The sequence below is a fragment of the Elephantulus edwardii genome, unplaced genomic scaffold (assembly GCF_000299155.1).
Source record: "Elephantulus edwardii isolate Elephantulus edwardi_28Jun2011 unplaced genomic scaffold, EleEdw1.0 scaffold00048, whole genome shotgun sequence".
In the NCBI taxonomy this organism is placed as follows: domain Eukaryota; kingdom Metazoa; phylum Chordata; class Mammalia; order Macroscelidea; family Macroscelididae; genus Elephantulus; species Elephantulus edwardii.
The window spans coordinates 14005394-14075650 of NW_006399798.1; the positions used below are offsets into that span (position 1 = coordinate 14005394).

Genomic DNA, 70257 nt, shown 5'->3' on the forward strand with positions numbered 1-70257 from the left:
AAGTCTCTCCAGGCAGCGGATACGTAATCCCAAAACCAAAGTCCTCTGCGGTTGGATCATTTCCAGCACATAGTGACCCCCCCTTGGGCAGTGAGGACCTCCTGTGGCTTCCTTCCCGAGGGTGAAAATCTTTCTATGCGAGCAGACCACCTCATCTTTCTCTCACAGAAAAAATGACCGCGTCAAACAAACGACCTTCTGCTCAGCGACCAGTGCTTCCTCCCCAAGGCGGCCAGAGCTCTGTGCTGACCTGTGCGCATTTACAAACCAGGAGCCAATGTGTCAATGCGAATCGCAGCAGCCTGTGTGTGTGTCAGAGAAGTGTCTCTTCAAGGCATTTCAAACGTCTGATTTCTTGCTGGTAGATCACCAGGCCTTTCTTCCCAGGCACCTCCAACCTTGTGTTTGTTAGCAGTGGAGCGTGTCAACCATCCGAATGACCCAGAAATTCCCCAAGTGTGGACATTGTGCTGGGCCCAGCAAGTCGACTCCAACTCAGAGCGGCCAAGAAAGAGGTCAGAATAAACTCATTGCCATCAGGTTGGTTCTGACTGGTAGCTGAGCCCTCCCCCCACTCCCCTAGGGGTGTCCCAGGAGAAGGAGGCAGCTCCTCATCTTCCTCTGGCAAAGTCTGCTGGAAGATTTGAACCGCTGGAGAGGCACACAGCCTCTGTGGGTACAGCACAACCTGCTGTGGACTCTGGAGCAGAGCGCCCTGATTTCCTCGGCTGAAGTGTTCACGAGGCAGGATTGCCAGGGCCTGTTCTCCCCGAGGGCTGCTGGTGGATTCAAACCACTGGCCTTGAGGTTAGCAGCTGAGCTCTTGTAGTGAGTGATGGTAAGTGTCAAAAACAGGCATAGTGTGATACCGTTTTCTAAGTTAAAGGTGCATTCTGTTAGCTCTGGAGGTCGGAGAAGGTTGAGTGTCCTCTTTAAAAACTTGTGCTTTACCTTATGAACAACAGATTGGAAACTTGCCCTGCTATTTCCTAATTCACTAAGTTTCAGATACACTGGAAAAAATTGAAAATTCTATGGCTTGGGTCACACACACCTTGGTTTTTAACTGATCTTTCTGTTCTCTTACACTTTAAAGAGAAGCTTGGCAGCAGATTTTCCCCAATGCAATGCACCTTTTGATTTCTTAACTACTGCTGTCATGGGTATTGGTTGTGGGTCCAAATAAAATGAAATTGTTTTGGGGGGGGGGAACCTTGTGCTTTGGTTTGGGCTTTTTTTGCATAAAGGCTCTATTATATTTTAATTAATATTGATTACTGAGCGATTAAAGGAAAAAGAAACAGTGTATGTCGAGTCTCTGGACTGACCAGCCCAAAACGCCTGGACAGGTCAGACCCAGCAGCAGGAACAGCATGCCCCGAAGGCACACAGAGTCACAACAAAGCAGCCAATTGTCTGAACTTATCAACCAGGCATCTGACACCCCCAAGCCTCCCTCTTGGAAGCTGTCCTTGGGGTTTCTGGGCCACTGTTCCCTCCTGGATCTGCCAGGGTGGCTGTGGCCTCAATCAGCCAAGCTGGCACCTGCAGGGACCCAGGGGGAAATAGGCACAGTTAGTACCTTGGTGGTATTTCACTGTGTTTCGAAGCCCGGGCCTGCACAGCACAGCGGGGACAACGTGGACTCCAGGCTCAGTGGGCCTGGATTCAAGCTCAGCTCCACCGTTTTCCCCACAACGTCATCAAAGACAAGAAGCTTTACCTCTGTGAGCTCAACCCAGAATGAGGACAATAAAAAATGTGTTCTTTGCTGAGAAGATGATCTAGGACACACAAGCAGCCCCTCCCAAAGCGCTCCTTTAAAGACCCCATCACATAATAACCCAGGGGGACAGACAAAGCCCTGCCACCCAAACAGGCTGTCTTCTCTAGGAAACCAGTGCTCACAGCAAAAGCCTGAGGTGGAGCCTCGTGACTGGACGTGCTGCTCGCCAGGGCTAATTATAGAAACGCTCTGCGACACACAGAAGCCTGTCGACATGAGTCACTGTGAAGCACCAGCTCTCCAGACCTGGGGCTTCCTCAGAACTATTTAGACATTTCCTTCCAGATACGTATACTTTACATGAGCGCGCAAAGTACATATGTTATATAATGTCATATGGAATGAATCACACTGAAAAAAACTCAAACTCATTACCACGGAGTTGGATCCAGCCCCACAGCTGACCCTCCAACTGGGTTTTCAGAGAAGTAAATCACATGGAAGGAGATGGCCCATCTTTCTCCTGCAGAGCAGCTTGTGGATTCGAACCAAGTGCCTTTGGGTTAACAGCACAACTCCTTATCCACTAGGCCACCGAGCTTCTCATAATGAATTATATATATAATATGTAGTTGTTATGTGCCGTTAAATCAGAACCAACTCCTAGCTGAACCGCTAGTTATTTCAGAGACAGTAAATAACACAGGAGACAATTGCCCAGCTTTCTCCCTGGAGCGTCTGTTGGCTTTGAACCACATGCCTTTGGGTCAGCGTTACTCCTTATCACTAAGCCACCAGGGCTCCCTTATTTTGCATACATGTTGTGTGTTGTGTACTGTGGAGTCAAAACCAGCCCATAGCTGACCCTCTGGTGGGTTTTCAGAGGCAGTTAATCACATGGGAGGAGACGGCCGTCCTTCTCCCATGCAGCAGCTGGTGGATTTGAACCAAGGGCCTTCGGGATTGCAGTGCACCTTCTTGCCATTATGCCACCAGAATATAGTAAGTGCTGTATAATAAATATATCTTAAATATTTATTTTCAGATACATTTTAAATATATATATAGATAGATAGATATAGCCTTTTTTAACATACAAAGGATGTGTTTAGACACAAATACATATGTTGTTGTTGTTGTTATGTGCTGTCGAGTCGCTTGCGACTCTTAGCGACCCTATGTACAACAGCCTTAAACTCTGCTCTGTCCTGTGCCAATCAATCTCCCTGTCTCCGACACACCCATCCTGATTACCCCAGTCACTGAATCAATCCACCTCATAGAGGGTCTTCCCCTCCTGTGCTGTCCCTCCACCCTCCCAAGCATGATGTCCCTCTCCAAGGACCAGTCTCTCCTTACAATATGTCCAAAGTATGTCAGACGGAGCCTCAGAATCCTTCCCTCCAAGGATGTATTTTAGATTTATGTTGCTTCACACATATATATAGTAGATGCATATCAAGCTGCTAACTGAAAAGTCGGCAGTTCAAGCCCACCAGCTGCTGTGGGAGAAACGGACCATGAATTCTGTAAAGATTTATAGTGTAGGAAATCTGATCAATTGAAAAAAAAAAATCTGATCACTATGACTTGCAATTGACCTGATGGTCGTGGGTTTTACAGTACATCTCAAACCTTAAGACATTATGAGGGGGACACACACACACACACATGAAGACACATGCGTTAGGGAACTCTGATGGCCTACTGGTATGGAGTTGCACTGCAAACCCAAAGATAGGAGGTTCAAATCCACCAAATGCTCCAAAGGAGAAAGATGGGCAGTCGTCCCCTGTGCTGTTTCTTGCCTCTTCAGCCCACTGGAGGGTCAGCTATGAGTAGGTTCCAACTCGACACAACAACAACATATAACAATATCACATGTTCATAACAACAACAGCTTATAGAAGACAAATATAATTCATTAAGAGGAGCTCTGGTGACGTAATGGGAAAGGAATTGGGCTTCCAATTTATAGCCTCTGAAAACCCTCTGGAGGGTGAGCTATGAGTCAGTTCCAACTTGACAGCTCATAACTACAACAACAATTACACACATACACACACAAACACACATAGTTGTTGATGTTGTTCCATGCCATTGAGTCAAGTACAACACACAGCAATCCTATGAACAACAAATCTGAACTCTGTCCTATCCTACACCATGTTTATCATCCCTGACACATTTAAGGCCATTGTCACATGCACTGTGTCAATTTCTCTCATTGAGGGACCTCTTCTTCTTCATTGACTCTTCAGTTTTTCTGAGAATAACCTCTCCGAACATATTCAGACACTGTGACACTGATGAGTCAAATGCGAGAATGGTTATTCATGGTGGACAGTGTTTGGTGGAGCTCCCTGATTAAAAGGAGCTTGGAAGCAGGAGTGGCATCCACTTCCATAATAGCTTGCCCCTGGAAACCCTATGAACCTGGAGAAATGATGAAAGTTATACAAGTATTCAGGTCTTTCATTCCTAGGGTCGCTATGAGTCATCTACGACTCGATGGGACTTAACATGTTCAAAGTATGTGAGACGAAGCATCTTATACTTGCCTTCAAGGAGCACTCTGGCTGAACTTTCTCCAAGACAGATCTGTTTGTTCTTTTGGCAGTCTGTGGGCTATGCAGTACTCTTCTCCAACACCACAATTCAAATGCATTGGTTCTTGTCATTCTTAATATGGTTTCTGACTCAGTGACACTATAGGACAGAGCAGAATGGCCCCACAGGTCCCCCAAGGCTGTCAATATTTATGAAAGCACATTGCCACATCTTTCTCCCTTGGAAGAGCTGATGGGTACGAACCACTGAAGTGCCAGTGGCTGAGTCTTTCAGCAACCTTGGCTTCTTTCAGAGGTTTCAGACCTTACCCAGGACCCAGGTTCCCTCTCTGTGACTCCTGCTCTGTGTCTGCCTGTCCCTCATCTCATCTTACACACACACACACACACACACACACACACACACACACACACACACCCCTCTATTGATTCAGGGCCAGCTTGACAGCCTGGGTAAGATAGTTAAAACAGCAATTCAAATACATTCCATCCTCTCATAAAACACAAATACGGGTGTGAGGGGTCACCACGTGACTTTCTCTAAAGAGTAAATATTTCTTCCTCCTCGAGCTTTGTGTTTCTTATCTGCAGTCCTCTCGAGCTGGCTTCTGAGTTGTCAAGGTGTTTGCTAACATTTAAAGCCGTTCTGCACACAATTCTCCAGTGGCCATGAGGAGCACAGATGTGGGTTTCAGGAACCCACGACTGCATCTCAACTGTGTCACTCAGTGACTGTGACCTTGGACGGTCACCTCTCTAAGTCCAAGTCTTTATCTCTAAAACTGGGAGAGAGGGCAGTTCTGAGCATTTACACCCTCCCCCTCCCTCGGAGTTGACACTGACTCACAGCGACCCTGAAGGACAGAGCAGAACTGACCCACAGGATTTTTCAGGCTGTAAATCTTTATAGGAACAGACGGTTCCTTCATTCTCCCTCAGAGCAACTGGTGGCTTCGAACCACGGAACTTCTCATCATTAGCCAGTTGTCTCTAGAGCTCCTCCAAAGTATCTGATACAGGCTAAAGACAAAACAAAAGCCCCATTTGTCATGAAACTGATTCTCAGCTCACATGACAGAGCAGAACAGTGTGCTATCCATTTTCCCGCGGCTGATTTTGGGACAGCAGATTGCCAGATCTTGCTTGGAGGTGTCCATGGGAGGAGCTGAATCTCAGTCCTTTCAGTTAACAGCCACGCATATCAATCATCTGCACCACCCAGGACTCAGGAAATGCCACTTTACAAGCGTACCCTAAGTAAGTAGGGTTTGCCATTTTTAGTAATGGGAACCCAGAAAAAAGAATGCAGTGAATGAAAGAAAAAAAGAGAACTTACCTATTTTCCCTAGGGTGACCCAGTGTAGCAAGAACCGGCCGGCCTCCTGCTCTCCAGGGTTCTGGAAAGAATGCTCTGGAAAATCCCCAAGGGCGTTTTGTTTCATTATCACCTGTTGCTGTGTTCTGTGGTCTGAACCCACGGACAGCTGACCCTCCAGCAGGTTTTCAGAGGCAGTTAATTGTGTGGGAGGAGCTTGCCCATCCTTCTCCCAGCTGGTGGATTCGAACCACGTGCCTTTGGGATTCTAACAAGTTTCTTACCACCAGTCTACTAGCACTCCCTCGAGAGCTCTGGTGAGAGCTGTCTTACTTGTTGTGGTATTGTTGTTGTTGTTGTGTGCCATCGAGTCAGAATGACCCATAGCTGACCCCCCCCCCCAATAGGTTCTCAGAGGTTGGTAAAAGCATTTATCACACAGGAGAAAATTGCCCATCTTTCCCTGGTGCAGCTGGTGGATTCGAACCACATGCCTTGGGGATTACAGGGCCGATCTCACCACTAGACCACCAGAGTTCCCTGTAGAGGGCTGGATTTTTTTTAACTCAGTGCTGTGCCCCTCCATCAAGTTTCTGATGCTGGTAGTCTCTACAGGGAAGACTGATCCTTATTTTTTTTTTAAGGAGCAGCTGGGGCATTCAAACCACTGACTTTCTGGTTAGCGGTGCAACTTGGTACAAAGTGCCCTACCAGGGCTCCCTTCAGAGAAAACACTTCCACTCAAAGCCACAGGTCACTCCCAGAGGCAAGAGAAGCCAGCTGGAGACAAGCATGCCTGATGAACGTGAGTTAGGGGAAGTCTTCTCACCTGACCAGAGTAAGTCCATTCATACATGAGGATCCAAATGCCCAACCCTGGGAGATGGGGTTCCCAAAACAATATCGTTGAGGGTGCCAACCTTTGCTCTTTGACCTCTGGTCTCATTACTGCTGACCAGCCCCTCCCTCCCTGACCCGCACACTCTTAAGACATGTGAGGAGAGGAGGTTGGAAGTGTTTTTGTAAATACACTCGTGTTACCACCAATCCTGGCTGAGGGGCCCAGTCTGACTTGACTGAGATGCTTTTAGACGTGCCTGTCCTCACTCACTATGTGTCATGTTGGAGTTGTGTTGCCCTTCCCAGGGGAATCGTCAGATAAAATACAGGACACACAGTTAAGTTAGAATCTGAGAGATGGCACACACACACATCTTCAGTACACACGTCCCACAGGTTTCCTAGGACACGCTTCTGCTAAACATTTTTGAGCGGAGAGTCTGAAATTCTGGTGAATTAGGTATCCTGGCCTTTATTGGCTGGTTGGGGATATTTTTAAGCTTTAACAAGTAGAATTTTATTCTCTCGAAGTTCAGGAGCTGGGAAGTCTCAATTCAGGCTAGAGGCTCTGGGGGAAGGCTCCTGTCTTCCTTCAGCCCCTGTGAGCCCGACATTCCTTGGAGATCTGTATGTGCCTTGATGCCAATCTTCCCTGTGTCTGGGAAGTTTCCAGCACAGGGACCCCAGGACCAAAGGATACACTCTAATCCTGACTCTTCTCATTGGTCTCTGATTGTTTAATCTCTTCTATTTACTTTTTACTGTGTTAAACTGAGGTTTAGAAATTAATTTTTCATTCAGCCATTTCTACACATTGTGTTCTATCACATTAACTTCAATATCCTCCGTGTAATTGCACTTTCCCTACTTCCTCCCTGTTGTTCTGATATCCACTAACCCTTCTTCCCTTTCTTTAGTGATAGTGGGCACCTCATCCCTTCATTGCATCTTGCCTTTCCTCTCACCATCCTGTATTTGCATTTGTTACATCTGGCAGCCCCATCTCCAAGAGAAATCTGATTTCCCTATTTCCAAATTGTCACAGGTGGTGGTGGTGACTTCATTGTCAGGCATGTAATCTGTACGCAGCTTTGGGGTGACAAGGATAGTGCTGTGTATACAAAGACAAAACATCCAAGCAAAGAGTAAACTACAAACTACACCCCCACGTGAGGTATCGTGTTGATGGGTCAGGGGGAATAAAGTCTGGTAAAACAGGAGTCCTGCCCTCAGGGAGTTTACTGTGTGGACTGCCCAGGTCTCTCTCTCTCTCTCTCTCACACACACACACACACACACACACACACTCTGCAAGGTGGGTGCAAGAACCATGAGGAACTCTCAGACAGAGGAGAAACTTTCTCCTACATAGACCAGAAGAGGAAAAAGTTCCTTTATAGGGTATGTTTGAGAGTGGTCTTAAGAAAAATGACAACAGAGGAAATTGACTGAGTCCAGACTTCCTGGGAGAAAGAATGATTTAAGCACAACAAAGAAAGAAAGTCTGAAGCACTTTGGGTGATTTTGAGCTACTATACCAGATCATGACACAACCCTGCTTGCTGAAACTGAGGAGGACCTGAAGCGCCTGCTGCAGAGTGTCAAGGACTGCAGCCTACAATATGGATTGAGGCTCAATGTCAAGAAGACAACTATTCTCACCACTGGACCAATTGGCAGCATCAGGATGGATGGTGAAAAGACTGAGATTGTACACAGCTTTAGTTTGCTTGGCTCCATAGTCAACAGTCTTGGCACCAGCAGCCAGGAAATTAAAAGGCGCATTGCCATGGGAAAGTCTGCTGTTAGGGACCTCTCCAAAGTGCTGAAGAGCAGTGGTGTCTCTCTGGAGACTAAGGTGTGTCTGATACAGGCCATGGTCTTCGCAATCACCTGTTATGCATCAGAGAGTTGGACAATGACCAAGGAGGATAGAAGGAGAATTGATGCCTTTGAGCTGTGGTGCTGGAGAAGAGTATTGAGAATACCATGGACTGCTAGGAAAACAAACAGATTTGTCCTGGAGAGGGTTAAACCGGGTGGCTCCTTGGAGGCAAGGATTCTGAGGCTCTGTCTAACTTACTTTGGACATGTTGTGAGGAGAGACCGGTCCTTAGAGAGGGACATCATGCTTGGGAGGGTAGAGGGACGACGCAAGAGAGGAAGGCCCTCTATGAGGTGGATTGATTCAGTGACTGGGATAATTGGGATGGGAGTGTCAGAGACAGCGCGATTGGCACAGGACAGAGCGGAGTTTAGGGCTGTTGTACATAGGGTCGGTATGAGTCGCAGGTGACTCGACGGCACGTAACAACAACAACAACAATACCAAATCATTAATTTGATTCCAGCTCAAGGCATGTGGTTTGAAACCTTTAACTGGAGAAAGATGGCCAGTCTCCTCCCATGTGATCTACTGCCTCTGCGAACCCACTGGAGGGTCAGCTATGAGTTTGGGTTTTGGAGTGTTGATTTAAAAAAAAATTATTCTGTACTGGTTTACTTACAAAGCTTGTATGCATTGCTTTTCACACTGGATCTTTCCCATTTTCTTTACCCACCCCTCCCTCTACCCAATCAGATTGTGTGACTCTATGATTTACCCCCTTCTCATCCTCACCCCTCTGCTCCTACCCTCCCCACTAGGAGCCTCATACATGTTTTACTAGTTCTCTATTTGTATAATAATGGTCTTATATGGTATTTGTCCTTATAAAACTGAGTTAGTTCACGTAGCATAATGCTCTCCAGTTATGAGTAGGTTTTGATGCGATGGCACATAACAACAACAGATAAATTATATGTGTCAGAGTAGAACTTGCTCCATTTGGTATTTTTAAAAAATTATGTTAATGATTCTTAATTGAGTTACTTGGGATATGTACTTTATTTCTAGTAAATGAATTTCTATTGTTGTTTTTAGGAATATACACAGTAGAATGTGTGTCATTTCAACAATTTCTGCAAGCACCGTTCAACGACATTCTTCCGGTCATGAACCCACACATACATACACCCCTCTTTTGAGCTGCTGACGCAGATTCACTGCTGCTAAATTCCCTGTCTCCTCTCTCAAGCTGATGTGACTATCTGGTCCCAAACAAATACTTCTGACAAGAGCATGAAATACAGGCAGATATTGTTTATTAGTTCAGCTAAACTACTATTTGTTTTTTTAAGAAGACTTCAGGAATATTCAGTTTTGCTTTATTATTTCTTTTTTGAGTGTTTTTCTATTATTCTTTTCATTAATAATTTTAATGAAAGTTTACAGAGACTTTGGATTTCCATCCACTCATTGTTGCACTTTTCTCCCTGCCCACCTCTCCTCCTCCCAGTTCCCTCTTTTTTTAAAAAGTAAAAGAAAAATTCTTTTATTGTTATCCCATCCCTCCCCCACCAAGTCCACTCCACTATATTGAGTTTTTAAAAAATGATTTTTATTTTATATTGGTTCACATACAATATTCATGTACCTTTTGTTTTGTGGATGTACATGGTGCTGCATACATTTCTCAACACACATTGTGTTTCAATATCAGTCCCATACGTTGTGTTTTGCAAAATTAACCACCATTCATTCATCCATGCCCACTATTACCCTACCTTTTCGGGTCCCCAGTGGATCTTTCCTATTCTTCAACCTCCCACTCTGCTCACATAATCATATTGGTTTTTAATTCAATAATTCATCAATATTTTGTTTTTTAACATTAATTATAATTGAATATAGTTAATTGCAATGTATACTCATCTTCTCATCACATATTGCTTTTCCCTTCTGTCGGGTTCAAATCAGAATCTTTTGTTTAAAAATTCCCAGGGCAGTATTTTTTTTTAATTTTTCTACTAGTTTATTTACAAAATTCAAATACAAATTTGAACAAATTCTTTCAATTTCCTGACCCCCCCATCAAATTGTACAACCCAATGATTAATCCCCTCCTCCCCCTGCACATCCACGTCCCTCTGCTGCCAGCCTCTCCCACCCCTCCTGGATCCTTATACTCATTCTACAATGACAGTCTTATACAATATTTATCCTTATGGGCCTGTGTTAGTTCACTCAGCGTAATGCTCTCCAGTCCCTCCCAAGTTAGGTAATAACCAGGGCACTATTTTCAAGGGTTCATCTGGCTTTTAAGACTCCAGATCGGCTTAGTTCTTCTGGTCTCCTGCTGAAGAAGATGTTTGTTTCTGGAGATGTTCCATATGGTCCCAGTGGTTCATTTCAGGAGCAGAAATCCAGGACTTGGTTCTGAGGCACAGCTGGTGTAACAGGTCTCTCATCCTGTTTACTTGTGCCTAAGAATCAGTTACATTGTGGCAGCATTTCTTTGTGAATGCAATTTACTCTAAATAGGATAAAATCAAGTTCTTGGGGAAGAAGATGAAACTCCACCTCCTCTCCCATGAGAATTTTAGGAGACATTCCAATGTCTGAAAATTCACAAAAAGTTTATACCAAAGTATTTGCAAAAACTTTCAGTGACTCTGGGTTCTTTTTTTAGTTTTCTTTTGTTTGTGTGTTTTCTTAATCTAACCTACTTTCCCAGTTTTGTTCTCCACTTTGCAACTTTATGTCTTCTCTGTTCCATCTCCACAGGTTCTGCTGTTAACCGAAAGAATGGCTGTTCAAGTCCACCAGCTTCTGCACTGGAGAAAGAGGAGGCAGTCTCTGTGCAAGGGTGGGGCCTCAGAGGCTTGATGGAAGGGACGTAGGTAACTCATAGCGACCCTATGAACAAAAGTCCTCACACTTGTATGACTTTCACCCTCTCTCCAGGTTCATAGGGTTTCCAGAGGCAAGCCATTTCAGAAGTGGATGCCACTCCTGCTTCCAAGCTTGTTTGAATCGGGGAGCTCCACCAAAGACTGTCCACCATGGGTAACTGTTATCGCATTTGACACATCAGTATCACAGTGTTCAGCTTCACAGCAACCACGAGTTACCTCTGTACGACAAGTGGACACACCAGGGCTATATGACCTAGAAGAATGTTTGACCAAAAACAATTAAAAGCAGGTCCTCAGGCCCAACCAAATTTAAGAACCAAGGCACGGTTCAAACTCCATGAATTCCATTATTCCATGTTCCTCCATAATCAAGCATTCTCATTGGCTCTCACCACCCCAAAATATCCATTGGGGAGCATTCAGCTGCTTCCCCAATCTCCTCCTATTCTGATACCATGTTTCTTCATATAGTCCAATTTCCTGAATGATTTGTTCGGCATATAGACTGGATACACTTGAGGAGAGGATCAAGTGTTAACATCTTCCTTGATTTTAACCCATTATATATTCCCTTGTTCTGTTTGTATAACAGCTTCTTGATTTAGGTGTAGCTTTCATATTGTTGTCTTGTTGTTGTTGATTACCATCGAGTCGTGCACAACTCATAGCGACTCCAACAACAAAAGACCTGAGGCCTTTCTGTAACTACCGTTTCTTCAAGTTCATAGAATTTCCAGAGTCATGTGGTTTAGGAAGTGGATGCCACTCCTTCTTCCCACCTGTCTTAAAACTGGGAGCTCCACCAAACACTGTCCTCCATGGGCAGCCATTATGGCTTCTGAAACCTGAATGGTAAAAATTTGAGCATCACAGCAAACCCAGATTACCTCAGCCCGGCAAATTGACAGAAGAGTGCTGACAACTTAGAAGAATGTTCCTCCAAAATATAGTAGCAAAGGATTAAAAAATAATCCCTCTGACTCGACTTATGAAATAATTAGGGCCCTCCAGAAGGTTTTGTTTACTCTAAACAAGAGGTAATAATAATAATAATAATAATAAATAATAATAATAAAAACATTCCACAATGACCCTCCACCAAAACAAGAGAGCTCATCTTACAGAGACCAGTTGCTTCACCTAGTTTCCAAAACGGAGACAAGGGCTTGGCCTTAAATGCACGTGTCCTCCTGAAGGTCTTTTTGACTCTAAACAAGAGGCTTAAACAATGAAACAATCTATACAGACCCTCAAACAAAACAAGAGTGCCCGTCATACAGAGTGGAGCCAATGGAAGTCCAAAATGGGAGAAAAGGGCTTGGCAATATATATTGTTCCTGTTAAGTGCCAGCCGAGTACTTAACCCCATAAACAAAAAGGAAATTAAACTATTAAAGTAACAAAAAATGCCTAGACGGGTTTACTTAACCCCATAAACAAAAAGGAAATTAAACTATTAAAGTAACAAAAAATGCCTAGACGGGTTTACTTAACCCCATAAACAAAAGACTTTAACCTTGTTCTATAGCTATTGTCCTTTCTCTATGTTTATAGAGTTTCCACAGGCATATTTAGGAAGTAGATGCCACTCCTGCTTCCAAGCCCATCCCCATCTGTTAGCTAACCAGATATTGTCAACCATGTGTAACCATTACGGCACTTGACAGACCAATGACACAATGTTCAGGATCACAGCAATCCGTAGGTACTTCAATACAGAGAAATGACAGAATAGTGCTGTACCACTTAGGAGTGTTCCTTTCAAAAATAATAACAACCAAATAAACTTAAAAATGCCGCAGGTCTGCCCACGCTACAGGTTCCCATTGGTTCCCAGGAAAAGGCCTTTGGCCAGCCAGACAGGACCCAAAGACCCCCGCCAACACAGAAGGAGCCTTCTGAACAGTTGTTGTTGTTGTTGTTATGTGACATTGAGTCGCTTGTGACCCTATGGACAAGAGCCCTAAAACCTGCTCTATCTTGTGCCAACCTCACCGTCTCTGACACACTCATTCCCACCACCCCAGTCACAGAATCGATCCATCTCATCGAGGGTCTTCCTCTCCTGCGCTGTCCCTCTACTCTCCCAAACATGATGTCCCTCTCCAAGGACTAGTCCCTCCTTGCAACATGCCCAAAGTATGTCAGACGAAGCTTCAGAATCCTTGACTCCAAGGAGCATTCCAGTTTCACCCTCTCCAGGACAAACCTGTTTGTTCTCTTCGCAGTCCATGGTACACTCAACAGTACATACTTAAATGAGAAGAGTCTTGGACTGGCTAGGCTAACTTGTTAACTTATTGTATCGCCTTCATTGTTGTTGTTGTTAGGTGCCTTCAAGTTAACTAAGATTCATTAAGATCTTACGAACAATAGATCTGAACTTTCCCCCCTCTCATCGGTGAGACGGACAGACCCAGTGACTGTGGCAATGGAATCCAGTGTGTACTGGACGCTGAGGTTGGCGCAGGACAGGACAAGGTTCACAGAGTCACTGTGAGTGGTAGGCGACTTGCTGACCTGTAACAACACCTTGTGGGTGACCGGTGTTCGATGGGCCAATGCTTCTCGCTTGCCTGAAGCTCACCACCACGCTAACAGCAGAGGCTCACCTGTTTCCAAGGAGCTTCCAGACTAAGACAGGCTGGAAAGAAAGTTCTAGTAATCAGCTTCTGAAGATGAGTCAGTGTGAACCCACACACACTGGTCCACAGCAGATGGGGGCAGGGGGATGGAGTAGGACGGGGGGGTCCTTCCCACCACCCGCTGGTCCACAACAGAAGGGGAGGAGGGGGCAGGACAGAGCATGTGGGGCCCACAAGAGGTGAACGTAGACTTGACAACAGTCACCAACGTTAAGTGAGGCAGTGGGAGGAAGGCTGGCTGCTTTGGTCAAAGTGGAGACTGGACTGAAGCCAGTGAGGCTTCTCCACGCTCTGCGTGAGAGGGGATGAGGGCAGGGCCAAAGACGGGTGTGAGGGTGGGAGATAGTGGGAAACGCTGTCCACGGAAGAAGGTGCCAGCTCGCCATGGACGGCTCTGGGACAGGCCACCTCTCTCCTGGGTCCGCTCCATTTATGAACAGAAGGTGACAGACCAGGACTTCCCCAGGGTCCAGAGCTTTGGTGATTCATGTAAAGTGTGGACAGGGTGGTGCCAGGGAAAAGAAGGAACTAGAAGGGTCTGAGGAGGGCTATGGAGAAAATGATGGGGATTGTGAGTAGAAATGGGAAGTTAGCCGGGAGAGCTGAGCTGGGGGGAGATGATGTGTTTGTGGGGAAGGAAACAGGGAACAGAGGAGGCACATCCCTGAGGCAAACAGGCAATGGAGGCAGGGAAGTGTAGCTGCTGGAAACACAGCCTTCACCACTGACTGTGGGAGCTGAAACCTGCCCTGCCCAAAGAGAGCCATGTCCCACCTTCTGGGACCTCTGCAGACGTGATTAAAGCTTTTGAGATGAGGAGTTACTCTGGATTATACAGAGCCCATGTTCTTACCCATCAACTCATACGTTCTCCTCCAAGAGCCAAGGGCAAAGAGAAGCAAAGGAAACGGGGGAGGTGCTAGCCTGAAGGCTGGAAGTTCAAGTGCACTCAGAAGAGCTACTGCCACAGAAGAGAGAGAGAGACCTGACAATCTACTTCTGGAAAGCCAGTCCCTGGACCCATCAGAGTGCACAAGGGGGTCACCCTGAGTGCGAACGACTCCACAGCAGCTGAGGGCTTAGCCGGAGAGCAGGAAGCAGGAAAGGAAGGCTGTTTGGGAGGCCTTGATGCCAGACCCTGAAGGTCTTGAGTGCCAGGCCAGGGGATTTGAGCTCTCCTGACCTAGACAGCGTCTAGGCTGTGCAGAATACCTCCCCTTGCCGTGTGTCTGTTTTTTCTGTCAAGCTGGATGGCCAGCTCTGATCTGGAATGTCGATTCACGTCGATTTACAGTATCTCTCCAAACCACGCTGTTATTCTGAGCCGGCAAGTGGGTCCCACCTCACAGTGGCTTCACGTGACAGAGGAGAGGGGCCTTTGTGTGGGAGTAGTTTGTCTGTTCTTTCTGCTTTGGAGACGCTGATGGCTCGAAGTGCTGATGTCATGGTTAGCAGAGTGTTAACCACTGTGCCAAAGCACCTTATCTGAGTGAAGGTTTACAAATCACATTGGATTTTCGGGGAACCATTCACAGATCTTTCATTTCACAACATTAATGACCATTCATTCACCTGCAGTCTTCAATATAGATTTAAGCGCAACATGAAGAAAACAGTTTCTCACCACTGGACCAACTGGCAGCATCATGATAGATGGAGAAGAGATTAAGGTTGTTAATAATTTCAGCCTGCTCAGTTCCACAATGAATACTGTTGACACCAGTCAGGAAATAAAAAGATTAATTTCATTGGGAAAATCCGCTGTCGGGGACCTCTCTAGAATGCTAAAGAACAACAATGCCAATCTAGAGACAAAGGTGCCTCTCTGATCAAGGCCTCGGTCTTTGCAATTCCTTGCTGTGCATCAGACATCACCACTGACTGTGGGAGCTGAAACCTGGCCCGCCCAAAGAGATCCATGTCCCAGCCTCTGGGACCTCTGCAGATGTGATTAAAGCTGGGCAATGACTAAGTAGGACAGAAGAATAATTGATGCCTATGAGTTGTGATGCTGGAAAAGAGTAATATTATGGATTGCCAGGAGAACAAACAGGTTTGTCCTGGAAAGGGTGAAACCAAATTTCTCCTTGGAGGCAGGAATTCTGAAGCTCTGTGACACATACTTTGGGCATGTTGTCAAAAGGGACCAGTCCTTGGAGAAGGACATCATGTGTGGAAGGCTAGAGGGACAGAAGAGGAAGACCCTGGGTGAAATGGATAGACACAGTAACCGGGGTGATGAGGGTAGGTGTGTTGGAGGCAGTGAGACTGGCTCAGGATAGGGCAGGGTTCAGAGCTATTGTGCAAAGGGTTGATATGAGTTGCAGGTGACACGACAGCACATAACAACAACAAATCAGCCCGATGTGTGTTTTTCCCCCTTTACTCAGTTGACCTATTAACTAGCTCTCCTCCTCCCTCCCTCCTCATCTGATAACCCTGCATGATGGCTATCTGGGTATAAACTTTTCCTTAGCCTTTTGTATTAGCGCTCTTATAAAGCACCTTTCCCACACGGGGAGATCTGGCTTATGCAAAAATCAGCTTTTATCTGTAACTTCATTCATAAAGCTACATTATGGGTGGGTATTAGGATCTTTGCCCCCAGGATAAAGTTTCCTTAAATATTTTGGTTACTCTGGAGCTCTGGTGGCCTTGTGGGTAAGCAGTTGCACTGCCAACCCAAAGGCAAGCAGTTTGAATCCACCAGCTGCCGAAGGAGGAGGGACAATCTCCTCCTGTGTCATTTATGGCCTCTGAAAATCTGCTGGAGGGTCAGCTAGGAGTTGGCTTCACTGGAGGGCAAGGAGAAATGACTAGTGTGTTAAAATACATTCTCTTCCTGCTCCTACAAAGCTTGCTGGAACTGGGCTTGCCGGAGTAAAGAAAAGAAAATGAAACAACACTCTTTTCTCCCCCGAAGTCCACGCTGGCCTCAAAGTGTCACCTTACCTGTTTGTTCTATTTTTCTATGCTGACCCAGGACTGAAAACCAAGCAGTTTATTAAGTAAGTCTCAAGCTGCAATGGAATTAATCACAACAGGATCATCGACTTTTAAACCACTTGGCTTTGGGAGGAAGAGGAAAATCAACACACTCCTCCACTCCTGTAAATGTTAATTCTGGCCACAGCTGCCAGCATCTTCGCACAGCTGCCCTGAGTGGTTAGCTTGTATCAGAAGTTGTTTGAGCCTTTTGTTTTCTAGCCTGGCTTGCAGAAAATCACTCTTGTGCAATCCAGGGCACAGTACTCGCCCCTCTTTGTGGTCTCAAGCTGGTAACTCAGGTGCCTGACTGACTTGGGGGGGGGGGGCGGAAAAACTGCAGCGTGTATTTTAAAACATTGCTCGGTGTCATCGACTTCTGGAGGCCTTGCCAAATTTCCTCCAAACAAATGTCTCTGGTGGGCAGTAATTCACTGGGAGGCAGCATCCCAGCCCGAGAATGTGTGCCTTGTCACTTAACACTGATTGTACCAGGTGGTCCCTGGACAATACTTTGTGAGTCTGAACTCTTTTGTTTTCACAAGGATGATCTATATTCCCGTGTTTCTACCAATGAAGCACTTAGTTGTCTCTGAATCGATTGACTTAGGGCTGTTGTTATATGCCATCGAGTCACCTATGATTTACGGGGACCCTATATACAACTGCCTTAAACCCTGCTCTGTCCTGTGCCAAACTGTCTCTGACACACCTGGTCCGATTACCCCAATCACAGAGTCAATCCACCTCATAGTCTTCCTCTCCTGTGCTGTTGCTCCATCCTCCCAAGCACGATGTCCCTCTCCAAGGTCTGGTCACTCCTTGCAGTATGTCCAGAGTATGTCAGATGAAGCCCCAGAATCCTTGCCTCCAAGGAACAGCCTGACTTAACCCACTCTAGGATAAACCGGTTTGTTTTCTTAGCAGTCCATGGTATATTCAACACTCTTCTCCAACACCACAGTTAGAGTATGACATTTTTTTTCCTAACAAAAGGGGCTTATTTTGTGGATTCAAAGCATTAAATGAGTTTTGTTTCAACGTGTCAGTTGCCATCAGGTTCATCTCGTCTTGCTGCTACCCCAGCTACGTGGCAGAGAGCTGTTGCGAGGGTTCTCAGTGCCCACGTTTTGGAAGCGGATTGCTAGGCTTGTCTTCATCAGCACCTTTGAGTGGATCTGAACCGCCGCCTACTTTCAGGGAGCTCTGGTGGCCTAGTGGTGAGGAGCTGTGATGCCATCCCAAAGGTACACTGATCAAATCCACCAGCTGCTTCACACAAGAAAGATGGTCAATCTCCTCCTGTGCTAGTCTCTGAAAACCTGCTGGAGGGTCAGCTACGGGTCAGTTCTGGTCCCGACTCGACAGTCGTTTGGGCTCCAACTTAAAAAAGCTTGAAATCTCTCCCTATGAGGCTTTATTTGGTAAACACTACTTCAGTTACAAGACCGATCAGTATTACTTCCACCAGGTTAACGAACCATGAGTCCACATGTGCCACCATGCAGTTCTAATGACTACACAATAAAGAAAGGAGGTTCTCCCTTCCCTAATCGCACATCCAAACGACAGTTCTGGAAGAGGTCCGTATCTCATCTTCAGTCAGGAAAGTTTGTAGGTAAGAAAGTATTGATGGCGAGCTGAAGCATAGATTTGTCCCTCACTGGCTGCCATCGTCAGAACTGACTCACAGGGTTTCTGAGGCTGTTAACAGAATGGGAGAGAACTGCTCGAAGGTCTGTGCTTGAGTGCAAGGTGAGTTAAACAGCTCGAGACCCTCTGAGTTAGCAGCTCTATTCCCTGTGGACCACACCCCCAGGGCACCCCTAAATCACTGGAGAGTTATGCTTCCCAACTTTTAAGTATTCTACTTCATATTTATCAAATGTTTAAATAACATCATAGTATTGAGTTGTTTTATAAATGTTTATTAATCAGTAATTTTTACAAAGGAAATAGTAGTACTGAGACAAGACGATTGCAGTATTTGTACAAAAGTAAACCACTTTAATGAACTAGTAACTTATTTTAAAAAAAAATTCAGCATTGCTTTCTACTTTTAGACTTCCTTTAGAAATAATTTATTGCCAATACTGAACTAAAGCACTGGCAGGGAAGAAATTTACAATCAGATAATGTGCTTAGTTCCTGGAAAGTTATGAAAAGATAGATATTTTTTTAAAAAAATCCTAAGCAACAATACTTTTATACAGAGCTAATACAAAGTATGTTTTGTTAGGTACATACAGGTTGTTACAAAATACATTTTTGATAAGGCTTCTTGTGGTAAACAAGCTTTACCGCCACACAGCAGTATAGAAAAGCTATTGAAAACATTCTGTGATTCTGCTTTCAAGTAACAGGTAAGGAAAAGGCAAATGGCATAGCTGATTGCATTGTGACACATACTTCCCAAGAACGAATCTCTCATCCTCCCACCCCGCTTTCCTTGGTGCCATCAAATAGGCGTGAGGACAAATCCATTACTAACTATGGCAAGAAATGTTCTAAAACAGCCTTTCCAAAGGCAAACCCAGTCACCTTCTCGGCAGCGTGCTGCTGGCGTACCCACGGACGGAGGACGTATGCACAGGGGGGTTCTGGCGCTTCCATCCTTATTAAAAGCAGATTTGAAGCAGTCAAAAATTCTACCATCTGAGGAAACAAGGTCCCAGCACACAACGCTTTAAGAACTGCTCCTAAGTGAGCTCTGGTGGCCTACTGGCAAGAAGCTGCGCTGCAATCCCGAAGGCATGTGGTTCAAATCCACCAGATGTTCTGCTGGAGAAGGGGCGACAATCTCCTCCTGTGCCAGTCGGATCCAATTAGATGATACACAGCAACAACCAAAAACAAAACAAAACAAAAAACCCAACCCCACTTCTAAGCAGACAAATACTAGGGCAGACACTGTACGTGCAGCAGGTTAATAATCACTGATCACCCAAAGACTGGCTGAGACTTGACAGAGTCAGCTTGTTTAAAATGCCCAAGTTTAGACTTCTACTTCAAGCTCTAGTATAAACTGACTGAAAGCCCTAACCTCGTACCATAAAAAAAAAAGGGTAGGCACAATGTCATCTGCTTTATTTGAAGGATGTGGAGACAAAGAAATGGCTATTTCTTCCTTACAGTTTTCTATTGGGAAGTCAACCTTTATCCTACAATGAAAAACAAAACAATCAGAATGTTAGTCAAACAGTACAACACACAGAAGTCTCAGTGTAACTAAAGGGACTTAACATGGTGAAACGGGAGAGAGGCAAGCGACCTGGTTCCCAGTCAGATTTCAAAGCGAAAGGGACAAAATTGCTGTGCAAAATTTGTTTCCCAATTCCTCGGATAAAAGCAAAAGAAAGAAAAAAGTGACAGCGTGGCTTTCTCTAGATTTATTGGGGAGTTTGTTACAACTGTCTTACTGGGCTTTACAGGCATGATTTCATGGTTTCAAACAAGAAATTAAGAGTTAACACTGATACTCAGCCTTCCCATTACATACACAGAAATAACATTGCTACAAATTGCAACAGAAAGAATTTTGCTTCAAATGTTTCATAGAATGAAAGCACCAATTTGAGGGCATATATAAGAGCATTTGAGTTTCTGGACATTACAGAGCAGAGAACTTGGAAACGACTTTATTCTTCATATAAATAAGGCATAACCGGTTATGTGTATTAATGCTGAAATACATTTTATCAAAAGCATAAATACAAACACTTGTGTATACACTGGAAGTTTAAAACCTACCACCTTTTTTTCTTACAAAAAACCTGTAGGACATAGCACTTCAACTGAATCAGAATCAATACTTAATCTTAGTAATTTCTGGTATGAAAGTAACTTCAGTCTACTTTAAATCAACCATGGTCACCCAACAGAACAAAGACGTCAACAGTGACCTAGCAATCTTCTGTTAAATACGTGCTGATGCCAACATCTTCAAACCCAACAAAAAGTAGTGATTTCTTTCTTTCCATTTTGCCTTCTTCGGACCTAGTTACTCTGTAGCTCTTAAATACCCTTTCCAGACAGTAAAATGGAAATGAAGAGTTCAATTAAAACATTTGGCAGCAAACAACAATTCAAGTTGCTAAACATGGTATTTAAGTGACAGTTAAGACTTGAAAAAATACTTGACACACTTTTTGCTTAAAATCCATGTCCCCAAATTGTGGTGGTCTTTGATTTTATAAGGCAACTCTGCATTGCATAAATTTCTTCAAGGTCAATGAAGATACTTATGTGACAGGTTTTAACTCCGAGGCATTCAGGTTTAAAAACAGAATGTAGTATAGAATTAGGCACATTTTTATCCCAAAATAGAACTGTGAAAATGTAAAAAAAAAAAAAAAATAATAATCAAACACATCAACATGTTTCCATTTCAATTAAACTGAAATACTTCTTGGGGGTAGGGAAGCAAAGGCAGAGTGAAAATGACACATACTCTTCCAATTTTGGTCTAAATTTCATTTCCCTCTCCACAGAGTAGTATTTCCACAGGATTTGGCTTTCGTGCCATTTGACCCCTTCAAATGCTTAAAAAATACAGTATATAAAAAAAACCAAGGCCTGAAGTCCTTAGACGGAAACCTACTGTTCTGCTGGGCACATCTACTTGAGCCTGGCATTAAGTATACAGGATATACTGCCCTAAAACATTGTCTGGATTTTATTTTAAAAGAATCTCCACTCTTTCTTTCAGTAGCACAGTAACAGGACATAGTAAAACTGAAGAGAACTGGAAAAGCTCAACTCATTCCTGGTTTTTAACTTTCCTTGGTGGTGTTCCAAGTTGAGAAAGGTGCTTTAATTTTTGCTTTGTCAGGCAGTATTTACGGTTCCTCATCACAGATCTCGAGTACTATTTAAGTGTCTTCTTGACTTGGTCTTCACTGGGGTTAATGTTTGGCAAGTCAGTATAGCTACTGGCTAAATGTACATGTAGACCTGGTGCTGACAAGCTCAATGTTTCTGTGCACATATTCAGAACTACTCACGAGCAGGGCAAACTTGGTAATCCTGTGAATGCTGACAACGTATTCTTTTTTGCAGAAGCCCTTGATGATGTGAACATGCATGAGCAGGACTGGGCGTGCTGGAGTTACGGCAGAAGTTGCTGTGTATATGATATATGATGGTGGAGCCTCAAAGGCGGCCGGCTAAGAGCAATCCCAGGTCAGCTCAGAGACACTCTCTCCTTACACCTAACAAGACAGACACAGCTGAGGGTGTCCCGAAAGGCTGAGAGATGTTGATCAATCTCTCTAACCAATAAAATACCTGAGAAAAGTCAGCTAATAAAGTGACAGATATCACAGTCTTAGTCACAATTTTTAGGAAAAGAAAGCCAGACTTTTCAAGCTGTCACTGACCTTTATCCACCTGTTTCTCAAAATCCAATGCTAATCCTACAACAACCTACAAGATAGTATTTTTACCTGCGAACCAGTCATTTGAAAAGTTAATGAGAACTGTACCTGTGGTCACAGAGTTACATGACCGGTAAGTTGTAGCGTGGTAAGCGGTGTGGGAAGGCCAACGGCAAGCCACTTTAGGTATGAACTACACTACTAATTCCCCTTAAAATATGGAAAAAGTACCTCAAGAAAGCGGCCTTTCATTAACAAAACCTAAACAAACCTGCACATTCTGTAACCAACCTTGAGAAACATACCAGGCATGACTGGTAATCTATGTCTCTTCTTACATCGGACAGGAAAATACTGTCCTTGGCAAGTGCCAAACAGAGACTAAAAATCCCTAAAATTCCATAAATGTCATGGCTGAGTTGATGACAATGGGACAGGGCAGCCAGAGGAGATGTTCGTGACGAGGGCACATGAACCTTCCCCACAGTAAAGACAGAATCAGGAGACAGGATTGAAAAGAGAGGGAGACACGAGATTCGGGAAAGGGTATGCTTCTTCAGAAAGTTCTGCAAGGCTGCTTGCAGGTTTGGGTTGCTGCTATGGTCAGTGCTTCCCACATGGCACAGTGAATTATGGGATAATGACACAGGAAAAAAGGCAAACTCCATTTCCTTCCGGACTTGGATCGGAACCCTCGGCACGACACTGGCTTGCCCTTTGCTGCCTCCTCCGTACCATTTCTGACTCTTCAATCACTTCAGAAATCCTTAACGTAAACTTTTCAACCTTAAGAGCATCACTTTCAGAAACCACAGACATTTCAAAAGTATAATCACGGCTGGGTGCACAAGCAATTAGAAAAACATGAGGTTAAATCTCTGGAAACCTCAGGGTGACATTCCTCAGATCAAACGTCTTTCCAATAGCCTTTTCCAAAGAACAGGTCAGCCGGTGTTCCTGCCAGAGCGAGGCAGACGGGAGCTGGCTCTCTTACTCTTCCTTCTTAACCTCGTCTCCACAAATATTGAATGGCACCTCCTTGGCACTGCAGAGAATGCATTTGAAAGTGGAAGAATGTGAAGCCTGAAATACACAGGGCTTGAGGTCTGCCAGGAAATGACAATTTGACTCAAGGAGAAGCCACAGGGAAACAGATCCAAGCCTGAACTGCAGCAGATGTTGGCAACGTGTTACCCCGCAGCTCTAAGGCACAGACCGGAGCCCACATGTGGACTGAGAGTGCCAAGACACTAAACACAGAATCGAGATCTTTTATTTTTCTGATTTCTGCTGTAAACTGCTATTAATAAAAAAAACAAGACACCAAACAGAAAACAATCAAAACCACAAAAAGGTATTAAAATAGGCAGTCTCTGTCCATCATTGAAGCATCAGCTGCTTGAGGTTGTCGTGAAGAATCGTATCCTTCACGTCACGGAAAACGAGGCGGATGTTCTCCGTGTTGATGGCCGTGGTGAAGTGGTGGTAGAAGGGCTTCTGCTGCTGGTCCCGGCGTTTGTTCCGGAAACAGTCCACCAGGAATTTTTGGACGTCTCTTAAGCAGTGGGGATCCCCTTCAAATTCTAAGAAATAGTCTTTGATACTCACAACTTTCACTTTCTCTTCAAGCAAGTCTGTCTTATTTAAGAAAAGAATTATGGAGATATTGCTGAAAGTCCGGTTATTGACGATTGTGTCAAACATGTTCAGAGATTCAGTAAGGCGGTTGGTGAGTCGGTCTTCCATGAGCACCTGGTCAAACTCACTCGAGGAGACAAGGAACAGTATGGATGTCACACTGTCGAAGCACTCAAACCAACGTTTCCTTTCTGACCTTTGACCCCCTACATCAACCATCTTGAAAGGAACATTTTTAATTTCAAAGTCGTACTCATGAATGCCTTTGGTAGGCCTTCTGGCAAGCAGAATATCTTGCTGTGATGGAATGTAATCCTGGAAAAGAAATGATTAACACTGAATCAGCATAACTATTATTCTCATTATAAAAATACCCGGACATTAAAATGGCAATGAGGCAAGACTGGGTCAAAATGCACGCAAATGGTCAGCATCTGCAACTTTATTCACCCCGAGAACACTAGCCAATTTACATACAAATCCAACCCTCCCTTACCTGCTTTTTTAACCCATCTTCAATTCTGCACCTCACAGACCTAGTCTGAATTCAAGTCTTCTGTGCCGTACTTGCCCCCAGGTCCTCTCTCTATCAAAGAAACCGGCTCTAACCTGACAAGCCCTGAGGATCACCACCCACCTCTCTCAACAGCTCCACTAAACGCTGCTTTCCTGGCACCGCCTCCCGGACTCGGAACTCTTGTGGCGGGTCACCCTGCGCTCCCACGTGTGGGAGACACACTCCCTAAGCCTAACCCAGACTTCGTTTAGGGCACTTCTTAGATTTGTTTCCAGAGCACAGTCTCTAAGCAGCCCTGTTCCAGCTTTCTTCTCACTTAGTGACCTCGTGTCACTTCCTCTGAATGCCACCACCTTTGGCTCTGAAATGAAGATAACGGCACCTGGCGGGCAGACAGCTGTCCAGCCCAGGTGGGCTCTCCTGTGTGTACAGGTCCTGACCACGCGGAAGCTGCTCTTCCCACCAGGGACCAGCTCGCCCCTGACTGCACACCTGCTTGTACAATATGACTGGACATTCTTCTCAGTCTAGTATTTTTCCAGAATTCGGACTTAGCTTTTTGACAACACTGAGCAGGCAAGTTTATATAAAATTATTTATCGAAGTTGTTGCCATTTTTTTTTAATTATTTTTGTGTGCATGTACCGTCAAATCAGATCTGACTGGTACAGGAGGAGATTGTCCCTCCTTCCCCGGCAGAGGTGGATTCAAACCGTGCGCCTGGGATTGTAGTTGCAGCTCCTTACCACTAGGCCACCAGAGCTCCCCCCCCCCACCCCGGGATTCCTGAAAGGTGGTGCCTTCTGCCTCCACGTGAGCGCCAGCTACTTCAGGATCATGTCAACAGCAGGCTTATTCATTCAACCTCATTAGGACACTCTCACGTGCAGTACAGAACCCAGGCCTATGTGCTCAGGGCTGCGTGGTCCGACGGAGGACAGGGTCGTGATGTGAATGTGGATTCCAGAACTAGCTGTCCACACTGTGGCAACCGTGTGTGATCCAAAGAAGTCACTTAACCTGGGTCTTGGCTGCCTCGCTTGTAAAATACAGGTAAGAACACCCAGAGTTTCTGTGAAGATGAAATGAGCTAAATGAATGAAGTGTTTAAGAATGAGCGATGTCTACGAAGACCATGTGACCTGTGCTCCAGGTCTACCTGTGACGACAGCCACCACAGTGGTCTCTGCCCGCTGGCTCTGCCCACTGTTTATGCCCAAGAAGAGAGATCTGAGAGGCAGGATGAGCAGAAAAACTGCCAGGAACCTCTCACTTTTAAACGCTGCCCAGTTGCTCCTATTTACCTACTGACAGTCAAGCACAACAGCAGAAAATTTACCTTCTTCCTGCCAACTCCCCAGCAAGTCCAATCAGCTGCTTTCTCATCCCTGCTTCCTCACCTCCCCTAAGCTTCTCTCCGTCATCACCTCTCGTCCATCATACCCTGTTGGCCTCCTATGAAAACCTTTTCTTACTCTCATCTTTATTTCCACCGCCCTCACTCGATCATCTGCAGGGCACCTTCTCCTCCCCACCTCGTGGACCCTCTTGCAGTGAGTCACCTTCAGCCTCTCCCAGGCTGTGGACTTCATGTCCTCATGCCACACGCTGCTATCAGGATTGCAGGGCCCAAACTTTCTGGAACTGACACTCTGCATTGCACAGGCTCACCACGACCTTGGCCAAGACCTAGATGGGCTCCCTTCCGGATACCATTATGGGCCCACTGATTCCCCCAACAGTGCAGGAACAATGCGTAAAACCCGCACATGTCTACCTTCTAGAAATGTGTGAGTGAGACCGTGGAAATTCACGCCTCCTTCCTCAGACAAAAGCGTTTCCCGACACAGGGCACTGGTGAGCCTGCCTTCCAGGTGGGCAGCACCTGCTTGAAACCCGGCCCATCACCAGCCACTTCATTTCCTCCAACTCATTAGCCTGAAACATCTCTCTCCAGTCTATGAACAAAAGGCATCTTCAAAATCAGAAACACTGAGATGTCCTCTGTTTATTTCAGGGATGTCAGTTTTGTCCCTGACTAGATGGTGATCAAAGAGCAAACCCAGCAAAACACTGGTTACTGTGTGCAGAGCACCGTTCTGAACACCTGGTAGATTTTTTTTTCTTTTAAATTTTTTTTTCACCTGGTAGATTTATCTCACCTAACTGTGCCTACTTGCAGAATGCGTCAGAGAGCTGGCCAATGACTGAGGAGGACAGAAGAACTGATGCCTGTGAATTGTGGTGGTGGAGAAACGTGCAGAACGTACCATGGATCGCCAAGGAAACAAATAGGTCTGTCGTGAAGAGAGCTAAACCAAGTTTCTCAGTGGAGGTTAGGATTTTGAAGCTTCGACTCACATACTTTGGCCATGTGGTCAGGGGGGACCAGTCCTTGGATAAGGACATCATGCACAGAAGGGTGGAGGGACAGCGCAGGAGAGGAAGATCTTGGACGAGATGGACTGACACAGTGACTGGGGTAATGGGGGTTGGTGTGTTGGAGTCAGCAAGACTGGTTCAGGACAGGGCGGGGTTCAGAGCTGCTGTACACAGGGCAACTCGACGGCACCTAACAACAGTAACAACAGTGTCTGTGCCTATTCCCTGCAACGTGGATTCTTACTCTTACTCTGGCAGCACTAGAGACGAAGAAGCAATGGTTCAGACAGTGAGAAGTGACTTGACAGCAAGGAACAAGGTCACAGAGCCTGCCTGAACCAGAGTGGGACCTGACCCCGGGACGTCTGGCTGCAGAGTCGTCCTCCTGACTCCTGTGCTGTCCCTCACAGAGGCTCGTGGGGCAGAGCACAAGCAGCTTCAGTGGCTCTGGTCCTTTGTGCAGAGGCGGAGCAACAGGCGCAGCCCCTCTTGTGGGCCAGGCACAAAGCGGACGGGACATCCAAACTCAGAGCAGTTGCTTTTAAGTTGGCTGTAACTCATGGGTTTCTTAGAGTGTCAGGCTGCACTCTGCTCCACAGGGTTTTCAAGCCCATGACCTTTCAGAAGCAGATTGCCAGGCCTTTCTTCTGAGGTTTACCTCGGCAGCACTGACAGTGTAAACATTTTGCTCAGTGAGGACTACAATCCAGGCTTGTTTCCCGTCCTTCACGACAGCTTCCTGGGTCCCTTATGCTTCTCTTTCACCCCCAGTGTGGGCCCAGAATTGTTCTCAACACGTGACTGAGCAGACACTCTGAACTGTCAGAAGCCCACCAAGAGCCACTCATTCAAGAACTAAGCTTGTTCAAACTGCAAAGTGCATTCGTTTCGGTAACTGTGCCACGAGAGGACGCATTTGAGAGAAAGACAATGAAGGGTGTATGGGATTCACGGATTGATTTTACTTTAAAACCTCTTTTCTTGTTTTAGGTGACAGCGTACATATCTAACTAGGTTCCATTTAAGACTTTTCTCTAACTGCTGTGACACTGGTTAGGCTTTTGGGTCCGTCTGTTTCTCCCGATGTAGCGGCCCCTCCTCCCCCTGCTTTCTCATCTTTGAGGTAAATGCTGACCTTTTGGCTCCTGTGTAAGGGGCGCATCACTCACTGGTGATACTGTTTTATAACCTAATCTATTATTTGGCTGACAGGTGAACCCCAGGAGTGGCATTGCTCAATGTCAAGGTTAGATGGTGGTCACGGTCACTAGGCACCAGGAACTCTTTTCACAATAAAGGGAAGACCTCTTCATGGAAAGGGGTGTGTGTGGAAAAACAAGCAGCAACCCCTCTGCTAAGTGCAGGGGGTCAGAGGCAGGAAGCATAGGCTGCGCTGGGGTCCCTGAAGACCTACGCTTGAAGGTGTGCTCAGGGAAGTTCTATCTGAAGAGCTAAGAAGGTGAAAAGAGGCAGCAAGTCAGCACGGTGTGGACTGAAGTACATGAAGTAACTCTTACAACATTAGACTCTAGGGGAGCTCTGGTGGCCTCGTGGCAAGAAGCTGCACTGCAATCCCAGAGGAACACGGTTCGAATCCACCAGATGTTCTGCCGGAGAAGGAGGCGCAATATCCTCCTGTACCAGTCAGATCTGATTTGACGGCACACACACACAAAATTTAAAAAAAAAAAAAGTAGACTCTACCCACTGAGACATCCCCCCATTTAGCCTGTGTTTACTTTGTAAGGCTAGAATACGACCAGATGGAAAAACGCTAATGAACAGGCCTTGACTCCAAGGCGGATCACACCGAGTAAAAAACTGATAAATGCAACAGATAACTGCGGATCAACGTTGGGGGAAGAGGGGGGCAGGGGCGTGGCTAATAAACACTGGCTCCTTGAAAGGCTACTTAGAAAAGTTCAGAGGAGAGGCAAAAAGTAACCTCAAACAGCAAAAGAAGGTGCTGTGCAACACATCCTAAGTCCACTAGTATTATTTTCTTCTTGGCTAAAGTTTCATTTTGTGCTTTCCTTCAGTTATATACAGTTAAAGTAAAAACCCGTTTTAAAATCTTAACAGAAACTCGCCTGAAGGAGAGGCAACCACTGTAGTGCTGGGTTTAGTTGGCAGCAAATGCCTCCAGGGCAGCAGCATTCAGATCTTTCCTCAGTCCGCCCTCTAATACCCTTCAGAGTCTTCCTTGCTGAATGGGCACTTCTGGCCCTGTGCTGGGAAGCAGCGCCAGTCAGGGCACCAGGGGCCCCCAGCACCAGGGGCTGCTCCGGGAAAGGAAGCCTCCCCCTCCCCCCCAATCCAGAGTCTCTTCAGCTGTCCGGCAAAACCAGCCCTCCCATAGTTAGCACAAGGGCCCTGAACTAGAAAGGCTGTTGCCAACATTCCTCATTCAACCCAGTGTTCTTTCTGTTTCTATGTGTGTGTGTGGGGGAGACGGAAGGGTAACAAAGTATGTACTGTTTCATTTTCAAACACATACACCTTTTGTAAATGATTTTACTTTCATGAAATAATGATGGGTTATTTCTGGAGGAAAACTGCAGCGATCAGATAAATAAAGGGGGTGAAAAGAACAGGTTCTCAACTGAAAAAGGAAAATTATTTCTCTTATTTTGGGGAAAAAAGTCACTTAAGTCTAAAACACTGGAGAAAAATTCAAGATAAAAGAATAAGCAACAATTTCCCTCAACATTCAATGGGCAAGCTGTCTTAGAATAAAAACCTCAATATCCTGACTACCACTTTCAAACGACACAAACATAAACAGTGTATAAAAACTTACTTGTTCTCCAAGTTTATCCAAGTTATCCAGGAAATATTTTACAGATTCACCCTAGAAACAAGAGAAAAAAAAAATCAATCGATTTTAAGGCTTAGAAACAAGATCTTGTTACAACAGTTTATATTATACTGTCTAGTGGAAGCTTCATCTAAACAGAGCTGCTTAGTCACCAATTTCAGACTAAAGACTGAACTAGTCCAACATTCATGAAACCACCCTGTCCTGAAATGCTGCATCTGAAAAGCCCGGTTATAAGCATCATCTCACAGGACACACGCAAGCTCTTTTATAGAACCAAGTGCCCGGAAGCCACTGCTGAGACGAACACAAATCCAGTCAAATCCAAAGGGGATTGGCGCTTGTCTACACGTTTTTATCAAGTTTACAGCTAACAGTGATTATCTTAGAGACTAGAAACAAAGAAGACAGAACACGGTGTAATATATTCCAGGCACAGAACATCCTGGGCAGCTGTGCCTTGCTTAGAAGAGGCCCCATCTCCACTGATCTCCTTTCTTCAGTTGCCCACCCTAATGTGACCCTCACTTCTGAGAGACAGCAGGCAATTCCCAACCTCTCCAGGGTATGGAGACCCTGCTAGTGGCCACGTTCCCCAGAGGACCAGCAGACTGGAGGGGAACCATCTGGGGAAACTGGGGCTCCAAGTCTTCTAGGTTCCCAACTTCCTCTCCAGGGTGAGCTTTTACTACAAACCGCCCTGCCCCTTCCAGAAGCCGCTGCCACCTTTCTTCTTCTTTAGTGTGTGAGAGAATCACCCAGACGTCTTTAAAACCCCAAGTTCTCAGCCAGGCCTGGGGCTGGGCTCAGTTGTTCCAATTCAGGTGACGCTCAGGACCACATTTCAAGTCAGAAGGCCTTAAGGAGTTTCCAGTGCAACAATGAATGAAAACCCAAAATCTCTGTAAATGTTCATTAAAATTAATAAAATTTAATAATTAAAAAAAAAGGAGTTTCCAAAATTATTGCCCCAAAGGCCATGCATCTCTGGTGGTGCGAAACCACTAGCAGCTCCATGAGAGAAAGATGGGCAGTCTGTCCCAAAGCCTTGGAACTGATTTGATGGCATTTTAAAGGAAGCCATTTTTCCAGGTATTTCTCCCAAGGAGTGGCTGGCGGATTCCAATCAGTTAGCAGCCAAAGCGCTTAACCACTGGGCCACCAGGGCGTCGTTTCATTTATGTCAGTTATACTGATCAATTTTACTAATGAAAGTAGCCCCGAGAATGAAATGGTTCCACAGGAGAAAGCGGGGCACTCCCCTCCCATGCAACGTCCAGCCTCCAAAAGCCTGCGGGAGGGTCGGCAAAGAGCCTGTTCCAGCGGGATGGTGCGAAGCTTCTGAGTCTGCGCAGAGGACAGCCAGTTGTCTCTGCTGCGACACTCAAAGTGCCACCCAGATTGTGTTGAAGTGTACAAAGCAAACACGATCCTACTCAGAAATGTCATGAGAAATGGAAGCTTCAAATCCACCAGATGCTTTGCTGGAGAAGGAGGGCCAATCTCCTGTACCAGTCAGATCTGATTTGACAGTACAAAGACACAAAATAAAGATTTTTTTTTTAAAGTGTTCTTGCAAACCTACTCAGATAGTTTAAATACTTTTCTTTAACACATAAAACTTTACAGTAGCTTCTGAAAAGCTAGCTGCACTGGGAGATCTGAAGCCTGATCAATTTTACCTTTTTTATTTTTTCAAACTGCTGTTAAAATAAAACCAAACCCCACTGGCCTTAAACTTGAATGGATGCTTTGCCTGAGTGTGATTTTGTGACATCAGACAGCGGTCATCTGGAATGTACTCGGCCACTGAATTAACCATTCAGTTATTAAGAGACATCTATCTCTACACAAAGAAATGATCATGTTCATGAAGATCTTCACAGACCTTATCACCAACTGTGAGCACTGGGAAACTGTCAAAAACCAAAGTTTTCTGAAGATCTAACTTTTTACCTGAAAGCTCCCATTCTGTGGCTAACAACAAATGCTCAGTCACTTTTGGAGAAATAACAGGCTTATTTCCCCAACTTTCTCAAAACACATCTGTGGGGCACCCCAGCCTGAATGAGGCAGCCCTGTCTGAAGGAGGCAGTGGTTCTTTGAAGTGGTGTTCCATGAGAGGCAAGGCTATCCGCTCACCACACCTCCCACTCTCTCCCAGAACAAGATCCCATTCAGGAGGCTGCAGGGGGGTTTCAGCACACCTCCTATTTCATCATCAGGCTATTAAAAGGAGGCATGCCAAGGGTTGAGATTGAATACTTTTCACTAATTAATCAAGGATACTATTACGTAAAGATGGATTTATTGAAAAATTTTTATTGCAAATGCAAGTTAAGTGAAGACCACAAGCTGTACAGCCCAAGGTCAACGCCCACTGACTATCATACCAAGTCTAACAAGGGAAACCACATCTGAGGATCACTGTGAAGACTTCTGAATGGGAAGGCCCCCTGGAAAGGGCTTTGGGAGCCCAGGGGCCCGCACCCTTCTGAACTGCTGCCTTCAGGTTACCTCGGAGGAATACGAATGTTTACACATTGTGATGGTGACAGATGAGTGTAAAGTCTTCATGACTAAACTGACAGTGAACGACTTTGCCCTTTTTTTGGAGGAGGGGTTAGTGTGGAACACAGGAGGGAGCTCTGGGGACACAGTCTGTAGGGGCTTCACTGCCAAGCCAAAGGCTGAGCCTCTCCGGTGGTCTCAATCCAGCGGCGGCGGAGGGAGAAGGATGAACACGCTCCTCCAGTTTTACAGCTAGAGGAGGATTTATGGGCATGGAAACCCGGTGGAGGGTCAGCTATGAGTCAGTCTGACTCGCCGCGACGCAGCAGTGATACTCGCTACCAGAAGCCCTCTTTCCCTTACTCTCTACATACAAACAGTTCTGTCTTTCACAGTGAATCTATGATGAAGATAAACAGAGTCAAGATCATGTAAGAACAAGCGTTTTGCTGATGCTCTATAAATAAGGTCTAAATCCTGAGCCCCACACCATGGTGACTGATACTCAGTGTTGTAGGAAGCCCAGAGCAAACGTTTTCTATTTAAAGGACAGCAACACTTCCCACATCCAAGCCAACAATTAAAGTTCAATCACGTAAAAATGGACTGCAGGGCGCAGTGCTATCTCAACTGATGAGCAACAATGAAAGACAAAGTGACTTTAAGATGCAGGAACAGTCGCAGCTGACAAAGCATCCCTCCCTCTGTGAGACAGACAAGAACACCCTGGTGAGGGTACTGCCAAAGAGGCATTCTCATCCTCTCGTGACCTGGCCAACTCATAGAAAACTTCTGAAAAGTTCTAAACCTTTAATGCTCTTTCACCCATTCTAAGGAATTTACAGAACAGAAACAAGGATCAAAAAAGACAGCAGGATTGATTGCCTCCTGGACACTGATTGCTATTATCATCTGGTGGCTGTCGAGGAGCTGACATAAATACCACCTAAGGCTTGCCATGATCCCGGCTCGGCATGGTAGTCCTGGACAGGTGATGGACAACAGTGGAGGACCCATTTTCACATGGATCTACGAATACATCAGCTGTTGATCAACTGGGTGTGTAATCTGCATTTCTGGATTGACTTTCGTGTCTTAGGATCAGAGCCATGGATCCTAATGCACTGCAGTGTCAATGGTTGCCGCTGGAAATGCTGTTCTCGCCACTTTACCACGAGGGGCTCTTATGAATGCTGGCGTTAGAAGAACTGTCTCGTTTTGATCTGGAAGTCACGCCAAGCAGCCACCACACTGGCCAGGATGAAGGAAGCTGAGGCGCTGGGGGCCAGGGATGGCCACCACCTCACCACAAGCTTGATTAAACCAGCTGCCTTTTTTTTAACCTTTAGGACTTTTAAGGCTCTCAAGCATTTTTTAAGTAAAAATAAACTTTGGCTTTTAAAAGGGGGGCAAAAAAAGACAGCAAGATTTAGTAGTTCGTTTTTACCTGTACTTTTATATGACTGCTATGAGAGAGATGTGCACCATTAAATGTTAAAAGTACAGCAGATTACAAAATGCTATTCCACAATTCCTTATCAACAACGCTAAAATTTCAAAAGCGAAAAACAAAAGTCTTTTTGCAAGCCTTACATCAACACTTAATTTAGTGGTAAAATCGGATAAAAATTGATGTCAAGTTCTTTAGAGTCTTTATTCACTTAGAGGATCTGCTGGTACTCTCAGGAGAGCTCTGGTGGCTCAGGAACTGTGCCAAGGTAATTGGTTCAAATACACCAGCTGTCCCATGGATGAAAAGAGAGGCAATCAACTCCCGTGCGATTTACTGCTTCTAAAAATCCTCTGGAGGGTCAGCTATGGGTCGCTTCTAACTCAATGGTACACAACAACAAAAACTACCACCACAACCACTTCGATCTAAAGGAAGGCGATCTGGTGGTGTGGTGCATTACGTCTGTGCCGCAAACCCAGAGGGTGGCAGCTCAAATCCACCAGGCGCTCTAGGGGAGAAAGGTGAACATTCTTTCTGTAAGATTTACAACCTCTGAATCCCAACGGTGGGTTACCATGAGTTGGCCTGGACCCCATGATAGTGGGTTTGATTAAGGGTTATTTGTAGGTTTAAACAGTTAGTCTATTTCTGTAATAAATGGAAGCTAAACCTACTGACTATCACACAGGTCAGGAGGTTAGTAAGCAGTGGTAAAGTTCAATTGGGATTCTTTTCGTGTGCTTAGGGCTGAAACTTTTCTTGAATAAGATGAATAATCATCTTCAACTACTACTGCAGGGCAATGACTGGCTATGGAAGTCAGTTTGAGCTGTAACTTGAGGATACTTCTTAGTTAACTGAACCCCAAATTCAAAGCTAAAATGGCATTTGTGCTGTGAAATTTACACAATGATAATGATTTCAACTACCACTACACTGGCCAAATCATAAGCAATGTCTTACTTTATACGCTTCTCTGCCATCAAAAGTTCCAAGAAATGAAGTCTCTATCCACACACAGATTTGCAATTTACAGATTTTCTAAATGCAAACAGTAGTTTGAGAAGAATATTTCAGACTCTAATACAAGTATGGAGAAAATTTTCAGACTTCAAAATTCATTTATTTGTGCAACCACGGAGTTTCCACCTACCCACCAGTTGGAAGTCATTAATCTGGAATGTAATGAAATTCTATGAGGAAAAACTAAAAATGTCTACACTATCTTGCAAGATATCCTCAATTAAAATCATATGCTCATTTGGCAAAGGTCAAAGAGGGGTAAATCTCTTTTACAGATCAGTATTAATGGTCAAGCGTTAGCAATGTTAATGACAGAGTATATGTAACTTTAACATCTAATTATGTAAAATGTTATAACCTCAGGAAAGAATTTTATCCTCCTTATTAGTAGAATAACATTACCAAACCCAACCCCAAATCCCTCTCAAAAGAAACCAATCTTACATTTTTAATTTAATCAAGAAAACTTTCTTCAAAGTCAAGCTTTGAAGGTCTACACAGCCTTCACGCCACCTCTCTGAGATCTGTGCAGTTAAAAATTAATGAACCTGGCACACCAGATAAAACTCGGCTAAGCTGCTAACAGATTTAAGAAAACTCACTAGAAGTGTTACTTACATTTTAGTGATAGGATGTCACAGAAATTGAAGCCTCAACTAAATTTACAGGATTAATCTGTTTCTATAACAGGCACCTAAAACTTTGCAAGAAGACTTCTCTAAAGTGTTAAAAAGCAAAGATGTCATTTCCAGGACTAAAGTGCACCTGATCAAAGCCAAGGCGTCACAAGGATGTGAATGCTGGACGATGAATAAGGAACACACTGTGGGCTGCCACAAGAAAATCAGCTCTGTCCTGGAAGCAGCACAGCGCAAAGGCTCCTTAGAAGAAAGAACGTCCAGATTCTGTCTCACATACTTGGGCTACATCATCAGCAAGGATAACATCCCTGAACAGGGACATGACGCTTGTCAGCAAAAGTAAGTAAAGGTCAGGAAGGTCAGTGGAAATAGGAAGAACCTCAATGAGACGGGCTGAATACAGGGGCTGTATATCAACAAGGTCCACATACATAGGGCTGGGCTGGGCACTACCTCCTTCTGTTGTGCTAGGAGCCGCAATGGACTTGACAGCACCACCAACAAACACTGTCTGATGGGTAAATAATTCCATTCTAAATGCTTAAATAAGAAATATCTCAGTATTTTCAGGTGGTAAAAGAAATAACACTGGAGGATGAAAATAGCAAATCAAATATAAACATTTTAATTTTTCAGAGTTGGTTATCTTCTAAACTCTAATCATTACTTCAGACCCAAAAACTATGTAATTTTCCATATTCTACAATCTTAAATTCTGAGGCTTCCTCTGACATACTCTGGACATGTTGTAAGGAGGGACTGGTCCTTGGAGAGGGACATTATGCTTGGGAGGGTGGAGGGACAGCACAGGAGAGGAAGACCCTCATGAGCTGGATTGATTCAGTCACTGGAGTAATGGAGGTAGGTGTGTCAGAGACAGTGAGATTGGCACAGGACAGAGCAGAGTTCAGAGCTCTTGTACACAGGGTCGTTATGAGTCGCAAGCGACTCGACGGCACATAACAACAACAATCTTAAATTTTGATCAAGTTACTACTATTTCCTTCTCAAAAGAAAGGAAAAAAGTGCAGCTTATAACACAAACCCCAAAATCATACCTACTCCTAAACAAACCTTTAACCTTCACAATGAAGACCATCCCAGACCTTTGAGTCACCCAGGGAACAAGAACCCACAGCACCCTAATCACCATCCATTTTATCAAGTTGAGACAGGACAATCAACAAATAACACTGGTTTCAAAGAGCCATTATTAGACGATAATATTCAAACTGAATGCCAGCTTTCCATTAAAAAAAAAAAGACAAGCCTTCATTAGCCATTACAACTGTATTCAATTAAACTATATAGCAAGCTTATACTATTTAAGAGAAAGCCATTTCCATGAAGGATACACACAGTTAAGAAAATAAAGGAATTGAACACTAAAGAAATAAGATTATACCAAAAACATGAACCTGAGAAAATGCAACACTCAAGAAACTTCAGTCTTAAGCATTCAAGATCTAGTATATGATCTCCCATCCCACAGAAAAGAGACACATCAAAATTTAAAAGTCAATATAAAGACTTTTCCAGTATGCCCTCAAGATTCACTATTCTCTGAAGAGAAAAAGTCTATGAAAAGTCAGCTTACTGACATCCTAAATGCTTTTTCCATATCCTGATCTTAACATTTCCTCTTCATGTTCTTTCTCTTGCCTCAGAAACTCAAAATACACCTGTTACCTTCAAATCATTCAAGTTTATGTAAATAGTAAAATCAAATTTCCACACAGAGGTTCTCTAAAAATGGAAGGAGGTCTTCTGCGTCCATTTCCACAGTATCTCTATCAGCACTTCTGAGTCATTTTCTACCTTGTCTTATCTCTCTCTACAACTCACTGCTTCTGGGGACAAAGTTCCTATCTCCTTTGTGGTTTAATAAGTGTTTAATACCTAGGCATGAAAAAAGGAGTATCATAGAACTGGACTCTTTGGAATTAGAAACAGTATTCCTTGCTGTATCCCTACCCTTTACCTATATTAAATACACAATGGATATCTTTTTAAAATATAAAAATCATACAACTAGATTCTTTTGCAACTAGAAAGACAAGTGACATATTATATTTTCCTTTATAACAAAGGTCCTATTTGAGAGACTTAAAGAAATACAGGGAAAGAAAACCTCAAACCTATTACGTTTGGAAGACAAATTAATGGTGATTCTTGAAGTTGTCTATCACCTGCTCCCAAGAATTTTCCTAAACTGCGGTGGTTGTCTCCTAAAATAGCATTTAAGACAGTAAATCCAGGTCAAATACCAGCAGGGTCACCCAGGGGGAACCTGTTTCAGCAGAGCTGCTGAAAGACAAGGAAGAAAAACCTGGTGGTCTACTTTTGATTACTGTTGTTGTTATGTGCATGCAACTGAGTCACCTGTGACTCATAGTAACCCTGTATACAACAGCTCTGAACCCTGCTCTGTCCTGAGCCAGTCTCACTGTCTCCGACACAGCTGACCCCATTGCCCCAGTTACTGTGCCAATCCATCTCATCCAGGGTCTTCCTCTCCTGTGCTCTCTCCAGATCCTCCCAAACATGATGTCCTTCTCAAAAAAAAAAAAAACAAACAAACCACGAAAAAGAAAGAACCCCCTCTTGCTGTCACGTCAATTCTGACTCGGGGACCCCTGGGCAGCTTTCTGAGCGGACTGTACTCTCTAGGGTTTACAATGGCTGTGATCTTGCGGGAGTTGAATCCCAAGGCCGCCTTCAGAACTGCTTCTAGGATTCAGGCTGTCAACTTTCAGCTGACACCACCACCCAGGGCCTCCTCGAGGTCTCTGGTTTCTACTTAACCTCCATTCTTCCATTCGCTTCCCCATCCATACCTTCCTTTTCCAACCTCTACTCTTTTTTCTCCCTTTCAATCCCAGCACCCTTTCAAAGAGTTATTAACTACTCAGGGTTACTGCTAAAGTCCAGCCTCCTCACCTTGGCGGTGTCTTCCAAGGAGTGAAACAAAACCAGTTTGGTTTTTCTGGACAACCTGGGAATGGGGAGGAGTGACACTGCTGGACAGTACGCTGAACTCAATGTCATCACCAAACTGCACCTGTGAAGGACACTGACGTGGCAGCCTTTTCTTACACATATATTTACCGGAAATGGTGGGGGGGAATTTTTTTGGCTACTGAAATGCAGCCCCTTTGGTTAATCTTGAAAAATGTCTAAAGAAAGCCAGAGAGGTGAGTGTTACTGCTACTGGTATTATCCGGAAGTTGGCACGGCTGAAACACTAGGGATGCGGAGGGGAAATCTGGTTAAAACTGAAAGGTCAGGTAAACAATTCAGTTGTGCTGAAAAGTTAAAAAGTAGTTCTCAAGAACAGGCCCAATGATAAAGACAGATCACAGTAGCATTTCATCCTCAAACTCCCTAGCCAGCCACTACTGAGAGCACATAGATTTCTTGCTTTTCTCGAAAAAAGCTGCTCCCATCAAAAGGCATCTCCTCACACTGCTTTAAAATGCTGACTATTCCTACCACACCCCTTACCCTCTATTTTCCTCTTACACCATCTCATCTAACTTTTCTTTTCAGATGAGGTTCAAACCCCCAATTTTACTGTTACAGAGAGAAAACCATTTTGGGTGTCAGAGAGCTTTAAGAACAACTAACCTTATTCTCCATTTTACAGATAAGAAGCTTGACAAGGAAGTGAGGCAGCTATTTCAGTAGCAGAACAAAGAACTGAATGCAAAATATTTTTACTCTTCTAGTTTCCCCCTCATTTCCACTGCGACTTCTCAGTAATCTTATTCTTCACTGAGTATCTTCTGAAGTTACATTTCTATCTCAGGTGGAATGTCTTGATTCTTAGATGCAGTTCTACATGTGAAAATTTAGACTGCCAATACTCATCTTAGACCTATCTGGATATCAGGACAGGAATATAACCCTGCAAGCAGCATTAGCTATATAAGCATCTGAGATTTTGGATATTAGAACCTCCCCTTCATGACATCCTGTTTTCATCCTAATACTTCTGTAAATGTCAGTCGTTACAAGCCCAATATACTGAATTTTTTGTTAAGTTAACTTTCTACCACTTAAATCAAAACTACTATCAAGTCCATTCTAAGGATAGAGCAGAGCTGCCCCATCAGGCACCCAGATGCTGTAATCTTTACAGAAGCAGACTGTCATGTCTTTCTCCCGTAGAGCAGCTGGTGGATTTGAACAGTTGACCTCTGAGTAGCAACTGAGTGCTTTAACTGTTGTACTACAAAAGCTCCTTCCATCTATCACTAAAGTCCATTTATTTTAAACATACAAGTATCGCTAGATGAGCAAAGGTAGAATATTAAACAGATCAACTCAGTGAATCCAGTTTAGTTCTTGAGGCATGAATTTTTGCTGAAGGCTTTTTCTTTGAAATGCGCTGGGCAGTGCCATGCGGAGGGTGTTGAGATAAAATGGGGAGATCTCACTCCCTACAAGTCATCATCAAAAGTCAGTTATCAATTTAAAAAGTCACAAAACATGGTATCAAGTATTCCTGCAGTTCCAAGAGAAAGGGTCTTTGTTTCAGTCACATGGAACAACTTTCCTTACTGCCAGTGGGAATCTTAAGTAGTCCGTATCACAGCCATAGTTAATTACACCTCAGAGGGTTATTTTATAGACAAGCATACAATAACAAGCAGAAGAATGCCACCCTGGAGTGGGTCAGGCAAATCTGTCTGTCCGTGGCTTCTGTGTGGGTGACAGGATAACCTGGGAATGGGGAGAAGTGACTGATGGACAATACGCCAACTCAATGTCATCACCAAGCTGCACCTGTGAAGATCACCGTCACGTCAACATTCTGTTACACATACAGTTACCATAATAGAAAAAAAACAAGCTTCTACTAAAATGCACCACCAATGCTTAATCTTGAAAAGTAAGAGAACTGAGCTGCAGGCCAATTTAAGTGCGCCTGTAAACAGACGAAAATTCACTCAAGGGGGGTAAAAATGTCAATTATAACCGGTTAAATACAGAACTGAATTAAAAAAATAGCCCATTTTGATGTGGAGACCCTTTTGATTCTCAGATTACTATTAGCTTTTATTTGAAAGTAAATACAAAAAAAAGTTCAAGTAATATTAAAATACTAAGAAAGTCTACGATAGCAAGATAAATAAGTGGTCAGCTTTTCTTTTGGATTCTAAGTATATATGCAATTCTGGAAATGACAGCATAGCTCTTTAAGCTAATATCCACATTCTCCCGTAGGGGACCTGTAACTGGCTATAAACAGCAAGCTGTCAGTATACTACAGAGTAGGATTTGTGTCCTAAAATGGCAAAGGCCAATGGCTAAAGTGGTTTACACACTTTCTGAGCATATTTCTGCCCTTCCTTTTCCAACTTTGGCCTATTTCAGAGGAAGAAGAATGTAGTGAAATGAGAGAGGGCTCCATTTACCTCTCTTAAATTTATCCTAACCACAACACACTTTTTTTTTACAACACACTTCTAATTAATATAAAGTTTTTGTATAAAGTAAGTACATTTAATCACAGGTTTTGGATTTTTTAAAAAAATTTCTTGGTTTGGACTTTATCCTCACCATCAGTTTCATAAGCCCGAAAACAAATCTAGGTAAAAGCTTTCCTGAATATTAACTTGGCAGGCTTCGGTAAGTATATATGCTTGGGAGAAACCTATTCAAAAGGGAACTTAGAACTTGTTAATAACCTGACCAAGATACAGGTTTTCATCACATTTGTATATACTAATAATTTTAGCTCTACAAATGCTCTGAAGAAGTCACATCTTTAAAAAAAGGTACTCTGTTGATGTCAAATACAAATGTGATACAAAATAAAAATGTTTGGAGTCAAAACTGGTTCATGAATCAAGACTCATTATCCTCTACGTATATGATTTGGTCATGAAGGTAAACATGGTATTTTCCAGTCAAGACCCAATTTTCCATCCTTTCTGTCCCTTTTCATTGTTTCAACATACAAAAGTACATAATGTGCCATGATACTGCTCTGCCCACACTACAAATCTGAAATCTATGTTTCTAAAATAGATAATTCTTTAAAGATAGTAAGCATAAACTGGGCCTGATAAAACTTTTTAAGAGTTCGTTCACAGTTTAAAAATAGCTCTAACGTGAAAAGACCTATTTCAGACATTTGAAATTATATCATCTCTAAATAAAATTATACAGATATTCGGGTTCTCAGGTTTTTTACCTCCATCTTAATGTTTATTTTAAACATGAAATACACTAACTTCTCAACTCTGGAGCTCTGGTGGCTCTGTGGGAAGGAGTTGCACTGCCAATCCAAAGGCACGCTGTTAGAACCCACCAGCTGCTTGAGGGGAGAATCTCCTCCCTGTGGTATTTACTGCCTCTGAAAACCCCCTGGAGGGCCAGCTCTGAGTCAGCTTCACCTCAACAGTACACAACAATTCCTCAATTAGTGACTAACTCACTATCCAACATTTCACGTTTATGACAAGCATAAAGTACCTACTATCTAACTATTCTACGCATTGAGGAGGCGGCATCCACAGCTACTACAACTGCTGGGCAGCGTTCCCTCCCATGAAGGTCTCCAGGAGGCCTCTGGGAAGCTGGGTCACTCTGGTCCTCCTGTCCTACGCCCTCGTGCCACCGGTCTGGGGTGGAGAGGGGTTGCTGTGTCCAGCTGTATCATCATGGCTGGCCTTCTCTGTTGGGTCACCAGCAGGACCAAGCCAAGGGGCACCTGTCCTGGATTCCCAGTTCCTATAGCAGCCCAAGAAAGAAAGCAGCACTGCAGTGGGTGTTTAGAAGAAATGTGTGTGAGTTTAATGACATCCCAAAGAGGGTCAGATGGGGCTTGAAGCTTCTGAATGAATGGGTCGAGGAGTGAGGCCAGGCTCCTAACACCCTCACTGGAAGCCCCAAGCCCCAAGTCTCAGGACGTCCTCAGGCATGGAGGGCAGGGCAGGCTCTGGAGGCAGGGCTTTCACAGGCCAGAGTGGAGGTGGTCAGCCAGGCTCTGGCCTTTGGGCCCCAGCCCAGGAAGACTGAGAGGTGCTCGTGCTGTGGGCTCTCAAGTCACACAGCCTCCTCCCTTTACTCCGCCTTTCTCTTCTAAGCCTCCATCTCCACGAAGAAATAATCCGTAACTGCACCTGCCAAAGCGATGAGCACAGCAGGAAACCTTCGCTGTTGTTATTTCTAAATAATATTTAAAAAATAGCTGATGGATGGTATGAAAACAGGTTGTGTTTTTTTTTGTTTAAAAAAAAAAAAAGGCAAGGTTCATTTTTGCCTAAAAGTGATCTCCTCCTAACAACCTGGTCTTTGGAACCTGACCTTGGGAAGGTCCTTCTGGCTAGAGGCCAGCTTTACACAGAGCTCACCTCCAACACTTTCACTCCTTTCAATCACTGCCCTTCCACCATTCTTACTGTGTCTGCTCTTCACAAAAGACCTATTTTATTGCTTCTTATCTTTGTGGCTTCCCTCCCCTCCCGAAATGACTTTCTCTATTCATTTTTCTCCGGAAAAACTAAGTATTTGCCATGACCCATAGCACATGTTTTTAACAAGGGTAATACTGGCACTATTATCATTAGCACATATATTACCACGTACTCTGTAAACTGCCCTTTTACTGCCATCATTAACAATGATATGACAGTTTTTTACACTGAATTCTCCCATTAGACTTATTACCAAAAAAGGTGGAGGGTCAGAAAAAGAGGCAGACCCTCCCCGAGAGGGACTGCCACGATGACTGTGACGAGGGGCTCAAGCATGTTGGAGCTTGTGAGGATGTCACAGGACAGGGGAAGGTCCAGATCTCCTGGGCAGGTGCTGTCAACCTGATGTCATGTGACAGCAGCACAGAGCAACATGATGTATGGCTAAGGCTCTTCGTTTCTCTAAGGCTCTTCCTGTAGTCTCACCAAATTCCTACTTACATGTAACAAGAAGACATACACTGTATCCTACAGGTATCACCAAATAAACTCCCTGATTTTATTAAAACGTTTCATTCTGGAAAAACAACAGTAAGGCTTAGTCACATGTCTAAACACATCTAAACTGCACCTCTATGCACGTATGTTTTGGATAAGCTGTGTGATTTAGTTACATCGGAAAGGGCCAATTATTCATAATGAACTCGTTAAGAACGATAATTCCTTAACACAAGTTGCAAAGAGATCAGAGTTTAAAACCACTTCATTTCAAAAAGGAAGAGCCCTGGCCAACCAACTGGTCAGTAGGTTAGACCCACCAGTTAGCTTCTGAAAAGATTTACAGATGCTGCTGCCAGTGCAGTAAGTAAAATGGTAAATTTATCCACTATTTATTCCATATGGTATCATTCGCCACCACCACCTTCTGTTCATAAAATAGTATACAGGGAGGAATTTTCCACTCAATACATTCACGGCCATTTCTAGAAGAGTATCTTGCTGGTGCTCTGAGAAAAATCACCTCCTCCAGGAAATGCTAATGTTGCAACATTAAACGAACAGGATATAAAATTGTACAGAAAGTACAGAAAAGTTTATCTCAACATTCAATACTGTATTCAAACACCGGAAGGAAATATACCAAAATGTCCCCAAAGATGCTTGGGGTGGTGAAAGAAGGGCTCAATGGATGGGTTTCTACCATGAACACAAATGTTTTGAATTTAAAACCAGTGTATTCTGGACTCTTCAAGGTATTCTCTCCAAAAAGAAAACAGTTTCACATCATGGAAACACCAGAAAAGGCTTGGGATTTTGAACCTTGAAAAAATTCCTTAAAGTTAAAATATCTTTTTCGAAAGGGTCAAGTGCATACAATCTCAGCCGTATTTAAAGGAATATTTAATTCTGTCAGAACCAGAACCTTTAGTAGTAAAATAAACTGGATTTCCAAAAAAAGAGAAAATCCCCAACTGTTTAAGACAGTCATTTTCCACCACAGGATGTCCTTCCTAAACACAGTTTCAATTCTCCTCCGGTCTCCTTAAAGGAGACCGTCACGTCACGAGAGCCAGCCAGCCTTGTGAAGGGCTGGCTCACATGGTCCCGCTGTGCCGATGGCTGCGACAGATCCTGAAACCCCACAGCCCACAGATTACACAATCATCCAAACTGATGAGTAATTCTACGCCTAGTATCACATGAAGCCCAAGGTTCAAATTCACCAGCTGCTCCTCAAAAGAAATGTGAGGCATCTGCCCCCGAGTGATTTACTGCCTCTGAAAACCTGCTCGAGGAGCAGGTATAGGGAGGTTCTGACTGGACGGTACTCAACAACAACAAAAACAACATCACATGACAGGGGAGCAGAAAACCCAGGTCTCTTTATCGCCAACTCAGCATTCAATCCATCCTTCCAAACTCTATCAGCGGCGAAGTCATCAACAGCCTATATGAAATACCAACCACCCTCCACTCACCCCCAATCAATCACACTGGATAGTGAAGTTACACATCTCGAAGCGTTTCTGAAAGCTGATCAATGCGGGCAAACGACTCTATCATGGCCAAGGCACTCACACCACTGTCCTCCAGTCAGAGCCGACCCACAGCTAGCCCTGCAGAGCGTGGATTTCTGGTGGCCTAGTGGTTAAGAAGCTGCATCCCAAAGGCCCCGCAGGAGAAAGATGGGCATCTCCTCCTGTGCAAATTTACTGCCTTTGAAAACCCACTGGAGGTCAACTATGGGTCGGTTCCAACTCTACGACACACAACTAATCAAAAGGGAAGATCTTGTCCACTTTTCTCGTGAGGAGCAGCTGGTGGTTGACAATGCAACTCCTTAACCACTAGGCCACCAAAGCTCCATGAATCAAGAGTCCACTGAAGGCAGCCAGAAAGACAGCTTGTTTGAATCTGCAGGAACTAGTCACAGCCCAGCACACAGCATGAGCTCAGAGTCAATACATGTTTCATGAAGGAATAAAAAACAAATGAATACCTTGCATATAACTGATCAAATTACCACTCTCCTAAATAGGAAATTATCCTAAATGAAATAATCAAGCTCAAAGTGTGCTTGTTTTGCCTGGCTTAATACATTAACCATATTAATTAGTTAACTCTTTTGACTGAGGTTCAGTGAAACAGGTATATATATGCCTGATGCTCTCTAGAAGCTCTGGTGGCCTAGTGTTAAGAATGTGCACTGCAATCCTGAAGGCTCAAGGTTCGAATTCATCAGTTGCTCCATGGGGGAAAGGTGGGAAATGTCCTCCCGCACAATTTATCTTTGAAACCAGCTGGAGGGTCAGCTACGGGTCGGTTCTGATTTGATGGTAAACAAGCACCAACAAGGCCCTCTTGAACTTGATGGACACATCTGTCTTCACCTTACTGCACATCATATCACTGAACACTTTTTTCTTCTTGAACATTTTCCTAGCTTCTAGGGCATGAAACAAATCTCTAAGTTCTCCTATTTTCCTGGTCTTTCTTTGGGTATCTTCAATAATATGTGCTCTTAACTCCTTGCTCTAAATCTGTGCACTCCTGACCACCACCTGACTACCAACAGCTTGTAAACCTCTACGTCTGGCTCAAAACTGTGCTTCAGAGTCCAGGCCTTCAACCTGTCTACACCTGTCCGAGATGACCCATCTGACTATGCCTAAAGTAAACTCTTCTCCCTCAAATCTTTTCCCCCATCTTCATTTCAAGGAAAAACACCTCCATCGACACACTTGTTAAAACCAGGACCCCGAGCTCATTCTTAGCACAGGCCCCTCTCTCTCGCCCCATAGCCAATCTATCAGAATCCCAGTGATTTGCCTGACAAAGACACCCAGGCATTTTTCTTGTCTTCATCTTTTCTGCTTATTTTTCTCATTAAAAGAGAAAAGGATTTAGATCAAACTGGATTCTTACAAAAACCTGGAGTACTCTTCAGATAATGCTCTTAATACTTGCATACGGAAGAAAAGAATTATGTGAAAATATCAGAGGGACATGCAAATAAGAATAAATAACGTACCTCTACAGAATGCAACATTTCATTCCAATACAGAGCTTTGTCTAAAGATCTTCTATCAAGGCCAAATAAGCAAGATATCACACAACAGATGGAACCTTGGTTTTCTTACTAGAATTGTAGCTTTAACCTTAAAATTGGTCCTAACATTTCATTATAACAGCCTAACTTCAAGAGTAAAGAAAAAAAATTCAATAAATAGGACTCTCTGTCCTAGCCTAGAGGTAAAATGCGTATCATCTGTATGGTAATGGTTTAAAGACATGACCATTTTCAAGTCGACACTCAAACAAGTTGTACTGCAAACGGGGCAAGTTAGTAAGAGTCAGAAACAGCAAACAATTTGCATTGTCTTTTTTTAACTCAACTGTCTTAACTCATACTGTTCTTTCTTAAAATTTCTACTAGACTAGTATTTTTAGCTTTATGAATAAGCAGCATTCAAGCACCTAGGTTTTGGTGAGGGTGTTTTCTTAAGTCAACAGATGAACTGAAGAGCATTTTAAGCATGACTAGGAGTGCATCTGTGTGAAGGGTACTCGTGGGCTGTGGGAGGCCCCAAGTGCACAGAGGTGGCCAGGCAGCAGCTAGGGTGCGACCTGCAGAGCCCGGGAGCAGCTGCTCGGCCCTGGCCTTCTGGAAGCTTTTTAGGTCACACTCATCAATAAACGGGTACAGACACTCCATAGCATGTAACCGAAATGAAAATCACATACTAAGACTCTGCAGCTACTGAAGGATCCATCTTATTTCATGACCTATTTAAAGAAAATCAGAACAAATTATTAAGTTACTTGGAGACTAGAAAAACTCTAGGCTGTTGAAATGGAAAGTGAAAGCCTTCTCCCCAGTTTCTCCTGCTTTTCTTTGCGTTCCGACTCCTAAGGTGCCTACTGCACAGAGCAGAACTGCCCCACAGTTTCCAAGGCTGTCAATCTTTACAGACGCAGACTGCCTAGACCTCTCCCTCCAGTGGTTGGTGGGTCTGAACCACCAACTGTTTGGGGGCTGAGTGATTAACCACTGTACCACTCGGGTTCTCTTTAACCGTTCTCAAATGCAAATCCATTGCCTTGAATCCGGTTTGACTGTTAGCTGATCCTCCACTGGGTTTCTGAGGCTGTAAATGATGAGAGAAGGCTGCCCACTTTCTCCCATCATTTGGGTTAGCCATGCAACCCCCTACCATGCCTCCAGGAGACATATCCTCCTAACAGGCTGAAGAACCAAAAGCCATCTTTACCAAGTCTCTATCAACAGTTTTATTTGGGGGTGACAGTGGTGGTGACACATATAGCTAGCTGTCTGTGGATGAATGTTTTTAAAATGCCAAAACCAAGAAAATGGTTTTCCACCCTTTTGGGAATGGAGGAAGTATCTTTGAAATTTTTGTTCTGCTGCATGAGAAAAAAGGAGGAATTCTCCATGTAAACTAATGTTCCTGGGATTTCTAGAAACTGTTTAGAACTCTAAGAAATCACAAAATGTCAGATGAAATGTTAGGAAAAATTCAAAACACGATTCTAATTTATGAATAGAAGGAACTATTTACCCTAGAGAAATAGGGTATAATACCCTGACTGAGCACTCACACGGCTGACAGTAGACGCCCAGGCTATGGGCGAAGGGGCCGTCTGCATGCAGATGCGGGAGGAGAGGAGCTGGAGAGGGGCGTGTCACCTGCAGGGGTTGTTATCCACAGGGAGATGGATTGAAAAGGGTGGGGACAGACAAAGCAGGAGGGTGGGACACAGAGAACAGTCTGATCATTGGACATGGCACACCTAAACTAAAGGTCACCTTATCTGCTTCAAGAAAATTTATCTAATTCTGTTACACATTTGAAGGTGTGGTTTCAGATACAAATTGAATAATTCCGGCCCAAAATCTAAAGGTGAAAATGGGAAAGGTCAAAAACTGGTTAGTTTCACTACACATCCATGAAATAATTTGTATTTTCAGAGTACTTTTACTATCATTATGATATTTGATTCCTTAGAACTGTTCAAGATTTCTAAATCACTTATAAATGCATTCAAAGGCTAGCCACAGACACACAGATACAGCATTTAAAAACGATTTTGTTTGTTTAAAATGAAAATACAAGAAAAGACTTCTAGAAATGACATCACTGTGGCTGTTAGGAAATTGATGAGGCAATTTCTTTTCAAAGCTGATATACTGTTCAAGGAGACGCAACATAATTAGAAGTAAAATACAATCGGCTTTTCTGGGTCAGCATGATACTGTGAGAATCCGTTAACGTAAAACGAATGTGGGCTCCGGGCATTCTGCGTCGGTCAGAATTCAGAGTTATCACGCTGGGCATCAAGTTCAGACTGCCAAACAAAACAAAGCTTACAAGTTTTGAGGTTTTTAAAAAGCTATTATTGATTATGTATTTATGGTCCATCGTGAGTGCTGTTCTAGGAGCGACTGAACTCAGAGCAAACCTATGAACAGACCAGAACCACGTCCTTCCTGTGCTATCCCCATCATTTCTGCCTTATCTGATGTCAATCCATCTGGTTATGGGTCTTCCGCTCTTCTGACACCCTGCCTTTCCAAGAACGATGTCCCCCTCCAAGGAGTAGCCTCTTCTAACAGCATGCCCAAAGTGAGATGAAGCTTTGTCATCTTTGCCTCCAAGGAGCCCTCTGGCTGTACCTTCTCCAAGACATATTTATTTGTTCTTTTGGCCGTCCATAGGATATTCGGTACTCTTCTTCAACACCACGGCTCTAATGTTTAAATTCTTCTGTCATCCTTCTTCACAGTATAGCTCTCAGATACACAGCAAGTGAGAGAAAAGACCATGCATGGCCTGAATCAAGCACATTTAGGTCTTCAAACTGACATCACTGCTCCTCAGTAATTTGGAGCTATCCCTGCGAGTGAACATTGACTACAGGAGTAACACCAATGGCATGATCACTCCATCAAGCACTATGCCAAGGGCTTTATGCTGATTACGTGCAATAATCAATCCTCTCAACAATTAACAGTAGGCAGGGCCTGTCACCTTCCCATTTCACAGCTACAGAAACAGAGGACTACGAACTCGGCTAAGCTCACCCCGTGACTGGTACAGCCAGGACAAAGATGGTCAACTGGTGCCACCTTCTCCAGTGTCACAGCAGAAAACCGTTATCAAATTTTAAGATCATCACATTCAAACCACATTAAAATGTTCAATGTGGATACTAACTCAGTGCAAATATTTGAACAAAGTTTTTCTTACCTGAAAGATAAAAAGCATCAAGTCACATACAGCACAGCCAGGCACAGTCTTATTACTTAGGCCAGAATAAGGCGGCAAGGGACAGAAAATTTACATAGCTGCCCACTGCACAGACTTAAACACTGCTTTGTTTTGCCAGTAGAGATAAAACTGGAAAGACAGCCCTGCACCATAAAGGCAACAGACTAGTAACTTGAGTGAAGGCCACTGAAGTCCAGTTCTCTACGTGAACTATTTCCTTGATCTGTATCAGCCCACGTAAGACTGCTGCCCTGGTAGCGCAGTGATGAGGCCTCACCAGCAGCTGCTGCTCAGAATGACGCCACTTCCGCCCATAAGACTGCTGTCCCAGCATTCCAAGGGGCAGTTCCACCCTGTCCTGACTCAGGGGAGTGGACTCAGTGGAGTGGATCTGGAGCGGACTCAGTGGCAGTGGATTTGGTTTGGTTTTTGGAATGTGGACTTCCATGAAGGTGCACTTGAAAAAAAAAAGTAGTGCTTATCTAGGCTGGTAATTTTTGAGCCACGTACAATCTAGGGTGCTCAGAAGCAGAATGAAAACGGATAAATAGTTCTGATATTTCTGTGTCCAAACAAAAGGACAATGTAGGCCACTGCATGCCAGATGTGCACTCATTCCAACGACACTTCCCAGAAGCACGGCCGGCCGCCTCCCACTGGACTGGCCACCACTAAACTTGTCTCGCACAGGAGACTAACAGCAGTCATCAGGGTTGCTGCACAGTCAACACCCCAGAGGGGAAAGCCTGAAACTGAGCCTTCTCCATGATGGGGGTGTGGGGTGGTGGGTTACCCCGAGCCAGTTCTGACCCCCGGTGGTTCCATGTGCAACACCGTCCTGTCCAGAAGGGTGGTCAGGATGAACTGTGCCACCCTCAGTACATAGACCATTAAATGCCATTTAAAGTCAACCACGGTATATACATACCATTAAAGATCATGGAAAACTATGATCGAAGTAACAAATGGTACCAAAACATTATGAAAGTTCAACATGTACAGAGAACTATGTGACACCTATCAGTGTCTTTAGACGTCATTACTAAAATCTTACACGTGGCGAGCCGGTCAGTCAGTATTACTAGGGCATGCTCATTATTTGAGTGTGGATAGTGGTCAGTGACTGGCAGTGGAAGGAAAAACGAGGGCTCCACAGGCACAACGCTTGGGAACGTGTAAAAACTGCTTAGCAGCCAGACACGGGGCACCACACATGCGAGGCTCCTATGTCTCTTATCTCCCATCAGAGGCTCCATGAGAACCTCCGCATCTCAGTACCTAAGACTGAACAGGGGAGAGTAGCACGCTTCCTGTAGTTCTCACATCTTTAATATAATATTTGTGAAAGAGCTTTGAAAAGTACAAAATAACACTTAGTAAATGAAGATCTGCCTATCTACCAGGCACCGCGAATGAGTTTTCGGGAAGAAGCCTCTGGCATCTGTCTGGGTCTGTCATGACTAGATCCCCAGCTGGGCTGGGCTCCTGCCTACTCATGAGAACAGGGACTGTCCCGTCGGGGTTAGGGGCTGGGGCTGGGGAGAAAAGGCTGTGGGTCACTCCGCTTTCTTGTGCATTTACAAATCTTCTTCCTCTGTCAGGTCTACCCTCCTGGGTTCTGAAATGAACTCGAGTTTCAGAACCCAAAGCAAGGGGAAAGAATCATCCCATCTGATTTCTAATAAACCCTGTAACACAAACAACTAAATACTGCAGCCAACACTGGTCTCTACTTCAATGGTACTCAGTTTTGGTTTTGGTTTTAAAGCCAATTCCTGAAGCTAAATAGTTACTTTGTTATACAGACTAAGGGATGAATCCCTGTTTTTAAAAACAAAGAACTCTTAAACAGCTTTGAAGAGTCTGTAACTACCATTAAGCACAAACTCCACCATTTGAGGGATAAAAACAAGCTGAACCACAGGAACCATGCTAAGGAAGAAAACAGTTTTGGTTTCAGAAACTGCAGAGACAGGCTGGCCACTGCAGAAAGCTGGACCAATGCTGACAAAGCCAAACTGTTTACAGAAGGAGGAAGCCGAGGGGCGTCCCTCCAACAGCACACATGCTTTCCTACCCTACGCACCACCAGTTCTAGAAATTCTGTGTGCACTTCTCGGTAAGTACATCTAAATTCACACTCAAAACAAAAGCCACTGGCCGAGACTCCCAGCACTTTGTGAGTTTTGCTGGGTTTCTCCAATTATATCATTTCCCAGATAACCCATGACGACCTCCATTTCTTTAGTCATTTTAGTTACCAAGTTCACAAGACGTTTCTCTAAACACACAGTGTCTCATTAATGCAACAGAGGCTTATACAAACGCTGAGCCAAAGCTAAACAGTTGTTGTTATGGGCCATCGAGTCACCTGAGACCCAAAGTGACCCTAGGAGCTCTGAAGCCTGTCCTGAGCCATTCTCACTGACCCAGACACACCTGCCCCCACTATCCCAGTTACTGTATCAATCTATCTCATCCTGGGTCTTCCTCTCCTACGCTGTCCCCTCCATTCTTCCAAGCATGACATCCTTCTCCAAGGATTAGTCCCTCTCTTGGCCATGTGCCCAACATATGTATGAGGCAGAACTTCAAAAATCCTAGCCTCCAAGGAGAAACTTGGTTTCACCTTCTCCAAGGCAGACCTATTTGTTTTCTTGGCAGTTCACGGTATGGTCAAGCTCTTCCAATACAAAAGAGAAACCAAATTCCTTAGGGTATACTGTCCTCAAGAGTCTGGATTCTAATTATTAGAGAGGAACTTTCGTCTGTAGCCAGAATGTGAATGTTTCATTCTACAATCAGCAACTTTGCTTGTTCACAGGAGAACGCACCAGAAAAGGCAATGTTTGTCTTTGGGAATTTGCAAAAGAAAACATTCACGTTTGTCCTGAAACGTACTACTGCTGAGTGGCGGACAGCGGGCCTCGCCTGAGACGCCAACACCGAAGTCTGAAGGCTGACAAAGGGGCAGGCACCTGCTGTCAGCAAAGCACAAGTCAAGGAGGGCCTTAAACCATCAACGTTTACTTCAGAATTTCAATTTACATTATTAAATTTACTAACAACAACAAACTGAAACAAAAAGTCTATTTTTCGATACTTCACCTGTCAACTCTTCCCATTTTCCCTGAAGTTTAATTCACTTCACTTGCACTCATGACTCAAGAATATGCACTGTTAGACATAACAAAAGAGAAAACTGATTATATTACAGAAAGATTTCCCATCCCTCAGCAAACTAACAGACTTGACAGAAATATGCATCTTCCCCAGGAGGAACTGAATGCAGAGTATTTCCCCCACTTGAAGAACCTTGTAACGCAGAGGGTAAAGAATTGAGGAAATACAGTGCTAGGCCAGTACTACAGACAAAACAGGCCTACCAAGGGAGCCTCTAATTTATCGAGAGCCAGTAACTCTTAATTCACAGCTGACAATGATGAGAGTGAGAAAACAAACACGTCAAACGGAAGAGAGACTAAATCACCCAAGGGTGGTGTTAAAAAGATCCATCGGGGTCTTGTACGGAATCAGCTTCTCTGGGAATCTGCTTTTTGAATTTGGTTTCTTGCCTTATTTTTTTTTAAAGTACCCCAGGTGGCTCTGAGGGAAAGAATCAGAGGATCACATCAGATTCAATCTGATGCCCACCAAGCTAAGGGTCAGGGTCAGACTGTCACACCCAGATATGGCAAGTCGAACCCTGACTATATGAAGACAGTCACAGACATGGAAATGCAGGGTATGCAGGAATGCAGACGTTCAGGTCATGCCCCGGTCTAACAGAATGCAGAGCTTGAAGAGTACTTGAACTCACATGAAGTAAAACTCTGAGGGGTGACAGAGAAGGATCTAGGCTTTCTGAGCAAACACAAGCTGAGAGGTATCACTACAAAGGAGAGGGGAAGACCTGGGGATTCGATGCACACAGACACGAAGAAGAAACTTAAGGACTTTTTGAGAAATTTTAAGTAAGCCTTTAAATTGAGTCTTCCAATGCCCAACACACCACGAAGCACTCAAGAAAAGTATAAATTCTTATTCACCATCTAACTGAGCACCTACTACATGCAACGGGGATTGTTATGAACACTGAAGATACACACAGGAGGGAAGAAGCGAATCCCTGTTTTCAAGGAGGTTTTGCCCTGTTCCTTTTTTTCCTGTGTCCCAACATTTTAAATAGTATGTCTGGAACCTGTCCTCTCTGCCCTGGGGCCCTGTTAGCTCTTTCAGCATCTCTGACCTAGGTCACTTGCACTTCCGCCACCTGGATGGCTTCAAACAGGGCTCTCAATGACAAAGCCACCTCCAGGAGTGCTGTCTGAATAGCGACAACATGACATCAGCGAAATGAGATTTTGGGATGTGAATGTCCCAAGTTCAAGAGATGTCAGTGGAACCCAAATGTCATTAAGCGGACATTGGTGAATGTGGAGCTTGGCCACACAGAGCTTTGCAGTGGGAAGTTGTTGCTGTGAGGTGCCACGGAGCTGAGTGTGACCCCCAGAGACCCTGCGAACAACAGATGTGACCCCTGTTCTATTCTGACACACTCAAGCCCACTGCCGCAGTCACTGCAGTGCCAGCTCCTAATGCACATTCGGCCAATCAATACGTTCACTTATTACACTGCTGTTTCTTCTCTGACCTACGAAGAGGAAAAATGTCCTGAAAACCAGATTGTGCCAAGTGTGACTTGTTGAGAACAAGAACTAAGAATCATCAGCACTTACAGACAGAAGAGAAGGGCTATGTGGAGGAAATGATTTAAGCAAAACTGACCAGAGGGAAAAAGGCAGCCGAGTCTGGAACTGAGTGGAGGCCACTTGTCCAGTTACATTCATCATTTCCCATCTGTAAGGCTGCCAGCTGTCTTAACAACAATTTAAGATAGCCCCTCTTTCCAAAACAGACAAGAGACAAGACACACATAAAGAGAGGACAGCAGAAGCAGAGCTGAACGTAATCAAGTGCATGCAAAGCTGTAATTCAAAGGCAATATAAAGATTAAGGTGTCAGTTCTGTTAAAAGATGCCATGAATACTTTTCTAGAACTTTTAAGACTCAAGCCTGCTCAAGTACAAATTGTAATAGCACCGACAGCCGGCTGTACATCACTGCGTAACCGCGCCCATAATGTGGATCACCCTAACGTCGGTGACATCATCAAGCAACTTTCTAAGCAATTTTACTTTCCATTGTCACTTTATGTTGATCATGTCCCAGTGAAACACTCTGGATCTGAACTACTTCCAGACTGCATATGAGTCTCGATGGCTATCACTGCTGAATCTTCCTGGTGTTTGATAAAGTAAACTCAGAACACAATCAAAGTATTCACAATTAAATTTAGAAAACACTTGACTCAGAACCCCATTTGTTTATTATTTTTATATCTTTAACCTAGATCTGAGTCTTTCTTTTCTAGTCTTTCCTTCAATGTGGTGTAACTGCTACAGAGTTTCTGGGGAGTCAGTGCGAAGTGGGAGGGAAAAAAAACCGTAAAAGAAATTCTATTCTTTTCTAAGAAGGAACACTCTATATAATGTGCTTGGCAAGCTTAAAAAAAAGCAAAAGGCAAATATAAATACAACGGGGAAAAAACCCATCCCAAATTTACTGTTAAATTATCATCTCAAAATTTTTTTTTAAAGTTTATCTTTTTTTTTCTTTATTATTATTTTGTGTGCGTGTACCATCAAATCAGATCTGACTGGTACAGGAGGATATTGCGCCTCCTTCTCCGGCAGAGCATCTGGTGGATGTGAACCGTGTTCCTCTGGGATTGCAGTGCAGCTTCTTGCCACTAGGCCACCAGAGCTCCCCTATCATCTCAGATTTTAATCTCTTTTACTAGCCTCTATCCTAAAATGAGTATCTCTGCTCAGTATGCATCATTTCTGAACAATGAGTTTCAGTTCCTGGACCCTTATCCCAGCAGGACAAGACCAATTTTTAGAAGAATTAATAGTGTCATAATTAGGAAAAAATACTTTAAAAAAAAAAACTTGAAAGAAAATGCCTAAAATAATCCTTATTTTCCAAATGGAAAAATGGTCAATTCAATATAATAGCATCACGGAGTTAATAAAAAGCATACATACACAAACACTCATAGAAAGTCTCTGGATTACAAGCTCTTCCTAAGCGTGTCTTTACACAGAATTTGTAGATAAGACAGACACACGGGGTTCTTACATAGTTTCACTTTACTCCAAGATAGGAACCCTGGGGACACAGTACTTAATGGGCTTAACTGGTTATCAAGAAGTGGGTGGTTTGAACCCACCAGTCATGCCTTAGGAGAAATCCAGTATTTCTATCACGTGACAGTCACCATCTTACCAGTCACACGCTTCTCAGAAGGTCATCTGTTGGGGTAATACAAAGTCACTTCCAGAGAGATGAACAGCCTTGGAAGTTCTATTGGATCCCACAGGAGCACTATGAATCAGAATCCCCTGGGTGATAGTAGTGGGTTTGGTTTTCTACAAAGATCATGTTATCAGTGATCTAAAGGCTGCACATGCAGCAAGTGGAGGGGACTGTGATGAAGCGTCGCTTGCCGGCAGGGACTGACTCAAGTATTTCATAAGGAGGGCAGATTCCCGGACATTAACGAGCAAGTGCTGGGTGACCACTGTGGACAGCGGCTGTCCAGCGACTTACTATGCAGCAATCTGTGATTCTGGCTGTCATTTGAAAAAGTGTCCTAAAAAGGAAGTATTATTAAATGTCATCAAAATAAAGTCCCAGCACTTTAAAGAGAGCCAATCTCTTACCAGTTGAAATTCTCGGCGCCGGTCATAGGCATTCTGGATGCCACTATCCGCCCAGAGTGCTCTTATCGCAGGAAGATACTGCAAAAACACCTTCGTCTCCACCATGCCCTGGGCCGCCATGGGTGCCCGCGTGTCAAATGCCATCATCTTGTCTCCATTGAGTTGGTTTGAATTATCTCCCCAAGGAATATGCAGCTTCTCTCGAGCGTCAACCAGGACCCTCATACCTTTGTTTAAAAAAATAAAAGGCATAGGAAGAAGTTATTAAATATTCTCATAAGTTTTAATCCTGAAAAACCCTAATATTACTTTCTTGTTTTAGACATCTTAACAGTTCCAAGCCCATCTCCAAAAATGGACACCAATAACACAACACCCATCCTTACTTTCTCAGAGTTTAAAAAACAACAACTGTTAGCCACAATCCTAAGACCAAAGCCTTGCATGCTATCAACTCTCTTGCTTTATCTGAAGAATTTTTGCATGTTCTAATTCATAAAATTTCAGCTGGGGAAAAAAGCTGCCCAAACAGAACCCAAACCACTGAAGAAAAACAAGAGTTCTCTGTACAGTCTAGTGGCCAGAATCTGCCTGACAGCAATGGCTGTGTGTGACACTAAGCATTAATGTCTGTGGTCTGTTTCTTCCTTCACCACCCTGCCTAACCCCAGCATTAACGTGACACCCTAACAATCCCCAAACTTCTCCCAGATCGAGCTTCAAATCAGGATGGTTTTTGAGCTCCTAAAAGGGAAGACGACTAGCTGCAACGAGAAATGTAAAAGGAGACATTTTAATCCACAGCAGTTAGTTCAAACCCAGAATGTGTCACTCAACCAGTTACTGTCAACAGCTCTGCATGCCTATTAGGAAGTCATTAGCTTTGATAATTGAAAAACTGATTTGCTGTCCATTTTCAGATCATGCAGAACTAATGTCTAATGACTTCACCTCATAATCAATGATGAAAACCGGTCACACTTAGGCCTCTGTGTGCATTAAGAACCAGCTATCTGGCCAGTAACCGGTTAAAATCTTGAACTCTATTCATTAACACAAATTCCTTAAATTCAGTTGCAGTAGGATCCAGAGTCACCTTCAATTAAAAGCTGGTAAGGCAGAGAGGCAAAGGCCTCCAAAGAGATCTTAATTGGGCTTTATGCTAACTATTAAAGCAGAAGAAATACAACTGCTTTTCACAACCTAACTGGGGAGAGAATGGGGCTGAAAATGCTCACCACCGGCTGTAAACTTTTGGGCCTAAACGGCTCTCTGGCTCCTGACCCACACTGTCTGTCTCTCTGGGCATTCCTCCATCAAACTCCAGGTGGTAAAAAGTGACATGAAAGAGTCAGCCTGGAGTAAGTACTTCCTGAGCAAGAAGAATCCTACTAGAAACAGGCTGCTCAGAAGATCTGGAACCCCTTCCAGCAGATCACTGGTACTCAAGAAAGGGGCTCCTGATGAATTTTAAGTGGTTTGGGTGCAAAACTGGATCCAAGGACAAAGGCATGCTAATTACCACACAATTTACAAAACAAAAGTCATGAGCTCTTAGTTCTCTGAAAAAGCCAGAAATATTGTTCTGTGCTTCTCACTTTAGAACAAAGTTTCACTTTTTATTTAAACACACACACACACACACACACACACACACACAAACCCCAACCATACCAAATTTCTATGTTAACAGAGAGAAACAGGAAAGTCTAGGCTTCAACTCTGCAGTGATTCAGACTCTGCATCTATAGGATCAGCAGCACCTTAGGCCAAAACTGTTTAATATTATTCCACCACTGCATTTAAAGCATAGCAGCAAGGGCTGGTGCACCCCGATCCCTGCCCCACTTAGCCATAAGGGAGAGCTGCGCGTGCTTGACAGAGATTACACGCTAACATCCTGCCAGACTGTGACAATAAGGCGAAAAACCACCGATGCTAATTTTTTTAAGAGTCAACTGTATGAGTTTATTCTTTTCCTTCTGCCAGGAGAGTGAAAATGACACCCTCAAGTTTCACATCCTTTCCCAAAAAAAAGAAAAAAGAGTCCCAGAAGCTGTCACCCTTCGCCCTTGACAATTCTGGGCCAAAAAAGTTTCTCTATCGCCCAGGGTCCCAGAACTCCCGAGCCTGAAGGGGGTCGGGGAAGCCAAGAGTAGGAGCTCGGGTGACCCACCCCCCGGGGCTGCGAGGTTCAGCAGAGACCGGGAAGGACCAGGGGTTAGGGATGGCCCCGCTGGAAGGAGGAAGGCAGGAGAGGTCACCCCGCACCCCAAGGCGCCCAGTCTTCCTAACTTCCCCCTCCGAGGGGCAAGGCTGGCGGGGAGGCCTGGCCGTGACCCCGGGGAGGCCTCAAGGGGAAAGCGGGGCGACCCCAAGCGCCCCGAGAGGCGGAGAGGAGCGCGCTCCGAAGCAAGGAGAAGCGCCGGGGCGCGCCCCCTTCCCGCCCGGGTCTCGCGCGAGGGCGGTGCCCAGCCGCCCCCGATCTCCGATCCCCGGCCCCCGATCACCGACCCCCGGCCCCCGCCGGCACCTTTGATCACGTTGCTGTAGATGGTGGGGCGGAACTCCTCGCGCGCGCGCTGGTCGAAGTCCTGCCCGTGGATGATCCGCATCTGCTTCAAGAACGTGGACTTGCCGCTCTCGCCCGCGCCCAGCAGCAGGATTTTCACCAGCCGCTTCACGTAGGTCTTCTCGCGCGACAGGCATTTGTCGATCTCCTTGGACTTGCGCTGCTGCTCGGCCTCGCCGCTCGTCAGCACGCAGCCCGGGAAGCACACGGACAGCACGGAGCGCGACGGCAGGAAGTCCGCCATCTTGCCGCCGCCGCCTCCTCGGCGGAACCCTGCGGCTCCCTCCACCTCCTCCGCGGGTTGCGGGCGGCTCCGGCTCCGCGGCTCGAGGGCAGGGAGCGCTGCAGCGGCCCGAGCGCGCCCGGGGAGGGAGGGAACGAGCAGACTGACTCGAGGGCGAGCCGGCTAGGGCGGGCCGGGAGCACCGTGGAGGGAGGGAGAGAGGGCGGGCCCGGGAAGGGGCGGTGGCCCCCGCGGTGCCCGCGCGCCCGCTGCCTACCAGGGACGCGCACGCACGCGGCGCTGGGCGGTTCCCGTCCGGGCCGACGAATCACGCGCGGGCTCGTTCGTACGCGTGCCCGCGGCCGCGGCTGCGCTCGCGCGAGGAGGGCGGGAGCTGCGGTCACGTGGTGCAGGGCTGGGCGGAGCGCGCGGTGGGCGGGGCGCGGGGTGGGCGGGGCGACGGCCGCGGAGCCCGACTTTCTGTTTCCTTTTAATTAACTGCGCCTATTTATGGGCAGAAGGGCTGCTCCCTGGAGCCCGGACAGCCGGCCGCCGGGTCTCCGACACTGCCCTTTGGGCTGCTTCTCCTCCCTGACCGCTCCCGTCACTCTCCCTCCCGGTTTACATGCCCATCGCCTGCTGTCACTGTTCCCGCGCCTTATTTCGAAAACCACTGGGTCAAAAGTCATTCAAACTGCCGGCTCCAGGCTGGAAAATCTGGGATGCATTTTCTTAACGGCGGTGCCGGTGACGATACGGAATGATCGCCCTGGCCAGCTGATGGCAGTCTCAGCCCCCTGCCAGTGTCCTTCTTTGGGGGAGTCCGAGTGGCTTTACCCGCGGGTTCCCGCCCGAGCTGCGCAATGCCTGCAGCGAGCGATGCTGGGCAGCGCTCAGAGAGGCGACAGTTACCGCAGAGGGTGAGGTCATGGCAAAAATCCCCCAGCTGGACACTGATGCACTCTCTTCCCTAAAAGGATGAGATAAGCACACGCACTGGGGTCGGGAACCGGCCTGTTTTAAGTTTCCTGCCGGATTACAGAAAATAGGAACATCATGAGTCCACAGAGTCGCGAGATGCCCACACCTGAAAGGGCCGCGTGGAGGACACACCTGGCACAAGTGACAGCTAGGACCCCGAAGCTTGCCCTCTTCACTCTCTCAGTATTCAGTCGCATCTTTGGAGATGAGGAGGAGAGCAGTTTTTTACCTCTTCTGGGTGGAGCAATGTAACACTGTTTAGTGTGGCTCCTGTTGCCTGGAAACTTCCTGTATGTAAGGATATTAAGACAACAGGTCGGCAGTTAGGAGAGGCTAGTTTAAATTTAAAAATCTCTGCTAATCAGTTACGGTGAGGGGTTTAGTTAATGGCTGAGTAGCCTCATGATTCAGTTATGTGCGACAAACGGTGCTCTCAGTAAATAGGGTTATCTTCTCTCAGTCAAACTTAGGGCAGATTGAATCTACAATATACAAAGTAGGCTGGATGGACTCTGGTATCTGAGGGTTGATAGCGTTAGAATCCTTGGGTGGGGCACTCAGGCAGAATGTAAAGTCTATTCTGGTTAGAGACTCTCTGGTCTGAGCGGCCTCATGGAGTGAGTGAAAGATTAACTCCCTCCCAGGACAGTGCTCACCACCTACCCAAGCATGACTCCTCCATGGACTTGTGTGAACTCTGCCTTAAGTAGAGGAGGAGGAAGGCCTATGTTTAGGAAGTTAACATCTTTTTTCTTATTTCTTTCCTAAAGTATGTACTACATAATGGAGAAGGGAAGCTGCCTTAGAAGGCAGGAGGCTATTCCGGCCCAGCCAGTTCATGTTGTAACACGCGGAGCAACAGAGGAAGCTGCTCAGAGCCTTCCCTGCCTGTAGCCTTGCCTTGGAACAAGCCTGGCTTGGAACGAGCTCAGCTGCACAAACCAGTGCTTTCTGGTAAAGAGACTTTGTTGAGCACAGCCTGGGGTGGAACTGCAGTTGTCCAGATACCTCTAGTTGTCCGCAGATCAAGATGGCTGGTAAATTAGGAAAATTTAAAAAAAAAAAAAAAAAGATCTAGGAGTTTGGCAGGTCTTTAAAACCTTAAAATCAATCACCGAGTGGTGCTGTCAGGCAAACTGTGTACTCTGCGCTCCATGGAGAATGTCTGTCTGGTCTCAAAGGCTCAAAGATGATTGACTTCCATCCAGGATTGGGCAGTCATTAACATAAGCAAGCAAACTTATCATTTGTTCTAGCCATTCAATTCTTAAGTAGACCCCAAAGAATTGAAAACAGGTGTTCAAACAAAAGCTTGTACATCAGTTTGTGCTCCTTGTACATAGCAGAGCTACGTGAAAGGTGGAAGCAGCCCAAATCCTCACCAAGTAAGGCCCACAGAAGCACAAGGTGTAGATACACAGACTGTGAGTTACTGTCAAGTCCGTTCTGACTCTCCGTGACTCCATGTGTGCAGAGCAGAACTCTAGCAGACTTTCAAGGTTGTGACTTCGTGGCAGCAAATAGCCAGGTGTGTCTTCTGAGGCACCTCTAACTGGGCTCCAACTGCCAGCCTTTCTGTATTAGCATGTGTGCTGCCCAGGTACATAGCGTGATGACATGTATGTCCAGGGAGTTATTGAGTGGTAAGCAGCTGCACTGCCAACCCAAAAGCACACAGTTCAAATCCGCTAGCTACTCGTTGGGAGAAGGATGAGCCATCTCTGTGTGTGAAAATCCACTGGAGGGTCAGCCAGGGGGGGTTGGATCTGCCTCAACGGCATATAACAAAACAACAAGGGACATCATTTACAAAAAGGAATCAAGTACTGGCACCCGTTACAGAAGAAATGGGCCTAAAAATATTATGCTAAGTGAGAGAAGCAGACACAACAGATCAGGAACGGAATGATCTCATTTTATGTAAAAGACCCAGAATAGGCAAATCCACAGAGAATGAAAGCGTAGTGGTTTCCAGGGGCCACGGTGAGAGAGAGAAGACACAGGGGAGGGACGGCTCAGTCCATGCACATATCACTGTCCTGCGATTGGTTCCAACTCACAGAGACCCTGCAGGAGGAGAGGCTCCTGGACACCCTTGAGAGTCAAACTCAAACTTACTGTTGAGTCAGAACCAGCTCGGAGCTGACCTTCCGGGGACTTTTAGAGGCTGTAAATTGCACGGAAGGAGATTGCTCATCTTTTTTCCTGAGAAGCTGGGGGTGGCTTCCTACCATTTAGAGAAGCTTGACCTTTGAGTAGCATCCCAGCTACAGACTGTGTCACGGATCCAGAACTGTCTCATGGTCTCCAAGGCTGGCTTTTTCATGGAAGCTGATTACAGAATCTTTCTGCTACGCAGAGTGACTGATAGGATCAACCCTATGACCTTTTGGTGAGCTGCCTAATGCTTGACCACTGTGCCACCCGAACCCCTTAACTCGTGCAAGGGTTTCCTTTTGAGGCGATTGAGAATGTTCTGGAATTAGATCATGACAATGCACACACTTTAAAACTATTTAAAAATTTACTAATTTTATGTTATGTAGCTTTTTTTTTTTTTAGGGAGCAAATCTCTTCCACAAAAGAAAACTTACATGGCCTAGTGGCAAGAAGCTGCACTGCAATCCCAGAAGTGATTTGTTTGAATCTACCAGATGCTCTGCTGGAAAAGGAGGGACAATCTCCTCCTGTACCAGTCAGATATGATTTGACGGTACACACACACACACACACACACACACACACACACACACACACACAAATAATAAAAAATTTTTAAAAAGAAAACTCACTAGCATCATTGACGTTGAAGCTCTGGGCCTTGTTCATTGAATGAAGCAGCATTAACTTCATTTTTCAAAGTTACCCTCTCAAACTCAAAGTCATTGTTGTCAAGTTGGAACTGATCCTCCAGCAGATTTTCAGAGGCTGTAAATGGCAAGGGAAGACTGCCCATCTTTCTTCTGCGGAGCAACTGGTAGACTCGAACTGCCTGCCTTTGGGTTGGCAGCCCAACTCCATACCCACTAAGCTACAGGGAAAATAAGACTGATCCAACAGTCACGGCTATTTGCATTGCAATAATACTAGTAATATTTTAATTTTCAGATGGATTTGTGTCTTAAGTTAGGGGGTTGAGGAATCCAGATTTTTTTAGGGGTGTAAGGGAGAAAGGTGGGCAGTCTCCTTCCAAAAAGATGTACACTAATGGAGGACTGCTATGAGTCAGAACCAACTTGACAACAGTGAATTTGAGTTTTTGAGAACATATGGGTTCTAACTGAAGTTGCTGGGCACTTTATTTTAAAAGATTCAGATACTAATTCATAGGAAACATCTGTATTGTTGCTAGCCTGTTGTTGTTATAAACCATCATGTCAGAAGTGACTCATGGCTGACTTTCCAGCAAATTTTCAGAGGCAGTAAGTCTCATAGGAAGAGATTGCCCACTGCCCATCTTTCTCTTGTGGAGAAGCTAGTGGATTCGAACTCCATGCCTTTGGATTGGCAGTGTAACTACTTAACACCAAGCCACCAGAGTTCCCTGTGCTGCTAGATAGTTGCTTCATATGCAACGTCAATACCCAGATGCCCAGAGGCAGTGTGACAAAGTGATAATATTTTGCATGAACGTTGGAATCCTCTCTGCTTTGTGGAAATTCAGGGTAGGGGCAGATGTCTTGAGCGGTAGTGAAAGGATGACTAAAAATGTAGAAATAGATTTCCAAATTACTTTTCTCCTTTAATTTGGTTACTTTAAGAAGGAACAAACCTTTGCCAGTGATGCTGTCAAGTCTTGACATTGACTTGTAAGTCTTCTATTATTGTTGTTAGTTGCTGTATTTGACTCAGAAGCACCCTGCGTACAACAGAAAGAAGCCCTGCCTGATCCTGTGACATCTTCACAAGTTCTGCTGGCCTCAACCCATTGTTACAGTCACCATGTCAGTCTATCTTGTGGAAGGCCTTTCTCTCCTTTACTCATTCTCCATCTTTCCAAGCATCATAATTTCCTTTCCAAGGGACTGGTCCTTCTGAAGGCCACTTGCCTTATAGTCTCAACTTCTTTTCCATGTTGAAAGTGGTGTTCCAAAGCCACGTCTCTGAGTTGATTCTGACTCACAGGGACCCTGTCGGATAGAGTGGAAGTGCCCTATAAGATTTCCTAGGCTTTATGGGCGTCTGAAAGTTGGAAGCGATTAAAGAGGACAGTAGGAGAATCGATGCTTTTGAACTGAAGTGTTGGAGACGAGTTTTGAAGATCTCATGGATGGCCAAAAGCCTAAACCAATCTGTCTTGGAGGAAGGGCAACCAGGAGCTCCTTCGAAGCAAAGATGGTAAAACATCACCTTACTTCAGGCATGTTGTCAGAAGGGGTCAGTCCCAAGGGAAAGGCTGGACGGTCAGCAAGATGATTCAGGGTGACTAGAACAGAGGGCTCCAGGGTGTAGGAGACTGGGAGGACCTCGAGATAGAGCAAGCTTTCTAGCTGTTGTTCACAGAGCTGTTAGCAGTGTTAGTTGACCCCATGAAACATAGTAACAACAATCTACAGAAGTAGACAGGCTACATCTTCCCTGAAGCAGTTGGTCAGCGCAAACCACTGACTTTACAGGCGAACAGCTGGCTGCTTTTATCACCGCGCTGCCGGGGCTCCCCAAAGCGAGGTATTACTGAGCTCCTTTCTGCCAAATTACTTTGGGCTGTTTACAGAAAACCACGATTATCCACAAAGGACAAAACTCTGTCGCCCTCAGATATGTCTAAAGAAGGTGCCAGCGGCTCTAGGAACAGTTCCAAAAGAGGAGATTCTTTTCTCTTTCTTTCTTTCTTTCTTTCTCTCTCTCTCTCTTTCTTTCTTTCTTTTTTTTTAATTGTTTTAAAGTGATGGGAAAGAAAATTTAAAATAAGTGTTTTGCTCGCCAAGGTGACTGACTGCTCAGGCTGGAACAACACCCACTTAGATATGTTTATTTCAAGTCAGTCACATGACTTGCTGGCTAAACCTTGTGTTAATTTTCTAATAGGGTGTTGACACATCAGCCTTATTGTTACACAACAGCTCTCCTCTGTCTCATCACACACACAACATAGGTGGATTCTAAACCTTCTTAAGATAAAGGCTTTCTCCTTCCTTTTTCTCTGTTAAGGATATCTAACCTCCCCTTCACAGAAATCCTTTACCTTTTGTGTATAGTTTTAAATACCTCCCCCAAGGCATTTTGGCCTGCTTGATCTCATTCTCTGCAGTCAACAGTAGGCCTACTAGGTAAACCAGGAAGGTTAACCTCACTGGCTTTTGACTTAAGAGGGAGTTTAAGGGAGGGACAGTGAAGAGATTCCATCAAAGCCCTACCCTGGCCTCGAGCAAGGTCAGGCCTAGACCCCCAGCTGTCTGTCTAGGGACCGTTCTTGACTTTCTAGACGTCAGACTGCATGAAACCACCTCTGCTGGGGGTGTGAATGCCAAACACACGATGGACAAGTTGCTGAATGCACGGAAGCCTCCTTCTTGCCAGACGCTGTGGAATTGGCTCAGACTCATAGGGCCCCTGGCTCAGTGGGTGATCCACAAGAATTCTACCTTCAGAAGGAAAGACTTCCTTCAGAAGAATTCTTTTCTTCAGAAGCAACTAGATCTCCAGGCCTTGCTTGCTAGTCTCAGACCGACGTGTCTGCTCAAAGCGGTTTTATGATTGTTGGATGCCTTTGTGTCAATTCTGATTTACTGTGACCCTACATGACAGAGTGGAAGAAACCTGCAGGGTTTTCAGAAGTTCTGGTGGTGCAGTGATTAAGTGCTTGGCTGCTAATTGAAAGGTTGGCAGTTCAAACCCACCAGCTCCTCCGAGGGAGAAAGACTGGTGGTCGGTTTCTATCAAGAATCCTGCCTTTGGGGGAGCTCTGGTGGCCTAGTGGCGGGAAGCTGCACTGCAATCCCAGAGGCACACGGTTTGAATCCACCAGATGCTCTGCCGGGGAAGGAGGGACGGTCTCCTCCTGTGCCGGTCAGATCCAATTTGACGGTACACACACAAAAAAATAATTTAAAAAAAAATTTAAGAAAAAAGATTAAAAAAAAAAAAGAATCCTGCCTTTAAAAAAAACAACAAAAAACAAAAATCACAAACACACCAAAAACCAGAGCCTGAGGTCACCTACGTGTACAGTCTGTCCTGCAGTGGAGCTTTGCGTCTGAATTGACTCCACAGAAATGGTTGGATGTAAAGTTTTCAAGACTGTAATCTTCCTGGAAGCAAATCATAAGGGTCGTTTCCCAAGCTTCTGGTGGGTTCAAACTATCGACTTATCCGTTAGTGGTCGAGTATTTAACCTTGCACCGCCAGGGTCCCCCAATTTGTTAGTCTTTGACAGACGTTCCCTATGTTGAGCGCAGCCTATAGAAAATGTTCCCAGATGGCAGATACAGAAACAAGAAAAGTAGATCCGCGTGGACAGCAGTGTTTACATGGAGGTAAGCTCCGGAGCAGCCATGAGGACAGGTGCTCAGCTGCTGAAGGTCAAAGAGTTCCACCGAGAACTAGCCCATCAGAGAAAGATGAGGCAGTGGAGTGTCATAAAGATTCCAAGCCCACTGCCTGGAGTCAGTTCTGACTCGCGCCAGTTCCCCACTGGGCTTCCAAGGCTTCATGGGAAGAGATTTCTCCCATAGAAAGAAATCTATCTTTCTCTCATTGAGTAGGTGGCGGATTCAAACTGCCAGCTTTTTAGTTAGCAACCCAACATGTAACATAGCGAGGCCACCAAGGCTTCTTCCCCTGAAGATGAAAGCCTTGGAAAGCCATGGGACAGTTGTCCTCTGTCCAGTAGGGTCTCCATGAGCTAGAGTGGGATCATTAGTGATGGGTTCCGGCTTGGTCTCCTACCACACACCCCTTCTTTTTAAAAATTATTACTAAAATTTGGTGGGTTTTTACATTGAGTTTCATTCATGTCCTTTGTGTTTGTTTTGTATACTAATTCCTACGCATTGTGTTTTATATAACTGATTGCTTTTCAGTAATCAGTCCTTGGAGAAGGACATCATGCTCAGAAGGGTGGACGGACAGTGCAGGACAGGGAGACCCGGGATGAGATAGATTCATACAGTAGCTGAGGCTATAGGGGTTGGTGTGTCAGAGTTAGTGAGACTGACTCAGGACAGGGAAGGGTTCAGAGCTGCAGTACACAGGGTCGCTATACATGGCAGGTGACTCAACCAGTAGCATTCTAGGACAGGTTTGGAAGCAGGAATGGCATCCACTTCCTAAACAACATGCCTCCAGAAACTTCGATAAATGTCGATCGCTGTAGAGGGGCTTCAGGCCTTTTGTTCATAGGGTCGTGCTCTACTCGAAGGCAATCAACAACAACCACAACAACAGCACCAACAACTCTTCATCTATGCCTGTTACCACTCTGTCTTTTCAAGTCCCCACTTTGTCTTTCCCATTCCTTCTCCCCACCTGTCCTCACAGTCCATGAACTTGGAGGCTCCTGTGTTCCCTCTGCAGCCCCTCAAGTCAATCCCTGGCCAAACTTCGTCTCTCCTCCCCCTCCCCTTTGAGAGAGGGGCGCATTCTTTCCCTGTGGACCACCCCTTCTGGCTGTGTGCACCCCGGTCCTGTCTCCCATCCCCTCTGTGACCCTGCTGCACTGCCCAGGATTCAGTCTCTCACTTTCGCTCTCTTGCTCTCTCTACTGCCTTCTTTTCTCTAAACCTGAGCGATATAGAAAGACCCTGGTGGCACAGGGGTGGTATACTCAACTGCTAACCACAAGGTTGTCAGTTCAAATCCATGAGAGAAAGAAGAATCCAAAATACTGCTTAAGTCGACTGCTGCGAAAATGGGGGTGGTGGGGGTGACTGAGCAGTTGGTGCAGAGGGGAGTTGTGCAGAGAACAATAATCGAACATGCAGACAATGAACACTGTCCAGGACAAGGGAGGAGCAACTTGAGGGAAGACTTGAAATAAGGACAATGTGGCTGTTGCAATTAGCAGATTCTGAACAAGATATGCAAACCTACTTAAAAGAGGAAGGGGAAAAGAGATGCGAAGAAAGGAAACACTAGGATAGCAGAGATTAGTGGGTGTTGGGGGTGAAGGAAAAGGCAAGGTGCAGTGGGGTCTTAAGGAGACGGAGTGATGTAAGTCAAGGATCAACAGTAATTCTATAAAACACAATGTATGGGGCGGGGAAAGAAAACACAACACAATGTATAGAAATTATAAAACAAAATGAACATGAATGAAACCATGAATAAGAATGATTCTAGAAGTGTGAATATATAAAACCTGACATATATGAATGATTTTTGTTGTTATGTGCTGTCGAGTTGCTTGTGACTCATAGTATCCCTAAACCTACTCTATCCTGTGCCAACTTTATTGTCTCTGACACACCTACCCTCATTAAGGCAGTCACTGAATCAATTCATCTCATTGAGGGTCTTCCTGTCTTGCTCTGTCCCTCCCCTCTTCCAAGCATTATGTCCCTCTTCAAGAACTTGTTCCTCCTAGAAGCTTGCCCAGAGTACATCAGATGAAGCGTCAGAATTCTTGCCTCCAAGGAGCAGCCTCTCCAGGACGTACTTGTTTGTTTTCCTAGCAGTCCGTGGTATATTCAATACTCTTCTCCAGCACCACAGCTCAAAGGCATCAATTCTCTTTCTATCATCCCTAGTCATTGTCCAGTTTTCTGATGCATAACAAGTAATTGCAATGACCATGGCCTGGATCAGGTGCACTTTAGTCTCCAGACTAATACCGTTGCTCTTCCTTCAGTCCTCTGGAGAGGTCCCCGAGAGCAGATTTTCTCAATGCAATTCATCTTTTTATTTTCTGACTGCTGGTACCAAGAGTGTTGATTGTGGAGCCAAGCACACTAAAGCTGTGAACAATCTCAGTCTCTTCACCGTCTATCCATAATGCTGTCAATCGGCCCAGTTGGTGAGCATCTTTGTTTTCTTGCTGTTGAGCTTCAATCCTATTTAAGGCTGAATGATTGTATGTAAACCAATTTAAAAAAAAAAGAAGAGTCTGTTTCCTTCAAGATTTCTATGGAAACCCTAGAGGACGGTTCTCCGCTGTCCAGCAGGGTCGTTATAAGTCAGAATCGATTCGATGGATGGATCTTTGGTAAGCTTTGTACTTTTGCTTAATAGGAGCCAGATTTGGCAAGATAATTTTTTTCCTTTTTTCTGTAATGACATTCAATGGTTCTCTTACCAGAAGAAGCTTTTTATGTGGGAGCTGCTTTAGGAAAGCAGACACATGGCATTACTGGTGGGCTTTTGTTGTTGTTATTGTTGTTAATAATGGAAAACGTGTCTTTAATTACGGGTTATGTTTTTCTCAGCCTCCGTAGATGCTCCGTGAGCGGCTGTTGACCAGCTGTGACCTCAGCTCGTGTGAAGGCAGAAGAAGCCTTTACTGTGTCTCAACATTCCATTGCCCCATGTGAATCAACCTTGTTAGTTACCATCGAGTCCATCCCAATTCATGGCGACCCCATATGTACAGAGAGCGATGCCCCACAGGGCCCCCATCAAGCCCCTCTTCCCACACATCGCTGGGCGGGTTCAAACCACCAACCTTTAGTCATCGATTCCTTAACCATTTGCACCATCTGGGGACTTCTAAGCCAGAGTCTTTTCAATTGGTCATGTTGTTGTTGTTGTTGTTGTTAAGTGCTGTCGAGTCGCAGGCGACTCATAGCGACGCTATGAAGGAGAGTCCTCAATGTTTGGGTGTCTCTCATCCTCTCTCCAGGATCATAGGGTTTCTGGAGACAAACTATTACGGAAGTGGATGCCACTGCTTCTTCCACGCTTGTTTAATTGGGGAGCTCCACCCCACTCTGTCCACACTGGGTAACCAACCATTCATGCATTTGACACACATCAGTGTCACAATGTTCAGCCTCACTCAGGAAGAGCTGATCCCTTTGAACTGTGGTGTTGGAGAAGAGGTTTGACTATACCATGGACGGTCAAAAGAATAAACAAGGATATTTACATACAATATCCTCAGGATGGATGGTGAAGAGATTGAGATTGTACACAGCTTTAGTTTGCTTAGCTCTGTAGTCAACAGTCTTTCTTTTCTTTAATTAAATTTTATTAGTTTTAATGAACATTTACAGAGATTTTGGGTTTTCATTCATTCATTGTTGCACTGTTTTCTCCACCCTCATCCCCAGTTCATTCTTTGTCCCCCCACCCGCCCCCCCAATGTCTGGTTTTTTTTTTTATTGGGAAAAACATATTGGGGGTACAAGGAGGTGAGGGTTGGGG

General features: G+C 44.8%; 1 protein-coding gene across 2 annotated transcripts; it reads right to left on the reverse strand.

The window, feature by feature from the left end:
* Positions 1-23340: 23340 nt before the first annotated feature.
* Positions 23341-59006, reverse strand: GNA13 (guanine nucleotide binding protein (G protein), alpha 13). 2 transcript variants are annotated; one of them, XM_006886260.1, is made up of 5 exons: positions 58815-58998; positions 58716-58739; positions 56183-56409; positions 29531-29581; positions 23574-24146 (listed from the first exon to the last, which is right to left on the reverse strand). In XM_006886260.1, exons 1-5 carry the CDS (start codon positions 58996-58998, stop codon positions 23574-23576), a joined length of 1059 nt encoding a protein of 352 aa, XP_006886322.1. The 2 variants fall into 2 exon arrangements, with proteins under 2 accessions (XP_006886321.1, XP_006886322.1); XM_006886259.1 differs by having other exon boundaries at positions 23341-24146; positions 58716-59006.
* Between the last annotated feature and the right edge of the window lie 11251 nt (positions 59007-70257).

What these genes read in the sequence shown, in the direction of transcription:
- GNA13 (XM_006886259.1), bottom strand. Translation starts at nt 58,998, where the DNA reads ATGGCGGACTTCCTGCCGTCGCGCTCCGTGCTGTCCGTGTGCTTCCCG. An exon ending in GGCGCCGAGAATTTCAACTG is followed by an intron (nt 29,582 to 56,182) that starts GTAAGAGATTGG and finishes TCTTGTTTCTAG; the next exon opens with GGTGAATCTGTAAAATATTT. An exon ending in TGGATAAACTTGGAGAACAA is followed by an intron (nt 24,147 to 29,530) that starts GTAAGTTTTTAT and finishes TTTCTTTTCCAG; the next exon opens with GATTACATTCCATCACAGCA.